This window comes from Pollicipes pollicipes, unplaced genomic scaffold, assembly GCF_011947565.3.
Source record: "Pollicipes pollicipes isolate AB1234 unplaced genomic scaffold, Ppol_2.1 Scaffold_7231;HRSCAF=8579_pilon_pilon_pilon, whole genome shotgun sequence".
In the NCBI taxonomy this organism is placed as follows: Eukaryota; Metazoa; Arthropoda; class Thecostraca; order Pollicipedomorpha; family Pollicipedidae; genus Pollicipes; species Pollicipes pollicipes.
Window position 1 is genome coordinate 44114995 of NW_023597034.1, and position 64895 is coordinate 44179889.

The 64895-nt window shown below is 61.7% G+C and overlaps 2 protein-coding genes across 2 annotated transcripts; one reads left to right on the top strand and one right to left on the bottom strand.

The window, feature by feature from the left end:
* The first annotated feature begins 14359 nt into the window (after positions 1 to 14359).
* LOC119110168 (E3 ubiquitin-protein ligase RGLG1-like) lies at positions 14360 to 15526 on the top strand. The gene is made up of 4 exons (XM_037233904.1): positions 14360 to 14449; positions 14555 to 14986; positions 15035 to 15284; positions 15450 to 15526. Exons 1-4 carry the CDS (start codon positions 14360 to 14362, stop codon positions 15524 to 15526), a joined length of 849 nt encoding a protein of 282 aa, XP_037089799.1.
* Positions 15527 to 17452: 1926 nt separating this feature from the next.
* On the bottom strand, positions 17453 to 60413 carry LOC119110170 (cytospin-A-like). Its single transcript, XM_037233905.1, is given in 16 exon segments — positions 17453 to 18054; positions 23702 to 23852; positions 25725 to 25845; positions 29395 to 29538; positions 30240 to 30257; positions 30623 to 30775; positions 33044 to 33344; positions 37338 to 37505; positions 38053 to 38157; positions 38159 to 38221; positions 39147 to 39335; positions 39708 to 39974; positions 41042 to 41326; positions 41771 to 41890; positions 43820 to 44044; positions 59781 to 60413. Coding segments are annotated over 16 exon segments (2676 nt in total). The 5' UTR covers positions 60057 to 60413; the 3' UTR covers positions 17453 to 17964.
* Between the last annotated feature and the right edge of the window lie 4482 nt (positions 60414 to 64895).

The window sequence follows — 64895 nt, forward strand, 5'->3', positions numbered from 1 at the left end:
TGTTAAAAACCCAACTCGTTTAATATCATCGGAGCTGTAAGTCCGTTGGTATGAAAGTCATTCACGTTCGGCACCTTAGTGATGCTCATTTCTAAAAACATTTTTGCTTGTATCTGGCAACCACATATTTTCCCATGTTAACAGGGGTAATCACATCGACTGCAGCCATCGATGAACAGCCTCAGATGTAAATGAAATAAGAAGGCAGTGAGTCTTATTTTGGCAGTTGATAAATAATAGGGGTGTATTTGTGATCAGTTTGCCAGTGCATGTGTTGATCATGTGTTGACAACGTATGGCCCATGGATGATGTAACATTCTGTTGTTGGTCATTCCAGTGACCCTCGCTCGCCAAGTAATTTGTTACTTCACACACACACACACACACACACACACACACACACACACACACACACACACACACACACACACACACACACACACACACACACACACACACACACACACACACACACACACACACACACACACACACACACACACACACACACACACACACACACACACACCACACACACACACACACACACACACACCACACACACACACACACACACACACACACACACACACACACACACACACACACACACACACACACACACACACACACACACACACACACACACACACACACACACACAACACACACACACACACACCACACACACACACACACACACACACACACACACACACACACACACACACACACACACACACACACACACACACACACACACACACACACACACACACACACACACACACACACACACACACACCACACACCACGCACGCACACGCACGCACGCACGCACGCACGCACGCACGCACGCACACACACACACACACACACACACACACACACACACACACACACATATATATATATATATATATATATATATATATATATATATATATCATTATTAACATACTTAAACAAAAAATACTGAACACGTTTATCTTTTCAAACCCCGCTTAAGAATCAGTCCACATCTTTGGTCGGAATCATAATCAGTTCGAAATACATGTATGGTCTGTGGTCAGAATATATTTTGTTGAGATCAAATGCACTAGACCGCCTTCGGCGAGCACCCCAGTGACATCAGCTCCACAGACCTGGCTCCGTTCGGAGAGCGGAAGGCGCTTAGAAAGTTATCACGCCCATGTTCCAGAACGGGCCCTTACTCTGCAGTACTTATCCACATTTCCACAGATTCCTGGGCTTTTGTGGCTTGAGGAAGCGTCCAAATTCATGTATTCCGGGCAATGGCTCATCACGAGATGAGCCAATGACCCGCATGCTTTCCTCGAGCTACAGCGTTTCAAAATTCATCCAGTAGGGTGGGCAGGATGTAAACATAAATTCATGCTACCAGAAAGTTGGCTCTCCGGCGGCGGCCCTGCGTGCGAATCGTGGCACTAATCCGCTGTCCTTTGACCCCGACCCAGCCATCCGACCTACTCAGCCATTTGTCAAGTCTGGGGCGCATAGATACTGGCTTTAACAGCCTCGCGGTTCGATGCTGATCGGCCGATTTTGAACAAGGGGAGGGGCGATCGGCAGTGAGCCACAAGCCGGGGTGTAATAGCATGAAAAAATATCGACATGCACGCTTCCAAGTGACCGAATATTGGAACACTGTCGAGCGCTGTCACGGGTCAGAGAGCGGCGGGGCTGACTGCTGACCCGAGAGCATCGCGTCTGCACTGGGTCCCGATCGGCACCTCGAGCGCCATCATGGGTCAGGGGGGCGGGGCTGACTGCTGACGCGAGAGCACCGCGTCTGCACTCGGTCACCATCAGCACCTCGAGCGCCTTCATGGGTCAGGGAGGCGGGGCTGACTGCTGACCCAAGAGCATCGCGTCTGCAAATCAGCGCTGCGAGCGACGTCATGGGTCAGGGGGGCGGAGCTGACTGCTGACCCGAGAGCATCGCGTTTGCACTCGGTCCGATCAGGGCCGCGAGCACCGTCATGGGTCAGGGAAGCAGGGCTGACTGCTGACCCGAGAGCGTCGCGTCTGCCCTGGGCCCAAACCAGCGCCGCGAGGGACCACGGAGCACGAGCAGGTTGATCGTCGATGGCTGAAATTGACTTCCTGTCTAGTCTCAGACTGGTTTGGCCGGAAGTAACACTCGGAACACCCGAAATCGTGCAAAAATGCCACGATGGGAGCCTTGTAGCATCATCACACAAACTTGCGTGGCGGCTATAGTGACGGTGACGACGAGGCTAGCTGCGAAATAGCCGCCAAAGAAAACAGAAACTGCTGAGAGAACAGGGTGTCCATGGTGCATTCAACCTTTACGGATTCAGCGGGTTGCCGACTGGCCGCCCTCTCTGAGCGATAGCCTATTGTATTCGTCACAGACGCTATCGCGGTGCTCCACAGTTGCAATGACGGTTACTCAGCATGGAAATATTCCAAATGTTCTGGCATGTGATTTTCATAGGGTACTAGAAAGAAAAGCTTTACTGATAAGGGTTTTGCAATGGAAGCGACAGTGTTGAATGCACCCGGCAAAACGATCGGCGCCGTCATTTGAGCTTGGGCAGAACCCTGCGTTTTACAGCACAGGCAGCATACCGTCCATCCCCGATACATTGATCCCATCTCCGATTGATGCATGACGCTGCTGGTCCTGGAGAGGACGGAGAGTGCTGTGTGCCCTGGAGAGGACGGAGAGACACGTGCCGCCGTCGGCCATGGAAAAGGTGAAGAGACACATGTCGCTGACGGCCATGGAGAGGACGGAGGGCGCCGTCGGCCCTAGAGAGAACGGAGAGAGCTGTCAGCCCTGGAGAGGACGGAGGGCGCTGTCTGCCCTCGAGAGGGCGGAGAGCGCTGTCTGCCCTCGAGAGAACGGAGAGCGCCGTCGGCCGTGGAGAGGACGGAGAGCGCCGTCGGCCCTAGAGAGAACGGAGAGAGCTGTCAGCCCTGGAGGGGACGAAGGACGCTGTCTGCCCTCAAGAGGACGAAGAGCGCTGTCTGTCTCGAGAGGACGAAGAGAGCCATCGGCCGTGGAGAGGACGGAGAGCGCCGTCGGCCCTCGAGAGGACGGAGAGAGCCATCGGCCGTGGAGAGGACGGAGAGAGCCATCGGCCGTGGAGAGGACGGAGAGCGCCGTCGGCCGTGGAGAGGGTGGAGAGAGCCATCGGCCGTGGAGAGGGTGGAGAGAGCCATCGGCCGTGGAGAGGGTGGAGAGAGCCATCGGCCGTGGAGAGGACGGAGAGCGCCGTCGGCCGTGGAGAGGACGGAGAGCGCCGTCGGCCGTGGAGAGGACGGAGAGAGCCATCGGCCGTGATAGGTGGAGAGAGCCTCGGCCTGGGAGGACGGAGAGAGCCCATCTGCCGTGGAGAGGGATGGAGAGAGCCAGTCGGCCGTGGAGAGGGTGGAGAGAGCCATCGGCCGTGGAGAGGACGGAGGGCGCCGTCGGCCGTGGAGAGGGTGGCGAGAGCCATCGGCCGCCAGCCCATCTCCGCCCCCAATGAGCGCAGAGCGCCCTCCGTTCCCGAGTCTGGGTGCCGCTCTGACCATCGTCGTGGTCGACGCGGGCGGCGCCGGCGCGTCGGCGGCGACGGTATCGGATCGGAGGCAGGTCCGCAGTGCAGCGCGCCGACTGCGGCCGGCCGCACCGCCGACACGCACCGCTGGTGTGAGGTGGACGCTGACCACAGGTCCGGAGCTCCGTCAACAGGTGAGCGGTGAACACCGTCCAATGGTCCAGTACCCGTCAGGAGGTGAGTGGTGAACACCATGTCAGGAGGTGAAGGTGGGACTGTCCCCTAGCTGGCAGTACCTGTCAGAGGGTAAGGGTGAATATTGGCCACTTACGGGGAATACCTGTCGGAAGATGACGGCCGAAATATACGCTGACCATTGGTATGGAGTACCCGTCAGAAACTGATCACTGTCTACCCGTAAAAAGTTCTCGTCAAGAGATGTGAGGCGGATGCTGTCCATTGGTGAACTCTAGTCCATGGTGCTTACCAGGAAGATAGAGATGGATGCTGTCCACTGGTGGACTCTAGTCTATGGTGCTTACCAGGAAGATAGAGATGGAGGTTGTCCACTGGTGGACTCTAGTGCATGGTGCTTACCAGGAAGATAGAGATGGACGCTGTCCACTGGTGGACTCTAGTGCATGGTGTTTACCAGGAAGATAGAGATGGACGCTGTCCACTGGTGGACTCTAGTCAATGGTGCTTACCAGGAAGATAGAGATGGACACCGTCCACTGGTGGGCTCTAGTCCAGTGTGCTTGCCAGGAAGGCAGGGATGGACACTGTCCACTGATCTGATGATCGGCAGTGTTGTAAGAGCGTATGGTGAGGTGGAATGGACAGTGTATACACCAGTGTACTTTGGTCCTCCACGAAGGTAATACCAACGCCCCATCTTGAAGAACAACTTACTTGCTTTGGAGTACAGTTGTGTGCCGATTTGATTTATTGAGATTTTTTCAAATTTTGCATTCTTTTAATGCTGTATGGTAAACTGCTTCTGAAGTTGTCATGAGTGTTGTTAAAGTTTGTGTAGATATATGGTAAGCTGACCTTGATATAACCTGCAAATGGGTAGATGCCGTTCACCGGTCTGAGCTGGTTTACACTGGTCACTACTCTGAGCTGGTTGGCGCTGGTCAATGACCTGTTCACTCTTACTAGTCACCGATGTTTGTGTCTAATTTAACCTTCTCTGTTTTAATGCGTTTCGTTAGACATTAACAATATTTTGGAATTAGTAACGAAGTGCACTTGAGATTCTCAACTACAGTTGGGGCATCCTGACATGCAAATATGATATTTTCACAAAAATAGAAGCGCATTATATAGCTTGTGCACTAGCACGTTCCGTGCTGTTCGATAGCTGTAGCCAACAACGGCCTGGCGGGATTTCCGAACTTACTTCAGCGTTCGTTCTACAGCTTAAGTAAATGTCTGTCGGCGCACTTCAAATGTTGATGCACGCATACCGCACATCTGACTATGCTTTCACAATCAATGCAACATGGCTCCAAGTCAGGTGAGTTGTTCGTTGAGCGCCCAATTATTCATGCCGAACGGACGGTGAGTGCGCGCTGTTTGACCTGTTTGAGTCATGCCTATTTCAGCTCTAAGTAAGGCATCTCTTGGGGACGATTCCGTTTCATCGGCCAGCGCTCCTTCCCTCGGCGCGCGACTGCCAGTTGGGCATCAAATCCTTGACCACTTGCCAAACATGCGTGTTTCGAAAGGTCCGCGGGCTGACGCGGCGTTTGATTCTACCCTTGCTGTCAGAGTCGCCGGTCCGCACCGGCCGGCCCGTCAGGATCGGCCGGTCCGGTCTGGCCGGTCCTGTCAGGATCGGCCGGTCCGGTCTGGCCGGTCCCCGCGGAATCGGCCGGTCCGGCCTAGCCGGTCCCGTCAGGATCGGCCGGCCCGGTCCAGCCGGTTCCCGCAGAATGCGCCGGTCCGGTCCGGTTCGGCGTCCCGCAGGCTCTGCGTGCGGCTCCGGCACACATACCGAGGCCGCACAGCGAGCCGCATCGCGGAGCATGTGGAGCTGCGGCGCCGCGGCGGTCGGCGACAATTTACGTCTGACGACGGGGCGGGAGCCGCCGCCGCAGCCGCCGCCGTCGCCACCGGTGGCGGCGCGGGCCCGGCCGGGAACGCCAGGCACGAACAAGGCACGCGCTCTGCTCCGAATGCCTCGATTTCCTCCAAACGGCTGGAGACCCATATGTTCGCCGCCTGCGTGCCAAACTAGTCGTTGTAAACGGTCGCAGCCGATTCATTAGTTCTGAGGTAATCCTACACTCCCTACACGAGTTATGATGGGTCCTATTGTTGGCGACCAAAACACTCATGTCGCAGTGATAAATAGCTTGGACGGGAAACGATATGGAAGAAAAGCTTCGCTACCTTTCCAAGACCACACCTTGCCGCGAAAATATCCGCTGTGGTATAAAGAGATGTCACTACTGCACCGACCGAAAACACAACCTAAGAGCCGTCACTACTTCACCGACCGAGAATTCAACCTAAGGATCCGTTGCGACTCAAACCACTTGCAGCAGCATGCCAAGGTCGCAAACAGCAACCTTTTCAGAACACACATCCTTTGCATGAAATTACAAGAGCATCGAGAGAACAGCTTCTCATTGGGCCGAGTATTGTGACATGTAGATTGCTCGCATAGAGCCGGCCCGTTGCTAGCTACAGTCTCGACGGGCGCCACTTCACTGGCCGGCCGGGTGCACCGCTGCCCACTGACAACCAATGGAGTTTGCTGCGGCACCGTGGAATCGACGGACTCATTCTATTCTGGACGAAATGACCAAGCTAAGCTTATAAGATACGATTCGTATAAATTTTTCCTGATATCGGCAACTGAGAAGGCCCTGTGCAGAAGCCAGGGGTGGCGTGGTCAGGTGGACAGGGTGGGTAGCCACTTGCGCTGTCCTCTGATAAGAGGGCGAGCCTGCGGTTTTTCCCACCTTGAAATAAGTCTTTCTTGAACTACGGGACAAATGTCAGCTTGAGCGACCCAGTCATGGTCGAATGAATGAATCCGTCCTGTTCGGCGCATTTTTAAGGACTGTTGTCAGGCCTCAGCGAACAGAGCAGGCCCAGGCATGACACAAACCGAACGGTGTAGACAAATGTACCAGCCACAGCTTACTAGACCTCTAAACCTACTAACCCATGGGCGTGCCAATAATCCAACAGAATACGGTCATCGTCACCTTCAAAACCTATCTCGAACGCAGGACGCTTTGTTTCCTAAAGTGAAGCTAAAGGAGATTAATCCATAAAAACACACGGACGCATTCATTATGATCATATCCATCCAACGTATTTTCCTACTTTCGCATTACTTTGGCTACAAACGCAGTTTGTAGCCAAAGTAATACGGAAATAGGAAAGTACGTTGGATGGATATGATCACAATAGGCTGTCGGTGGTTTGTCGTCGTCGGCTACAAGAGCCAAAATCGTAAATCACTGCAGATTCATCGATGCCGTCGGCTGAAATTGCCCAGCCCGACTGGACTCCTGACCGGCCGATTTTCAAGCTAGGTTATTTGCGACGCAGCGCGCGGACGCTACATGAGCGGAATTCCGTTTTCAGTTCTCCCAAGCGGCTCCAACTTGCTTCCCTGCGCGAAGAGGCTACCGGCACCGGAAATGCCTCCACTCGTGACGTCACGTTGACTCGTATCCCAACAATGTGAAGTGCATCTCAGGGAGTATTTATAGGCTGTGTAACACTCATGGATCACTCGGACGCCTGGCCCGCGCATCGCTCTTCCGCGCACTGGAGACATCAAATATTATATATATATATATATATATATATATATATATATATATATATGAAGCGTTGTGATTTTCCGCTTTGTTCTCTAAGCAAAGGGCCAACGTCGTAGACTTCCTTAAAATACCGAGTCCAGCCGCGTAACATCGGGTCGTATAGCAATGATGCACAGGGTGTCCCACTTAGTTGCTTTAAGTCTCAGTACCTGCGTCGTTTGGCAGTTCCTGCATGCAAAGATGTTACGTGATTCGTTGCTCGTGATTTGCGAAGTTTCCGACGGCTCGGTATTTGCGAAAATTGTTTCTTTTAAGCAAATAATAAAGTAATAACAGCAATTTAAAGCAACAATTTAAGCAAAGTTATCACAGCAATTTAATACAGCAAATTTATCCGTGCTGAATATCCAAACCAGCCAAAACACCTCCCCCTCCCTTATCGCACGCGACGTGACCGACATCTTTATCGGACGGGCGTGAATCCATGTCGTCGTGGTTGCATCCGTCGCGTGTTCAAATTACACGGCTATCCATGCAGCCGTCTGTACTGTGCTTCTGGCTAAGGAAATGGCAGACAGACAGACAGACGGAACGGGCAGTGAAACAGACGTACGCTCGAAAATAAGCGAGCCAGATGACAGGCGTGATTTCAGTTTATTAGTCAAACCTCCATCAGATCAGATATTGATTGGTGTTGGTTGTCAAAAAAATCGGCTTGTTGGCTTGAATTAGCTTGGTTTTTGGTCGGCACACTGACAGCTATCAGCTAAGTATCACTGGCACGCTAACAGCTGAAAACCTTTGCATCTGCCATCTCCTCACTCGTTTCACGTCATTCAAGGCGGCTTACTGACCGTAAGCCCCTCGGAGGCCTCAATAGGTCTATTGCTATCCACAGCCAGCCACAATGATGCGGCCGGAAGGACCGGCAATGACAAAACAACGCAATGTGACGGTGGAGATAAAGCCCCAGCCATGAACGGGTCGGATATGACCCGGGTTGTCGCGCTAAAGGAAACATCTTCGTGAGTGGTAGGAGCACCCAACAATGCACGAATCTGAAGTGGTTGGGATTCCAGATATAGCAGCGCGCCCTGCATCACCGGGAGAAGGCCCCAGTCCGCAGTAGCCCTGCATTACCGGGAGGAGGCCCCAGTCTGCAGTACAGCATGCAGCTTAGTTAAACAGATATATCGCAAGGTTTCAAAGCAGCAAACCTCAGGAGACCCTGTCTTTGAAGCGTTCTTTTAGTCCCAACTAAGAGGAGCTTTCATCGCGTCCAAAAATGCACCATCAGAATGACGATGCCTCAGTGGGGCGGGACGATGCCTCACCGCGCAGCACCCCACTTTCACGCCAAGACGAGGCGGTGAGCTCATGTGTTGTACGCTCACGTGTCCGCTGGGCAAGGACGTGCCGTCCGCCGCGGGCCCGCCTCAGTTCCAGCTGGCCCCGACGTTGCCAACAGCGGTGCCACACATCCAACAGGACAATACAAACGTGCTCCATCTTAGCCGATGGAGCAGGACGTGACACTGCATAGTTATTTCTACCTGGCTATGATGGCCACTCACGAGTACGTGCACCGCTGCCCCGAGTTCACGTCTCGACCCTGTGTTGGGAAGGAACGGAGCAATGCCTCTCCCTCTGCCCGCGCAAACAACGCATGTAGTGAGGTGAAAACGGGACCATGCCTCCCCAGTGCTGATGCCTGACATCGCCTCTGCGGTGCGATGGGGTCATGCTCATGCCCCCCCCCCCCCCCCTGTACTGACTCCCGATATCGCGTCTATTGAGAGAGGCGGGGCTGGGCTGTGTCACGCGCTGCGCTGGTTCTGGTGTCGCTTTTGCGGTGATAGAAGACATCCTTCTATCCTTCTCGCGCCGATGTCTGCCACCGCATCTACGATGAGATGGCAGCAGGACCTCCTGCTGCTGATCGCTGACACCGCCCCTGCAGCGGGGCGGGGGCGAGAGCGAGATCGTGACCGCTCCCCTCCTGCTGATCGCTGACACCGCCCTTGTGGGGGGGGGGGGGCGGGGGCGGGAGCGGGAGCGGGACCGCTTTCCTCCTGCTGATCCCTGACACCGCCTTTGAGGCAGGGTGGGGGTGAGAGCGGGATCGTGACCGCTCTCCTCCTGATGATCCCTGACACCGCCCCTGCGGCGGGGTGGGGGTGAGAGAGCGGGATCGTGACAGCTCTCCTCTCCGTGCGGAATCCCGGTGCCGCCCGTGCGGCGAGGCGAGAGTGAGAGGTCGACCTGGCGCCGCCCTCAGTCGGCCGGCCAACAGCAGTGCCTGGGGTGGAGAGTTAGCGCATCGGGAAAGGCACGGCCAGTCCGGCGAGCTCGGCAGCTTTGGTGCGTAACTCTTGGGGTATCACTAACCGATGGTGATGTCCTCAGGAGTCCGTTGGTTTTTATGTCTGAATTCGCTTTATTCCCGCACCTGCTTTGGATCACACATGTGTTGACTCGTAAAACGCTTTAAAAACGTGAACTGTTTGGGAGGCATCGTGGAAAGTGTGCAAGAAGTCACTTGGCGTCAAACAAGACGTCCAACGTTGTATGATGCGCTACGAACGCCACTAGCAGGCTTGCTCGATTATGAAAGAAAAATGTCACTTGTAAAGCTCCCTTGCGGTAAAGTATGGCCTCTGACAACGAGGCAGCGTATGGTCAACAGGGACTGGAGGCTTTTCCATTGATGAAACTTGAAAGTTGCCGAAGAATTCCCCCTGGCATCTGTGCTCTCAAGCACCGTAGCTTTCACTGGCGCCCCATCGAGCTTACTATTGAACATGAGTGGATGACTGGACAATTGCACCGCACGAAAAACTTTTAAGGGTGCGTTGCTCACATGAAACTAATCAAAGGTATTCAAATTGAATAAGTCCGGACACAGCCAACGGCTCGTGGTCAAGTTTGGATCGTTTACAGAGCTTTACCACATGCAATTTAAATTCATTGTCCGCCGCATATCGCGAATTATTGCATAGTTAGCATGACAAAGTAGCCAAAAAATTGATAACATCCCACCTATCATTTATCTAGCAGATCCACAGCATGCGAGTTCTAGGCTTTTAATTCGTCTTATGGTTTCTGCAATGTTGCAATTGCAGTATTGTTATTTGCTTCGCTGGAACTACGTCGTTGTTGAAACTAATTCGTATGCTGCTGAAAAACAAGTTCGAAAAATTAATCTAACAAACATGTACACAAACAATTTGTGATAGAATGACTGCCCAACAACACATGGCAAATATACCGTGCCGCGAATATGTCTATGTATAACGTACCTCGTTTGCTACGTGTGTACATCTGTGCCGCGTGTTTGTTATTCTGATACGTGTCACTCCATTATTGAAGTTCACGAAACATCCAACAGGTGTCATGAGCACCCGCACGTACGGGCAGAATCTTCCATCGGAGATTTGACACGGGGTCAGGAGGACAAGCGTGTGAGACGCCACGAGCGTCAACTACCTTTTAAGCTGTGCTCCTCTCTGGGCAGGTGCGGCAGGACCTGTTAGGTCGAGTCGAAACCGAGACCTAACATAACTTCACGAACAGAGGTGGAGGGAACATGATGTCTACTATCGGATGCCGGATTGATTAGACTGCAGGTCGGACCGATCAACAGAAAAACGTGCACGAACTTTCGGAGTAGCTGTCTTTGTAGCATTACAAACCTCCTTCTGTGGGGAACTAAGGGATGGATAACATCAATGCGCGCCAATATTATGCCAGCATTCCCTTCATGGTCATTCCCAGACAGAAAATGAGGGCATTTAATAAAACAAATGCATCATATAACCAATGAATATTGCATTCACATAACATTCTGAGTTAGATATATGCTATATGAACATAATACAATTTCTTCTAGTATTAATCATCGCATGAAAACCAGTGATTCCCTGTAATATTCGACGATGGTGCCATTACGCTATAAACATGCAGCTATTCCAATTCAGGGGCTAGAATCGCTCTATTTTTCCCTTAGGCAGAATATCACTGATACTATGCACTCGAAATCAAACGAGTTGACCTTTTCGCGTCTTGCCTGGATAAAAATTTCACTTGCGGCTATGTACTCGCATGCTATTTGTTCCGGTGTCTAGGCAAATAAATCACGAAATTTTGTCCCTGCGCACGCAAGCTGGCACTGAATTTGCGCATAACACGCGTGCATAGCTTTCAGCTGCAGATGTCCATCTCGGAAGAATTGAGGGCTTTGCCATCGAAACTTTTTGGTGCCAGCTCGTACAACGACCTGTTTTCGGCGCGCTCAGGGCAATTGACCTCAACAATGAGGTCCTTGCTGACAATAACATCGGGTGTGGCCGCCAGAAATGGATGACGTTTGTGAACAATCATCCCGACAGGCATCGTCACATTCGTGTTGGTGTGCTTCTCATGCTGCTGTAGGGCCTACTCCTCACTGACACGGCTTCATTGGCAACGACAGTAATGTATGGGGGGGGGGGGGGGGCACAGGAGGCCTGCTCCCCCATTCGTCTCCGAGGCCCCTTCGCGCCCCTCGGGACCGACGATTAAGGCCCAACTTTGAGGCCCAGAGGGCCCGAAAGGCCGGCCAGAGGTCACATTCAGGGGCCCTGTCCCGCACGGCCGAGCACTCCAATGCAAGACAGAGGGCCGTTCGCGCCGATCTGGGTCTCCCGGAGTCGATGAGGGCCTAGCATATCGGCCAGGCACTACCTGTACCGCACTGTCGGATTCGTCTCGGCATGGGTCTGAGGGCCTTTTTCCCAACCAGGGACAAAGTCGGGGCTGGCGTCAACTTCTTGCGTCAATGAGGGTTCTTGCGTTGATCCGGGGCCAACTGCAAAGGTCAGAAGGCCTCCCGCATCAGGGAGAGGACCAATGTGACATGAAATGTTCTTCCAAGGGTCTCCGAATCGACCAGGGCACCCAGGGCATGTAGTCAGAATGACAGTCGGGGCCATCCCGCGCTAGGACGGAATGACCCTTCAGCGTTTGACCGGGAACGATAACGTGCCCCTAGTATTCTACTCAAGGGGCCCCTTGCCCGAAAAAGAGCAAGGTGTCTCATCAGTGTTGAAAATATTACGTCGAAATATGGTAAGTTTACCTGGGAACACAAAGTGGTGAGCCGGTGCACTCACAATGTCGGGAGCAAGAGCACTTATGGTCGGGGTCGGGGTTTCCGCTGAACCGAACGGCGTTGGCCGCTGCAGAAACACCAGGCGATGGGCGCAGTACACGCGAGAACGACCATTGTTGAATGATGCTTCCGAAATCTTTGAAAATAATTCCGTACCGTTTAAAGATTGGACTCGGGTGTATATTTTTATACATTTTTTAGGATGTCCTCCAGGCGTTTTAACAGCTAAAGCAACACAAAAAACAGAAATTCTGTCTTCCCCTCACAGGCCCAGCTCCAGATTTTCGGCCGCCTGTTTACCAGCACTTAGTGCTAGCTGCGGGGCCGATAAAGTGCAGCCTGCGGAGACTGCAGTACTGGGTGTCGAGGTTCTGTTGGTTGAATTTGCTATCGTGCATGCTCAAACTAGGTTACGTTATTTTTCTCACCAATCGATTCTAAGTGAGAGCTGAAAATTTACACACAGGCACGGGTTGGTCATGTTAAGACAAGTTTTGACCCATTCGATCTACAATTCACCTTCCGCAACATCTCTGTAGAATCTAGGTCAAAATTCTGGTTACGCGTCTGAGTTCTATCGGTTTAGTGGACGCCAATTAATCGTTGTAAAATTAAGGGCGGTGGCGATTTGTTCCACTAATGCGTTTAAAATCTAATTTCAGCAATTTATTGCCTTTAGAATTCAGGCAGAATTGATAACGTAATAGCTTCCACTTTCTTTTCCAGTTACAGAAGGTAAAATAATAATTAAACAAATAAGACTGTGCTCATCATCAACCAGAAGGTCACATCCGACGACTTTTTTTGGGCATTGCCTTTTATCAACGCTATGTCCCTTTCCTTGCCAAGGTTCTGGTGGCGTCCCTACGGCGGCCATGCTGCGGCGCTGGAGTGTCTGCGTCCCTGCTGATGTCATATGACAGGCGATTCATGACGTTCTTGTGTGATATGGAGTCGCGCATGCTTGAAATCTCATGGAGGGTAGTACCCACAATGCGTTTTGACGTCCCCGAAGCAAACGTACTCGGTCATCCCGCGTCTCTTGGGTGATATTTGAGCATTTAGCAGTGGTTTTGCTAAAGCTGACACAAAACTTCATATTTTTCAACATTTCGCTCAGAATTGTGAGTTTTCAGGTCTGCAGCATGGCAAGCCGGATCGCAGTGGCTATTTGCCCCAGGCAAGAAATAACGAATGTGGGGGCCAGCCCGTTTGGCGGGGTCTTCGCTGCGAATCGTGCGTGCCAAGCGAGAGGCATGAACGTAATTTTTGAGAATTTTGGATCAGTTTATAGGACGCACCTTTTTTAAAAGTCACAGCTGCGACGGCTCAAATCATTTGATATCCCCGCATTTGGTAATGACTGACCCATTTGCCACCAAGTGTTTTGGCGATTTGTTTTTGCAGGTTTTCTTGATGAAAAGCATTTGTTTTCGATTTAAGAAACGTCTATTCTTCATCCAAGCGTCTCTGGAGTTTGGAATAATGGTGGATGCAGACATAAACATCCATCTAAATGTCCCGGTGACATCTATCCACCACATAATGCCGGCCGCTGTTCCGTATTTCCCTCAGGCCTACTGCTGTGTCCAGGGCAGAGAACGTGTTCTGCCCATCCTCATCTAACGTGACGTTATCGAGTCTTCTGCGGTGCTCGGCACTACCGACAGGCCGCCGGCGAAGTGGCGCGGTCTGACCAGACTTGTGTTGCAGGGCTGTGCGGGGTCGGCCCGACTGAACGCCAGCAGCGAGCGTCCGCTGGTCACCGCGTGCCAGACGCCCACCATCTGTCTCGGCCGCCTCCGCCACGCTGGACATCTGGACGAGCGCGATCGGCTGGCGCCCTGCCCCGGGGCCGCTGGGGCCGCCACCGCCACCGCCCCGCATGCTCGACCTGCTCCTCTTCTGCGCCTCCGTCGCCGTCGGCTTCTATCTCTTCTACTGGTACCGGAGCGACCTGGCGCGCGCCGCAGAGGCGCGCCAGCGCGTCTGCGCGCGCCGCCAGGCCGACGACCAGCGGCGCGCGGCGCGCTTCCGCCAGCTGGCGCGCGCGGGCGGCACGCCGCGGCCCGGCTTCCAGTCGATCCAGGACAGCTTCCAAAGCCACGGCGACCTGATGCGCGCCATCCGCCGCTGCGGCCTGCGCCGCCTGCGCACCGTACTCGGCGTCGACTTCAGCGCCAGCAACGAGTGGCAGGGAAACCGCACCTTCGGCCATCAGTGCCTGCACCGCGTGGTGGCGCTCAAGCCGAGCAACCCGTACCAGCGGGCTATCCAGGCGGTGGGCCGCGCGCTCGAGCCGCTGCTCGACGGCGGTGACGTGTTCGCCTACGGCTTCGGCGACGCCACCAGCCGGGACGCGGGCGTGTTCCCGCTGCGGCCGGACGGCCGGGCGTGCGTCGGCTTCCGCGACGCGCTCAGCAGCTACTCAGCGGCGGCGCGCGGCCGCGTGCTGGCCGGCCCAACCAGCCTCCGGCCGCTGATCGAGCGGGCCGTGCAGCACGCGCGCCAGGCGGGCCCGGCCGAGCTCACGCTGCTGGTGGTCGTGTCTGACGGCCAGCTGCCGGCCGCCGACGACACGATCGCCGCGCTCGTCGACGCGTCGGCGCACCCGCTCTCTGTCGTGCTGGTCGGCGTCGGCGACGGACCGTGGGACACCATGGAGGCGCTCGACGACTTCGTGCCGGCGCGGCGCTTCGACAACTTCCAGTTCGTCGACTTCAACCAGGCGTGCGCGCCGGGCGGCGGCGGCGAGCTCGTGTTCGCCATGCACCTGCTCATGGAGGTGCCCGAACACTTCCGGCTGCTCTGCGAGCGGGGCTGCATCCGGCCGCGGCGTCATCCGGCGGCCAGCGCCGCCGCCTCGCTGGGGGCCGAGCCGCGGCGCCTCGCGCCAGCCCCGGCCGCCGCGCCGCCGGAGCCGGAAGCGCCGCGGCCGTCGGACGCACCGCACGGCTGGCCGCGTGTCGTGCGAGTCGAGAGCTCGCCGACGCGCATCATCGCCGGCGACCCGACGCCGCGGCTCCGACGCAAGGTCATGTCGCTGCGGTAGCGTCGGCGGCCGGCGGTCAAGGGAGGTCATTCCATCGGCTGCGGAGGGACCGCCCGTCGCGCCGAGCGCCGGCCGCCGGCGCGCCGCGCGGCGCCGTAACCGATGGCCGTCAGAGTATGGCCTGCGTACAGTCTCGTGCTGCGCTGCAGCTCTCCGATAAGCATGCTGTGAAACTGAGCAGAAACAGATGTAGGACTTCTAGACATATCAGGTTGGGTGATAATATCTGTTTGCTGGCACGTATGCGTGAGCCCGCTGGAGCGGAGCTCGCAGTCGACTCTCGCTATTGACTCACTCGTTCTTGGTGTTGTGATCGACATCCGTGGATTCTTCCCGTCCACGCCTAGCTAGTTTCCTGTTCTAAGAGTTTATCTTTTGGAAGGTGTGAACATTTCAGCTCTCGTTCCAGACATTCTAGGAACGATATTGAATTCCATTAGACCTTATTCCCAAGCTTTCAAAGTCAGAACCAAGCGCCCTCGACGGCTTCCAACCCTTAACTGAAACTCATTTGTAGAACTCGCTTCCGATGCCCAGTTCACGCTGTCTCTCGTATCCGGGTAATTGCTATTCTGAGGCCCCTCTCGAGATTGCTACACGGCAAACTTTCAGCCCGCCATCAAAATCCCGCCGGGTTATTCAAATTCGGCGAACCGATAAGGCGCACGTGAGGCGCATGACTCTGGACCGGGTTGGACTAGAGCCTCCGGCAATCGCCGTGTCTGGCCGGCGGGGAGAGAAGGATCGGCTTCTGGATGCAGCAGTTAGGGTGCTGGCATACGGGCGGTCTCAAATAGGGCAGAGTTCCGGCGCTGCGATGCCATCTGGTAATGCGCGTCTCTGTAGACAGATCACAGTTAACAGCGGGAGGACGTAACCAGGACGGGTCGAGATGGCTTATTTTGGTCGACTACACGGGAAGTTTGTAAAAGTTGTGAGATCTTTTGCCTCTCCCCCACCCCGTGGAGTCATCCAGAATGAGACATTCATTCGTTCTAGTTATGTTCGCATAGAATCTTACGGTGACATTTCTTTTCCAAACAACCTGGGTTAAAATAGGCTCTATTTAGACATTGTGGAAGGGAAAAATATAACTGTATTTTCGACATTTCTCGCTTTACCTGTTTTCCATGCATCCTATATCTATAGCAGTTGAAGAATATTTGTGATTATACTTCCAACCAAACAGTCCAACCAAACGCGCAACAATCAGAATAGCCATCAGCGTCATAACCCACAGGATTTAAGTATCCAGTAGCGACAAGTGCCCAGACCACTGATGACGCGCGTCACTACGTAGTCGAGGTGGTCAGGGCGACAAAGCAGCGAGGCCCTGCACGGCCTCTTCCAGTCCCAACAGGATCCATGGCCTGTCAGATCATTTTTCGCAAGACTCAGTTGCGTCTTACTCATAGGCAGCGACAGAGCGACGTTCAGTGATCCAAACGTAGTTAAGTTCACGCTGTCTCTCGTGTCCGGGTACTTACTATTCTGAGGCCTTCTCTCGAGATTGTTACACGGCAAACTTTCGGGCCGCGATCCAAAGCCCGCCGGGTTATTCAGCGACGTCCAAACTGATCTCGCACTTAGTTCTGGTTACAACATTCGCATTCTGGTGGCAGCCAAGAACACACCTTTCAACCCAAACCAGCAGCCCTCCCCGCCCAGCTTGCTCGGGTCGAGCCGAATGCGTGATCTCAGTGTGGTAGCCGAGTATGTTGTCTGCGTTGTCCGGCCGTGGTGGCCTGACAGGGGGCTGTGATATGTAACTACAGTGCGCGACTCCGGCATTCCTGCATGTAGTCTAGACGTTGGTCCAGTGCCCGTTACAACACGTGACGCGGCGGCTCGGTCTTTCATTCCGTCCAATACAACATATTACGATTACGCATCGCCTGCCCGACGACTCTTATCTACAAAACCGAGGACGCGACGGCAGGCATATATTGTACAGGGACAGCGCTGAATCAAGTGAGAACGGTGGTGATATGTGGAAATAAACACACGCGGATAGCTCCTGCACCAACTCGGCTGGCAAATCAACGGCGAGCGTCATCACACGCATCCGTCGAGCTGGGAGCAGCCGGCCGCCGGCCCGTGCTAGCCTGCGGGGGCGGCCGGTCGACTGACAGACGGCCTTCACACACGCACGGAGACGCGGCCCGGCGACGGGAACCTCGGCTGGCTCTCCAGCGCTCGCGTGCAGCCGCCGGCGCCGGAAGGACGTGCTTCCGGCACCGCGCTGCGGACTAGATCAACATTTGGTCAGAACACTACCGGCTACCGGGCGGTGCACGGCGCCACGGCTGACGCTATAGAAGGTCCTGAGAGGCGCGGTGCGCGCGCGCACGACTGGTGCTGGCGGGCAAGTGTCAGATCTGCCGGGGTGGGGAGGGATCACAGCCGGGGGCGGGCGGGAGGCGGCGCGCGGCCTCCCGCTAGGTCTCGAAGTGCTTGTAGATGGACGTGACGTAGGCGAGCACCTGCTGCCAGTCGGGCCGATCCTGTGACACCATGTCATTGGTGTTCTGCAACGGGAGGACAGGGTCAGCGGACGGTGACATGACACGGGAGGACAGGGTCAGCGGACGGTGACATGACACGGAAGGACAGGGTCAGCGGACGGTGACATGACAGGGCGGGGACAGGACAGGACATGACGCCGGTGCGGGTGGGTCACTGGCGTCACACACACACACACACACACACACACACACACACACACACACACACACACACACACACACACACACACACACACACACACACACACACACACACACACACACACACACACACACACACACACACACACACACACACACACACACACACACACACACACACACACACACACACACACACACACACACACACACACGCACGCACGCACGCACGCACGACGCACGCACGCACGCACGCACGCACGCACGCACGCACGCAGCCGACGCACGCAACGCAACGCACGCACGCACGCACGCACGCACGCACGCACGCACGCACGCACGCACGCACGACACAGACCACAGACGCAGGCGACAAGGCGCTCACGCACATTCCACTCACCAGTGGGCACCAGCATCAAAACCGAGGGTGGTGGAAGGCGCACAACACAAACAAGCTGAAACGCATCGGGAATACCAATGGACCGTTGGTAGTGTGCAAGGTGAGGGGAAAACTATGGCAGGGAAAATGGATGAAAAACGGGAGACAAGCTAAGCGGGGATATGAGTAACAGGGATCAAGGCGCGAAATGAAAAAGGGAATATTTGTAGGACACAACAACGCTGTTGAGAAAAAGAAACGGGACATGGAGGGCAACTGTGCGAGAAGAGAGAAACTCGAGAGTTAAGGACGGCGAGAGAGAGAGAGAGAGAGAGAGAGAGAGAGAGAGAGAGAGAGAGAGAGAGAGAGAGAGAGAGAGAGAGAGAGAGAGAGAGAGAGAGAGAGAGAGGAGAGAGAGAGAGAGAGAGAGAGAGAGAGAGAGAGAGAGAGAGAGAGAGAGAGAGAGAGAGAGAGAGAGAGAGAGAGAGAGAGAGAGAGAGAGAGAGAGAGAGAGAGAGAGAGAGAGAGAGAGAGAGAGAGAGAGAGAGAGGAGAGAGAGAGAGAGAGAGAGAGAGAGAGAGAGAGAGAGAGAGAGAGAGAGAGAGAGAGAGAGATGAGGAGAGAGAGAGAGAGAGAGAGAGAGAGAGAGAGAAGCAGCGACAGACCATTGGGGCCGGCGCGCCTCCGGCCGGCTCAATCACCAGCGACAGGCGACCTTTGGCCGACCAATTATTGGCCGCGCCCACCTCCCGTCGGGGAGCAGCCGCCGTCTGGCGTCGCCCGTATGACTGCACCATGCCACGCCGGTGTAAGGCCAGCTCAGGACCAACGCCGGCCAGGTCAGCAGACCGCGCTGGCGAGCCTCGACCGTCCTCCAGCAGGCGGCCTGCACGCAGGCAGCGCGGAACACCACACCATACCCCAAATGCATTATGCGTCTGCCTGAATTGCTATATGCTCTTCTGTGCATAACCTTGTGAACTCGGGTCTGAGCTCGGACCTCACCCCTTCAAACGGGCAAGCAGCGCCTGCCTGGCCCCGAGCGCAGCCCTGCGTATGATCCCAGGTACAGCCCTGTGTACGGCCCCGGGTGCAGCCCTGCGTATGATCCCAGGTACAGGCCAGTATACGGCCCCGGTTGCAGCCCTGCGTATGATCCCAGGTACAGCCCAGTGTACGGCGCCGGGCGCAGCCCTGCGTATGATCCCAGGTACAGCCCAGTGTACCACGGCGCACTCGCTGCTCCCGAGCCGAGTGGCTGCCTGGTTGGCCCAATGAGTCGACCAGGGCACAGCCTGCAACTACGCAGCACCACCTTCGGCGCGGCACAGTCTGCCCGCCCGGCGGAGAGACAGCGTGGACTGCCGGGTCAGTCCAGAGCCGGTGCCGCGCCCGCCTCTCCCTCCTCCCCCACATTCCCCCCTGCCCCTTCCCAACGTCTGCTCATGAGAGCACCAGCTCCATCGACAATGCCTTGGCCGGCGCCTCGGCGCGCCGGCCGGCGGGGAGGGGCGGAGCGACAGCTTTCCTCTCCCCAGACGAACCAGCGGAGATGGAGCATCACCGACAGGCCTCTCCCAACACCGGGAAACGGGAGGCAAGTTTGGCTTAGGTACGACGTGGCACGACAACACAACAGAGTGGGAGTGAGATCGAGTTTGGTTCGGTACAGCGCGCGCGGCACGAAGGAATGGGAGCGGTTTGCTGTCGTGTGGTGGAGGTGGGCCTGCAGCTCCATTCAGTGCCGTGCCAGTGGACGGAAGAATGAATATGCTGCAGCACATCGCAGGCGGCTCGGCAGAGTGCGAATGGGTTCGCTGCAGTATGAGCCGGGCGGGTAGGAGTGAGTCCGCTACGGTACGACGCATGTGGGACGGAGAGGTCAGGTCACTCTGCCGGTGTCCGGACCGATTCGATGTCTGTCCGGCAGTGGCACGTGAGGTCCGCGCAGTCTGCAGCCAGCTCAGCGGTGTGGCAGCGCTCGCGCTCCGCTCCGCAGTACTCGCCCCCTCACTCCCACCCTGCCGCCATCTGATACGCCGTTCAAACAAGCGCCGGCCAGATAGGGCCACTATCGGCCCGGACAGGCCCTGGAGCGGCAGCGGGGGAGGCGCCGAGACTCCCCCTCCCTCCCGCCCCGCTGTCAGCGACGGTCGGCAGGCGCCACAGCGGCTGCAGGCCGGGGCCGGGACCCCGTGTAGCCCGACCTGGCCGGGAGGAGGACTGGTGTGGCGGCGCCTGTCGATCGATGTGGCACCGAACTCGAGCACCGGTCGGCCGGCCGGCCACGCCGGGGTCGGACAATGCCCCCCCCCCCCGCGGCCCGCTGTCGGCCGCGGCACTGTTCAGAGGCAGAGGCGAGTTTACAGAGCGCTCGACTATTCAGCGTCGCATGACGCCACATCGACCGACGCCCAGCGGACCAGTCAATAGCGGCACCGACTTCACGGGATGACCTCGGACCGCGCGGCGAGCCATGAGCGTGCCGTTCCCAGCCGACGGCCGACGCCGAGCGCCGCCAGACCGGACCACCACCTGCCCACGCGGCCTGCCATGAGCGTGCCGCTTCCAGCGGCGGCCGACGCCGAGCACCGCCAGACCAGACCACCACCGGCGCACGCGGCCAGCCATGAGCGTGCCGCTTCCAGCGGCGGCCGACGTCGGGCACCGCCAGACCGGACCACCACCGGCCCACGCGGCCTGCCGCAGCCAGCAGCCGCTCCCAGCCGGTGGCCGACGCCGAGCGCCGCCAGACCGGACCACCACCGGCCCACGCGGCCAGCCATGAGCGTGCCGCTCCCAGCCGGTGGCCGACGCCGAGCGCCGCCAGACCGGACCACCACCGGCCCACGCGGCCAGCCATGAGCGTGCCGCTCCCAGCCGGTGGCAGACGCCGAGCACCGCCAGACCAGACCACCACCGGCCCACGCGGCCAGCCATGAGCGTGCCGCTCCCCAGCCGGTGGCAGACGCCGAGCACCGCCAGACCGGACCACCACCGGCCCACGCGGCCTGCCATGAGCGTGCCGCTCCCAGCCGGTGGCAGACGCCGAGCACCGCCAGACCAGACCACCACCGGCCCACGCGGCCTGCCGCAGCCAGCAGCTGCTGTCAGAGCAGTGCCGACTGATGACGAGAACAAGCCGCCGTCCCGCGCGATCCGCCCACATTTACGCGTCCGGCTGATCGAGCCGCAGCGCAGCTGGCTACGATTCTCCACATTATCCCAGTGCAGCTTCGCATCAGTTACAATCACTTTCCACGTGCAACTAGCGCCCACCTCTAGCTGCGTTTGGCCCACTTTACGCCCTTCTTACCGGCGTTTCCCGGAGCCATTCATCATCGCGCTTTGCCGAGTCCGCTGGGGGCCGTCTGGTCGTATGAACCTCTGACAAACAGGACGCGGATGGGACCCATGGGCTTTCCGCGGACCAGCAAACGAGAACCAGCGCACCTTGCCCCGTCCCTGACCCTGACCCCCAGCCGAGCGGTCAGGACAGGCAGACTAGAGGTGCAGATCAGTCCCGGTCTCCCATGGACCGGCAGACGGGCGGTACAGACCAGCGGACGAGCGGTACAGACCAGCGGACCATCGACACAGGCCAGCCGCGCCCCTGGGACAGTTCGACAGATAAGAGACGCGGACCAGACCCGTCCTACAAATCACCGCTGGCGGCGGAGATTGTGGCCTCAGCCCGTCCGGCGGCCATCGGCTGCAGCAGCAGGCATCGCCTCCCACCCACTACTCAGCGACTTACGACAGAGACGGGGCGGTCGCCAAGCCAGGCCAGCGTAAAACGGTGCTTCGCTGCAGGATATTGCCCACTGCCATTTATCGCCTGACCGTAGCGGTCAAGATATCAACACACGCGGAAATAACGGGGCAAAGCTTTGTGATACAGGCGAGCAAGACGCTAGAACGAACAAGCGTCAAGTCTCATGGTACAGATGCGCGAGAACCTCGCAAACCATATTCCCACGGGGAAGCGGAGCTGAATGTCATCGAAACTGTAAGCGCTGGGAGCGTGAGAAGTCTCGAAAAGGCACCGAGGTTTTCGACACATATCCAGGCCGCAGATTTAACAGTCATCTATCACCACCGCTGGGACGCGGCATCGATTCGCCGAGCCGGGGGGGGGGGGGGGGGGAGGGGACGGTGCGCGCTACTCGGCACCGGCACTGAGCCGCCGGACGGCACCCTCTCCCCGTAACTGCCCGACACCAGCCGGACGGCGCTGCCCGACACCGGCTGGACGGTGCACTCTCCCCACAGCTGCCCGACACCAGCCGGACGGCGATGCCCGACACCGGCCGGACGGTGCACTCTCCCCACAGCTGCCCCACACCGGCCGGACGGGGTCCTCTCCCCGCAACTGCCCGACACCAGCTGGACGGCGCTGCCCGACACTGGCTGGACGGTGCACTCTCCCCACAGCTGCCCCACACCGGCCGGATGGCGCCCTCTCCCCGCAACTGCCCGACACCAGCCGGACGGCGCTGCCCGACACCGGCTGGACGGTGCCCTTTACCCGCAGCTGCCCGACACCAGCCGGACGGCGCCTGCCCGACACCGGCCGGACGGTGCACTCTCCCCACAGCTGCCCCACACCGGCCGGACGGGGTCCTCTCCCCGCAGCTGCCCGACTCCGGCTGGAAGAGCGCGCCCGACTCCCGCAGGCGCAGCAGGCACCTCGCCTGACAGGAGCGCCAGCCACGCCGGCACATCGGCGCGGCACTAATGTCAGCAGTCCCCGGGGCGGCCACGCGCGCCATCAGCCCGACAACCGCGGCGCCGCGACGCTCCCCAGCACGACCCAGTAGCGACGCGGCCCGCACGTGTCGTCCCCCCGGCGCCAGATGGGGGGGGGGGGGGGGCTAGGAAAGCGAAAACACGGCGCACGGCTGGCAGTGAACGGAGCAGCAGCGGAGGAACAGGCAGCCAGTGGACGGAGGAGCGGGAACTAACGCGCCAGCACATGCACACACATCGCCGACCACACTCATTCCTCTCATACAGACAGCCGGGGCGACGTGACCGCCGCCTGACACTCGTCGGCACCCAGCGACAGACCGACCCGGGCCGGGCCGCGCCGGCGGCGGCGGCGGCGGCGGCGGCGGCGGCGGGACGTACCAGCGTGGTGGGGATGCCGACGGTCTCGGCGGCGTCGAACGCGGCCGTGAAGTTGCGCCGCTTGTCGCCTGGCCGCAGCGAGTCGAACGGCACCTTGTCCGGCATGAAGCTGTGCAGCAGCGCGCACAAGGCCATGCCGTCGTTCCACGAGCTGCCGGCAGAGCGCACCAGTCAGCGACGGGCTGCCGTCGGTGCAGACACCCTGCTAGCGCCACCATCACCACCACCACCAGCGTGTTCGTATTCATCAGTTACACAATAACTCGGAACATGACGGGGCTCGGTGAAAAGCCTCTACGGACTGCAGGCGGGGACCGTCATGCGTGGCCGGCGGGGTCGATGCGACACCACACGCAGTTGTTGGCGAGAATGAGCGCAGGCGGCCAGCGGCGGTCGATGCCTCGGCGGTCGCCGGCGCGGACTGCCGGGCGTCGACGATGTGCCGGCCGGGAGCCATACCGCCGGCTAGCGCCGGCCCAGTCTGCCAGCGGAGCGACGGCGGCCGCCGCCCAGCCGGCACCATCACCGCCGGAGCAGCCATCGCCTCTCTCCCCCCCCCCCCCCCCCCGCCGCCGGCCGTCTAATGGGTAGCGCCGGTCAGCCGTGACACGGGCGGCGGTGGCGGCGGCGGCGGCGGCGGCGGCGGCGGCGGCGGCGCCCGGGGCACGGTCGAGGTTATCCGACGCTGACTCGAGGGCCGGGCTCCACCGCCGCAGAGCGAGAGCGAGATGCTCGGCCGGAAGGCCGCTGACACCACACCGGCCCCGGTGCACCACTGACAGCACACCGGCCGGTGCACCACAGACACCACACCGGCCGGTGCATCACTGACACTACACCGGTCGGTGCACCACTGACACCACACCGGCCGGTGTATCACTGACACCACACCGGCCGGTGCACCACTGACACTACACCGGCCGGTGCACCACTGACACCACACCGGCCGGCGCACCACTGACACCACACCGGCCGGTGCACCACTGACACCACACCGGCCAGTGCACCACTGACACCACACCGGCCAGTGCACCACTGACAGCACACCGGCCAGTGCACCACTGACACCACACCGGCCGGTGTATCACTGACACCACACCGGCTGGTGCACCATTGACACCACACCGGCCGGTGTACCACTGACACCATACCGGTCGGTGCACCACTGTGGCACGACGCCGTCACCGCGCCTGAGAAGCGCGTCGATGTTACCGGCAGCAGATGCCAAGTAGCGTTATCGGGACAGGGGATCACGCGAGCCACGGACTGACCGATCACCCTCCTCGTGTGGTTCTGCGACCGGGCAGCGAAGCAATGCGTACCCGGTACAAGGCCAACTGATACATTATGAGATGATCATGGGTTCGCAAAACCATTCCTCTGGACATAACAAATTCCAGCAACGAAAATAACAACGTTTTGTTTGCGGGCCAGGTCGTCCTTTCTGCCATTCGGCATTCTTAAGACATGAAAAAACGAACACGACAGAGAAGCATTGTGATTTGCTCGAGAACGTGTATTTTTCCCACTCGCTTATTTTTCATTTTAACTTGCATTTAATGGTGAAAAATCCCGGCAGTTAACCAGCGTGCGATAAAACGCATTCGTAAAATTCCTCAGCAAACAAGCTGGCCAGGGATTTGGGAACGCCGGTAATGCAAAGACCTTCAAAAATTCAACAAAAGAAAAAACTACCGGAAAGCTCCATCGAATCCATCAGCGCACCCGCCCAGGCGCGCGTAAACAGGCCGGACGCGACCGTGAACAGGCCCGGGCACCGGCCAGCGCGGCGGCAGCAGCGGCCGGTGCCTGCGGCGCCGCGGAGGGGCCGGCCCGCCCGCCGGCCGAGCGGAACTGCGCGCCGGCGGGGCAACGCTGCGACGGGCGGGGACGGCGGCCGGGCCGCCGTTTTTACGGGTCGATCGATCAGCGGTCGCCGTGTCAGCACTAATGGAGCAAGCGCGCGGCTGCCGGGTCCGCCGCCCACCCGGCGCTGCTCGCGCCGCGCGCCGGCCGCACACACCTGCTGAAGTTGGTGATGTCCACATCCCGGTAACCGATCGTCTTGTTCTGGCACCACTTGAGTAGCGCGTTACGCTTGCTGCCGCCGTTTTTGACCAGTGGCGCCAGCGGGTCCTTCTTGTCTGCGGACGCACGGCAGCCGGGTCAGACGCTACCGCCGCGTGGGCGTCCTAACGCTGGGCCTAGGACAGCGGGCGGGTCAGGTCTCCTAAAAGCTGGGTCTGGGACGGCGAGAGGGGTCAGACTTCCTGACACTGGGCCTGGGGCGGCGGGCGGGTCAGGTCTACTAAACACTGGGTCTGGGACGGCGAGAGGGTCAGACTTCCTAACGCTGGGCCTGGGACGGCGGCGGGTCTGGCCTAACGCTGAGCCTGGGACGGCGGGCGGGTCAGGTCCCCTAACGCTGGGCCTGGGACGGCGGACGGGTTAGACCTACGAACGCTGGGCTTGACGAGGAGCCTTATCCGGTGCGATCGGACCGAGCACGCGTCACGGCCAGAGGTGCCCGGCACGAACAGCGTGATTCGGGCGGCCGGGCACGTACATAAGTCGCCGAGATCGGACTGAGGGTCCGTCCTATGGCGCCCGGCGGGACACGGCCGGCACATCGCGGCACCGTCGAGCCGGCCGCAGCACCGCTACCAGGTCAGCGGCGCGATGCCCGGCCGGATCGGGCCGGGCCGGGGCACCAGATCTGCACCCAGTCCGGAGCCGGAGCCGGGACAAAGACTGGGAGCCGGGACAGAGGCTGGGATCCGGGAGAGGCTAGGAGCCGGGACAGAGGCTGGGAGCCGGGAGGGAGGCTGGGAGCCGGGACAAAAGCCGGGAACCGGGACAGAGGCTGGGATCCGGGAGAGGCTGGGAGCCAGGACAGAGGCTGGGAGTCGGGACAGAGGCTGGGAGCCGGGACAGAAGCCATGAGCCGGGACAGAGGCTGGGAGCCGGGACAGAAGCTGGGAGTCGGGACAAAAGCCAGGAGCCGGGACAGAGGCCGGGAGCCGGGACAGAGGCTGGGAGCCGGGACAGAAGCCAGGAGCCAAGACAGAGGCTGGGAGTTGGGACAGAGGCCGGGAGCCGGGACGGAGGCTGGGAACCGGGAGAGGCTAGGAGCCCGGACAGAGGCTGGGAGTCGGGACAGAGGCTGGGAGCCGGGACGGAGGATGGAATCCGGGAGACGCTAGGAGCCGGGACAGAGGCTGGGAGCCGGGACAGAGGCCGGGAGCCGGGACAGAAGCTGCGGGCCGGGACAGAGGCTGGGAGCCGGGACAAAAGCCAGCAGCCGGCACAGAGGCTGGCAACCGGGACAGAGGCTGGGAGCCGGGACAGAAGCCAGGAGCCGGCACAGAGGCTGGGAGCCGGGACAAAAGCCAGGAGCCGGGACAGAGGCTGGGAGTCGGGACAGAAGCCAGGAGCCGGGACAGAGGCTGGGAGCCGGCCAAGGCCACCCGGCTCCGGCCCGACCTGCGCCGCCGGGACGGCCGTCACAGCCAACTTGGCAACGAAAGGCGCGCACATATAACGCACCAACGACCGGCTGAACCACGACGGGCCGTGCACAAAGGCCCGGCGCCAGGCGGCAGTCTATACAAATGTTGCTCGCTTCGCCCTCGCTTTGCCGAGAAGGGACGCATGAGGTAAGGTAGGGTGGGATGGACGTGGAGGAACGTATGCACATGACCAATGACAACAGTGGCCTGCAGGTGAACATATTTTTTGTTTTCTTCCAATAAAAAGGTAGACAACGTGCCTCATGCCCGCGCACCCAGACTACTTCAGAGACCAGAGGCCACCCAGCTCTCCAATATTCTTTTTGGTCCGCAAGCCGCCACCAGAATAACTAGAACATGTTGAAAACTGGAAATCGCTTTCAATAATAGCGAAGCTAATCACGTCCGCAAGAAACGCTGCCAAAAGCAATTATGTACGGCTATTGAGGACGAACCCCTCGAGCCACGCAAACTATGTAAGGAGAGTCCAACTTCGTCCACCTTCGCATAGAGCGTGAGAGAAATGTTTACATGCATGGATTCCCGACCGCATTCACGCAAGCCTACACACACGACCGCTCGCCCAAACTAGTTGGCAGACGGTCGCTCAAGCGGACGGTCGCTCCCACTTGTCGGTCGGCCAAGAGACCCTTGAGCTCCAAATATCACCACGGCTCAGCGAACCCGGTCTACACGGAAGTCTGACTGCCTAAGCGCCATAACCCTAACGCTGCAATTTAAGTTTAACGGAGGCTTGTTTCTTTTTTAGTGTGACTTCGGACTGACATTCTGAGCGTTGTTCCAACTGACGCGCCAGTCTTACAACACTGCAATGCTATACGCGCTGATCTACGCGCTGTGCGACAGGCCGCCCCGTGCCAGTTCGTCCAATCTGGTCCGGCTGGTTGGCGCAGAGGCGGGCGCGTAAACCACGCGAGGAAGCCGCCAAATATGCGTGCAACTGGTGCCCACACCCCACTAGTGCACGACATGCACGCATCCCACCCCACCTTGGGACGCGGTGCGATCTCCGCATTGACATTCATGCTGTCTGACCCACGCCATCTTGGATCTCTGCGGTGAGAGACGCGAAATTTTGAGATTATCAGCTTGAAGCGAGATAAGATGCATATCAATATTTCCGTCAGGCCATTTTACAATTTCCCGAAGATGACCAGAGCGGCCCGTTTCAATTTCGCTGCGTCAATAGATCTTCGGGGCTCGATATCCGTACGGACAATATCGGAATAAAGGAAATCTGCGTCTTGTCGTCAAGTGGCCTATCAACGACGCTTAGCTGTGCGAATTTAAACTACACGTAAGCTTGGCTCAACTTCTACGCCCAAATTGCATGGGCATAATCCAGCGATAGATAGCAGGCTTAGCTGAAGGCCTTCGGAGGCAACGATCAGACGAGGATCAGTTCCGCTCCTCTCCTCTCCCTCCTCCCTCCCCTCTCCCTCTCCCTCTCCCTCTCCCTCTCCCTCTCCCTCTCCCTCTCCCTCTCCTCTCCTCGCCCTCTCCTCTCCCTCTCTCCTCCTCTCCCTCTCCCTCTCCCTCTCCCGTCTCCTCTCCCTCTCCCTCTCCCGCGCCCTCTCTCTCTCTCTCTCTCTCATCCTCTCTCTCTCTCTCTCTCTCGCTCATCTCTCTCTCTCTCTCTCCTCTCTCCCGCTCGCCTCTCTCTCTCTCTCCTCTCCTCTCGCATCTCTCCCTCTCTCTCTCTCTCTCTCTCTCTCTCTCTCCAGCCCATACGGTCAGGGCCGCTGCACATCAGTCATTGGTAACATTTGGTGCGATGGCTAGTCCAGTATTGCCGGAGTCTAAGATATGCTTTCCATCCATGCTGCATGCCAAGTGCATGCCAGGCGCAGTCAAAAGTCCTCTCCGTGTCTGGGTCTGTGTGAGGTCCTCTCCGTGCCCGGGTCTGCGTGGGTCTCTCCGTGTCCGGGTCTGTGTGGGTCCTCTCCGTGTCCGGGTCTGCGTAGGGGTCCTTTCCGTGTCCGGGTCCGCGTGGGGTCACCTCCGTGTCCGGGTCTGTGTGGGGTCTACTCCGTGTTCAGGTCTGCGTGGGTCGTCTCCGTGTCAGGGTCCGCGTGGGGTCGTCTCCGTGTCCGGGTCTGCTTGGGTCCTCCCCGTGTCCGGGTCTGTGTGGGGTCCTCTCCGGGGGAGGGCCGGCCCACTGACCCAGCTGGTCGCCGTAGCTGCTGCGCCGCAGGCTCGTGTCCAGCTTGTTGGCCAAGATGGAGGTGAGCGGCTTGCCCTCCTCGCCGGCCTTGAGCGCCGACGCCTTCACCGAATCTGTCATGCTGGCCTTGCTGAACAGGCTGTCTGCGGGCGCGGCAGAGCAAAGGTCAGGGCCGCAGGACAGGCTCACAAGCCACGCGCACACACACCGCAGTGGCAGCTCTGGGCGCAAAATGGCCCTGATGCCGACGCGCCCTTAAAACCTAAATCACCACCACCAGCAGTGGCAGCTCATATCAGACACAACTTGTCAACCATGGGTGGAGCACAGCCTCTGGCTTCGACGACAGCAGCTTCGCGTAACGAACATCCGACCGCTGCGATCAGACCACCAACCAGCCGTTTCATGCTCACTAACGGCTGACCGACCCACGCAACTGTAAGCGCAGAGCCAAATTTACGCTTCTTGCTAATGGCTACATGCAACGAACAATGCATTGACAAGCAGGTTGTGTCGATGGGATAGCATTGCCACCGGTCATCTGCCATGCATCAACACCGCACGGCACGCACACACACGAAGTCCCAGCTTAAGTTTCAATCCACAGATAAATTCCAAATGTGATCTACAAATAAAACGGTGAAAGCTTTGGTAACCCGGCGCCCTAGCGGTGGGCAAGTGTGCCATCTAAATAGGCTTACTACGTAGCTCGTGCAGCATAAGGGTACAGAAAACAAACTGAAATCATAACCAATGGTAGCAGCAGCCGCGCGGGACAGCCAAACGGATCCGAACTTGGGGATGTTGACTTATGGGGGGCGAACTTCGCCGCCCGAACTCCTACCTCGCTCCGAGCGTAACGCTGAGGGCATCGAGACCACCAGGTCAGGCCAGAACAACACAGTCAGCTCACGAACGCGGAGTCCGTCTAAACTCGTCCCGACACGGCCGGCCCCAGCCGCCTCCGCTCCCCCCACTCGGGTGTCCGTCACGCAGCCACACTCGTCCCGACTCGGCCGGCCCCCAGCCACGTGTGTCCGTCACAAGACCACACGTGGCTGTCCACACGGCGCACGCACACACGCCACACAGAGGAGGCCGCCAGACACTGAGGACAGCGGCCGACGGCGAGTCCCACAGCTCTGGCTCCGGCCTCCCCAGCCCAGGGGAGCCGGCCGGGCTCCGGAGGGCGTGCCCCGATCCCTGGCTGACCCCCGGTGCCCTCACCTGTGTAGCTGCGACCGAAGGGGCGCGGCGCCGGCGCGCCGGGCGCCGCCGTGGCCGGCGCTGCGCTCGGCGTCAGCGGGGAGCTCGCCGAGGCGGTGAGGCGCGGGTGCTGCGGTTCAGAATTCAGGCTGGACGTGGACGAGCTGCGGCTGCCTGGCGGAGAGACACGCGGCGAACCGTCAGACGAGACGGACATCACGCCCCCCTCCCCCTGACAGGCGAGCGGCGGACCGTCAGACGAGGCGGCCGCCACGGGCCACGCCCTCCAAGCAGGCACGCAGCCTTTCACAGAACGGGCAGAGAGCAACCCCGCAGCTGGGACAAGTCATTCAGATGCTTCAGTTTTATTTTGTCGTAAAAACAAAGAGATGTCAGTTTTCCCAAGCTCAGGAAAAACACCTACTTCAGACAATGCAAAGTTTCGTCTCGCCATGCCTGCATGACCCACCCCATATTTCCTGCCGCCACCCGTGGGGGGTTGATTACCACATCGAGCCCGCTCCGAGTAATGCCCGCAGCGAGCCCGGGTCTGCTGACAACCCAGGCCTTCTAAGAGCATAACCGTGGGCGGGCACACTCAGGCGCGCGTGCTCTGCTACATTAGAGGACGGCAGGCAAAGGGACTGACCGGTGGTGCATAGTTCAAGGACACATTCGGACGCATTTTAGCCTAATTGGATGCAGTGCCGACAGACAAGCGCTCCGCGCGTGGAGAAGGCCGGCATTCTGTCCACTAACCTGCTGAAGGCGGATCGATAGACTGAGCACCAAGGCGAGCCAGAGCCTAACGATCAAAGCTTGGTCCGCACATCAGCAAGACTAATGCAGCACAGCAGCGTACCCATTAGAGACGGTCGCCTAGTGCGACAGACCAGCCAGGCCGTGCTTGAAGAGCCCAGGGCTGCCCTGGTGAAGCCGCGCCGGCCTGTCACGCTTCAGACTGGGAGCACGGCATACTCGGCACCCCTCCCACCCGGTGTACGCTGTCACAAATTTCGCAAGCGGGCCAGCCAGCGCGAGCACCGAGTACCCAGCGGCCCAGCTCCGTACCCAGCGGGAGCAAAACCGTACCCAGCGAGAGCAGGGCCGTACCCAGCGGGAGCAGGGCCGTACCCAGGTGGATCAGGGCCATACCAAGCGGGAGGAGGGCACAGCGGCACAGTTCCGAGCCCGCAGCGGAGGTGAGTTCCTCCGACATCCAGCCGGGTCGATGTCTACAGCCGCTGCAGCAGGTGCGCGGGGCGTGGTCCGCGGGGGCTGCGCGCCCGGCACTCTCATCTCCCCGGCATAACTGACTGAGGGGACAGACCGCACATCTCCAGCCAACCACGCCCCCTCAACTCCCTTCCCTTCCGACCAGGCCTGCAACCGTGGCCCTGCGGCGGGCGCGGCCCTGACCCCTGACCTTTCCGTGCAGACGCGCCCGAACCGTGCCGTGGGAGCGGCTGGCGTACATCAGCTCTGAGAGCCCAGCCGAGCGTCGATGCTGCGAACGGAACACCCCGGGCGGCGCCGCGCTGACGGCGGCCAGCCCGGCGAGACGGCCATCTCCGGACATTCAGCGCGCCCGGCGGCCGGCCACTACCATACGAAACATGCCATACTTGCGGAGCCAATGGGCCAGGCATGAGTCAGATGTGAGGTCATAGCGAGGGCTTCGAGGCTCTTCGAACAGCGTCCCTGGTAGCTTGCGACAGCTTAACGAATTGGGCTTATCAAAAGGCTTTCTAATTCTATATGCATAGACCAAGCGCAAAATCTGATCCCAAAAGGCAGCTTTGCAGATTCAACAAACCGGGACGGACAAAAATAGTGCCGCCGTCTCGGATTGGCCACGGTCGCAGCACTCTGAGTTTAAACACTGACAAAATGAGCACGCCACTGTCGGATACGCGCATCTCACTGGAGCCGCGCTCGGGCTTCAAGTTTGCGACGTTGTCAACGCGTCTACGCGAAACTCCCAGCTCCCGCCAGCGAATAAACCATAGATCGTGCGTAGACTTACTCCTAACTTTCCTCAAAGGGTTCTTTCCAGTGTGTCTAATCGCTTCAACGGGGCCTTTTGCCGCACCCGGTTGGCTGCGACTCGGGCTGGCCACTTCACACGTAGCTGGCGGGACCACCGTGGACCGGACGGTCCCAGTGAGATGTCCGTGGCTGGAGCGTGTACTTCCGTCCGCCACGCCACTTCTGGCCCTCTCTAAGCGTCACCGGCTGCTCCAGGGTTGTCGGCACGTCCACGCATCGCCGCCACATCGTAGACCGGCGCCGCTGCCGGCGCCGCCGCCGCCGCCGCTCACCTGCTACGTGCAATGCCGGAGGGTCTCCCCGGAGACCGCCCCCCCCCCCCCCCACCGGGCAGCTCCCTGGGGCGCAGGATCCGACACTACGCGCCGCCGCCGCCGTCGCCGCCGCACTGACCGGCCTTGGCCTGCTTGTTGGCCGACTCGATGGTCTCGATGAGCGTCTTGACGCTGAGCTTGCTATCCTGGCGCATAAGCAGACTGGGTCGGCCGGGCCGGCCGTCCGCCGGCGACTGCACGGCCCGCAGCGGGCGCCGCTCGCCCGACGGAGAGGCCGGCGTCGCCGGCGGCGGCGAGGCCGGCCGCGCCGCCGCCGCCGCCGCGCGCGCCTTCTCCAGGTCGGCGGTGAGCGTGTTCACGCGCTCGCGCAGCCGATGGTTGTCCATGGCCATCTTCTCGACGTGCTCCTGCGCCTCGGTCTGCCCGAGAGGAAGCGTGCGAGGTCAGTCCACAGAGAGGTGACGGGACGGCCGCACCCGCATGCACAGCAAGGGGCGGAGCGGCCAGCCACATGTAAATGCGACATACACAGCCGGGCAACAGCATAGCAACGAAGGCACGCAAACGTAAGGGTGCAACAGGCACCGCGGTGTCGTAAGACTCAGCAACGGCATACGTCACGATACAGAAAAGGAGCTAACGACCAGCTTGAGGCAACTGAGGCAAACATGAGTGTAACTTGGTAGACAAAATATTGCGGGAACAACGTAAGCGTTATTATTTGGACAGCACGTTGGCGTCTGTAACGATGCGAGGCTGGGTCATAAAACACAGACGCCGAATCTGACGAGGTGCGGCACCATAACTGATAGGGCGGCAGCTCACTGCGACACTGGGGCGCACAGCCCTGCATTAATGCGAAGTCTCTGGCCCCCCACGTCCCGGAATTGCCGGCAATCTGACGGGCCGATAATCAATGTCGGCTCATAACACCGGCGTCCGCGTCGGCCGCCGCCCTGGCTCAGCCCCTGCCCCTTGCTATATTCGCCAGCACCCCAGCCCGAGGCCGCTATATCGCAGCGATCCCATCGGCCGGAACGTAGCTGTTGAAACAATTTCCAGTTACGATACCGCACCTGGGGCAAAGCCGTCCGTTGGTGTGATCTACGCTCACTCCGACTCGGCACCCTGTCCCGAGCTGTGAACTCAGTGAACCCCCCCCCCCCCCCTGCCTCCTTCCATCAGATCCGCCACGCTGAAGTCGCAGTCAGAGCCCATACAACCGATCAGCACACAACTCACAGCTGTGCGTAACTGTCCTGTTGGCTCACACGACGCCGCTCCCAGCGCACCGGCTAGGAGACTCATCTCTGGTACCTACCAGTCTCTAAAGTGGAGCACTGGGCCCACGCGCGCCAAAGTCACGGTGATATCCAGGTGCGACAAATCAGCCCGACCCCCAGACCCACGGTCAGACTGACACGACCAGTGGACCAGCTGCACCACGTGACGGGCATGCGAACACGAAGGCCCGGCGGTTCCAGCAGAACGCAGACCTGGCGCAACCGAGCAGTGCAGCCAAGCCCACCACATCCGACCCCAGCTAACTGACGGAGCGAAGCTCGCCAGAACGCTACTGAATTATTGGGGCCGCCTTTCACTATTTACCGCTCATCTCGAGCGCCGAATGATGCAGCACCCAGGCCAGCGGCTGAACTCCCGGCCAAACTGCGTCCGAACTGGCGGCCGCCGGTGTATGTGGGGCCAGTTCGGAGCGAGTTGAAGCTTACGCCTTCAAGCTTGAAGCATGTGACATTACAAACACGCGTTAGTTCTGTAAGTCATTTTACCCAGTGACATTCGGATGGATATTTGCCCTGCCACTCAGCGATACGATACGACCGCTCCGCGCAAGGTCAACTCTACCGTATTTTATTACTCTGAACATGTCCGCGCGGCAGTGGACGCAACACCGAAGCCCCGTGTCCTACAAAGCCAGAGTGAAACTTATCCCCTCTAGCCTGGTCTCCGGACTGCACACCATTCACTGCCGCGTCAAAAACTAGCGCCGAGTGTGCTAGTGAATGGAGGGGTCGGCGAGACAACTGGCCAGTCCGCTGGGCGCCATTGCACGCCCACGTCATGGCAGAGCCGCACGTCTGTGCCACGGCCGTGCCGCACGTCTGTTTCACGGCTGCGCAGCACGTCTGTGTCACGGCCGCGCAGCACGTCTGCGTAACGGCCGTGCAGCACGTCTGTGCCACGGCCGTGCAGCACGCCTGTGTCACGGCCGTGCAGCACTTCTGTGTCACGGCCATGCAGCACGTCTGCGTCACGGCCATGCAGCACGTCTGTGTCACGGCCGTGCAGCACGTCTGCGTCACGGCCATGCAGCACGTCTGCGTCACGGCCATGCAGCACGTCTGTGTCACGGCCGTGCAGCACGTCTGCGTCATGACAATGCAGCACGTCTGCGTCACGGCCATGCAGCACGTCTGCATCACGGCCATGCAGCACGTCTGTGTCACGGCCGTGCAGCAAGTCTGCGTCACGGCCATGCAGCACGTCTGTGTCACGGCCGTGCAGCACGTCTGCGTCATGACAATGCAGCACGTCTGCGTCACGGCCATGCAGCACGTCTGCATCACGGCCATGCAGCACGTCTGTGTCACGGCCGTGCAGCAAGTCTGCGTCACGGCCATGCAGCACGTCTGTGTCACCCCGCGACAGCTGCACGATTAGCGACACCACGCAGCAAACACGATATCCATTTCAAATCAGCTTATCATAGCTGTGGACACCACGGAGGCGATCATCGCACTGTCACATTATCCGCCTTCAACAATTTCGAAGTCCCCCGGGCCCCCAGCAGCTCGACAAACGCACGAATTTGTCACGGGCGGAGCAAAATCGATGACTTACTGCAGCGGCACCGTGCAGATAATTCAAAGCCGGACAGGCTTCCGTGTCGAGACGGTCACCGGCAGCCGCTGCTCTCGTGATGGATGGAGGAGGGGCGTGTCCCCAACCGGCCCGCCTTGAGCGCCGTGCTGTCTGCAGGGGTGCAAAATCCAACCCCGGATGTGGCCCATCGCCCGCGGGCACTTCCGCTTCTACAACTTTGAGCGACCCAATCTCCATCCCTGCCCTGGAAAATGCCTGTCGGCTTCAACTTGACACGTGACACGAAAACCAGCGCGGCTATCATTCCTGAATGGCTTTCCACGCTGTTTGACAAGTAGTTCCATTTCTCGGCCAAATACTCTCAAACAGGGACGAAGGCGGACCGAACATTGCAGAAAAGCACCATAAGCGTGCATAAACTTCCAAGTCCAAGATGCAACGTTGGATGCATTTGAGAAAACCAGCGCATGCTGTCCGCAGTGCAGGCTTCCTGCAAGGATACGCGTTGGTGGGGCGATTCCCAGACTATTCCAGGGGCATTCAAACAAGTTCCGCGGATTTTCCAGTTACTGATTACCGGTGAGCAGCTCACGGTTATAACCTGGGAAAAGGTTGGATGAAAAGCTGTTTGGCCTCTCGAAGTAGTCAGCGACTGGGTTCCTTGATTTATTTTCATTCGCAAGATATACAGTAAAGACATAATTTATTCCGATCTAAAGCCCTGAGCATCAATGCTCCCCACATCAGGGACATGATAAATGGTGCCCGTCTAGACGCAAAAAAGGCTGCCTATGGCTGTGGGAACCGCCCGGAAGACGGGGAGGCCGGCGGCATTCAATCATATGATCGGATTCGGGGATTACATACGCCAACATACAACTGTTCACGTCGGTCGATAATTCGCTGGTACCGGCACCAAAATTACCAAGTGTAACTTCACCGGTCTTAAGACAAACTACCACCGTGTAGAGTTCAGCTTCCCATGTGAAGTTTAACACTTAACGACGAGTGTTCAGATTTAAGCGATGGTCGGGTCGCGTGATGGCAGGTACCCAATCGCTGTGCGTGCTGTGAAATAAAGCAGTGATCATTCTTTTTTTCTACGGAGCAAACCCGTTGCAGACCGAGCCCATCCCATGAAGACCAGCCACCACTTTGAGAGCCATGAGAGCAGTTTCAGCGTCCTCTTCAGCCGCGACGAACTCCAGTCGTACTGGGGCCACAATGTCCGGACACGGGGCCTCGTTCACACCGCCAGACAGCTAGCTCAAATATTCGGCGTTGATAGACTGTCCCGCCCACTTAAATGTGCACCAAGTAGGCAAAGGGCTCGTACAGTAAGGCAGTGTGGCTAAGCCTGACGTTTTATTTTCACCCAGGCGAGCCCCGGGACTCACATGAAACATCCACAGTAATAGACCACGTCTTCTGAACACGTCGTCTCGTTTGTCTGCTCACGCTGCCAGCGTGCCTGTTGCCCGCCCAGGTCACCGCCGTCTCCGGCTGAGTCGGTACCGCCGGGACACGTGCCGGGCCACGCGCCGCCGCCGCCGCCGCCGGCCACCTACCCTGAAGTCGTTGGCGACGCGCACGGACATGAGCAGATCGGCCTGGAACTGGGCCCACTCGTCCGTGTCGAGCCGGTGCTTGTCAGCGGCATCGGCCAGACTGGCCTCCAGCTGGCGCGCCGACTCCTGCAGCTCGGCCACCCGCTTCTGCTGCTCGCTGAGGCTCGCCTGCGGGGCACCGGGCCACCGTCACCGCCAGACGCGGCGACGGACCGCGGCCGCTGACGCTCAGCACTGGCGCGCGCTGATACCGACAGCAGCCGTCACAGCACGGCACAACACAGCACGACACGGCACTGTGCCGCGCACGGCAGGCATAGCCGGCGCTGCACGCGGCCCACGGCATTCGTGGCCCTAGAGCATATTTTCTAAAAGCCTGCTGCGACGACAATTTGGACCTGCGGGCGTCAGCGCAGCTAGGCCGTACAGCGCCCAAGACGACTGCTACAACACAACTAAACCGTGCGGTGAGGCAATTCGCCGAGAAGAGGTCGATGCGTGCCAAGGCGATGCTGAATTGTGACCATAACACACACATAATGTACAAGAACGCCCGACTAGCCGCCCACACATGTCTGCAAACAGACCACTATGTTACCGACTGTGTCCATAACGCGCATCTCACGATTAAGAACAACGTACAAGAGCAGCCATAATGAGCTATCAGCTGTTGATCACTCCCTGACGCGCCGAGACCCTGAGCCTGAACGCGAACCTTCAGTTCTCGTTTATCCTCCAGATGGCTCTGACAGGTGGCCTCCAGCTCGTGGATGGTGTGCTGGAGCACCTCGGAGCCGGCAACCAGGGCGTTTTTCTCCTTCGGTTAGCTGATCGTACCGGTACTGGGCGTCACTCAGCTCCTTCTTGGCGTTGTTTTTGGCCACCTGAACGGAGACGGTGACGTTAGGAGAATCGGTAAAGTCAGGAGAGGCGGTGACGTCAGCAGGGGCGGTGACGTCAGAGAGGCGATAGACGCGGCGCGTTGAGATCCGAGCGAGCGACTGCGGCGGCAGACGTGCAAAGCAAGGGGGGAAGGGAACACGCGGTTCGAACATCCGGGACCGGGACTTTCAGTTGATAGGTTAAAATGACACCCTAATGACCAGTATAACCATGCTGTGGGCAAGGCCGGGCAAGCCAAACGACAACGCGTTTCCGGTCTCAACGGTATCAAACCTATGAATCATGATTTCAAGCCTATCTGTCTCAGTTAAAAAGACTCAGCCTTGTTCCCCTGCTGCAGCCGACCCACCCTCCCGTGTTACCGTGCAGCTGCAGCCGGCCTCTGCCTTGTTCCCCTGCTGCAGCCGACCCACCTTCCCGTGTTGCCGAACGGCTGCAGCCGGCCTCAGCGTTGTTCCCCTGCTGCAGCTGACCCACCTTCCCGTGTTACCGTGCAGCTGCAGCCGGCCCCTGCCTTGTTACCCTGCTGCAGCCGACCCACCTTCCCGTGTTGCCGAACAGCTGCAGCCGGCCTCTGCCTTGTTCCCCTGCTGCAGCCGACCCACCTTCCCGTGTTGCCGAACAGCTGCAGCCGGCCTCAGCCTTGTTCCTCTGCGGCAGCCGACCCACCCTCCCGTGTTACCGTGCAGCTGCAGCCGGCCCCTGCCTTGTTCCCCTGCTGCAGCCGACCCACCTTCCCGTGTTGCCGAACAGCTGCAGCCGGCCTCAGCCTTGTTCCCCTGCGGCAGCCGACCCACCCTCCCGTGTTGCCGCACAGCTGCAGCCGGCCTCTACCTTGTTCCCCTGCCGCAGCCGACCCACCCTCGCGTGTTGCCGTATAGCTGCAGCCGGCCTCAGCTTTGTCACCTTGTTCTCCTGCTGCAGCGAGGCCACCAGCTCCTGCAGCTTGGCCAGCTCGCACTGGGCTCGGCTGAGCGACTCTTGCAGATGGGCGGCGCGCTCATCCACGCGGTTCTTTTCCTGGCGCACGGCGTCCAGCAGCGCCTCCAGCTCCGACTTGTTGTTGGCGGCCTGCGCCTGCTGCAGCTCGGCGATCTGGAGCAGAGGGTACCGACCAACCGTCAACCGACAGCGCTGCCTCCACGACGGTACCGGGTTCTGGCCACCAACAGCTGCTCGTGAGGTTGGTGGGACGCGTATAATGCGACACAAGATAAATCTGGTGGAAACGGAATTTCTCGTGTTGTTTATAGGTATTTTATGACGCGCCGATGACATCCCTTTGATGGATACCGTCACACAGCGCAGCCAACTTGGTACTGGCTCTGCGGCGCCCAAGCCAACAACTAGCGGTGCCTGTATGGAACCGGCCAAGAACAAGCATCGGAGGCGCGCCGAGCATGGCGACGCACTGAGCGGGCCCGGTCGCACCAGCCCGGCCGCCCGCAGCGGGCCACCGACACTGACCTTGCTGTTGGCGCTGTCGAGCAGCTCCTTGACGCGCTCGGCCTCGATCTGGCTGTCGGTGGCGCGCTGTCCGGCCTCCTGCAGCTGACTCTCCACCTGGCGCCGCTCGGCCGCCGTCGCCTCGACCGTAGACTCCAGCAGCCGCAGCCGGTCGAGCAGCGCCGCCTGCTCGGCCTCGTGCGCCGCCTGGCTACGGCGCATCGCCTCCAGCTGCTCCTGCGCCGCGTCCAGCTTCGACTGCAGCGCGTCACGCTCGTCGTGGGCTCCCTGGCGGACACGCCGAGACGCCGGTCAGTGGTGTCACGGGCCGCTCGCTCCGAACACGACACTGGTGGGCGGGCAACGCCGCGGGTAGTCAGTGTCTGTGCCCAGCCAACTGAGGGGTCCTGCTCACTGTGCAGCTCTGAGCCAACTGAAGGGTCCTGCTCACTGTGCAGCTCTGAGCCAACTGAGGGGTCCTGCTCACTGTGCAGCTCTGAGACAACTGAGGGGTCCTGCTCACTGTGCAGCTCTGAGCCAACTGGGGGCCCTGGTCACTGTACAGCTCTGTGCCAACTGGGGGCCCTGCTCACTGTACAGCTCTGAGTCAACTGAGGGGCCCTAACACCGGTACAGCTCTCGGTGAACTGATGGGGCCCTGCCCACTATACAGGTCCGGGTCAACTGAGGGACCCTTTTCACTGTACAGCTCTCGGTGAACTGATGGGGCCCTGCCCACTGTACAGGTCCGGGTCAACTGAGGGATCCTTCTAATCGTACAGCTCTAGGTCAACGATGAGCCCTGCTCATTGTACAGCTCTGAATCACTGAATGCATGCCTTCGTCTCTGAGACTTAACTTTTGGGACACGGCAGGCGAGCGCCGCGTCTGCGGCAATCGTGAGATATAAGTGGGATCGTGGGCAATCGTGCTATAATACGATGGTGTTTGCTTCGCGATTGGTCGGCACGCCAACATGCGATAAAACAAATCCCTCTTCACCATCGCGTTATAAATCCAACAGTTTCATTCAAACAGTTCCTGGCTATATCACTGCCATCGGCCAGCGAAGTTTGAGGCATGGCGCCTGTCACACTGCCACCACACACATACCAGCGCAATGGTCACAACAGCCACCCGCACTCTCTTGTGTTTAAGTGCGTGCAGCTAAAGCTTCATCGGCCCACCGTTCATCCCACGGAGTGGAGCGGGAGTTCCGCTCCAGCCCCACCGAGCGCGTCGGTGGAGATGTGGAACCACCGAGAGCGTCGGTGGAGGTGTGGAACCACCGAGAGCGTCGGTGGAGGTGTGGAACCACCGAGCGCGTCGTCGGCACGTCACCCGCCACCGCCTACCTTGATCAGGTCCTGCAGCATCACCTCCCGCTCCTGCAGCTTGGGGCGGTCGGCCTCCTCCTTGATGAGCAGCTGGCGCAGCTGCTGCACCTGCTGCTTGGAGTCCTCCAGCCGCTCCGTCTGCTCGCAGAGTGAGTCGAACAGAACGTCCTTCTGCTCCACCAGCTGTTTGTTGTCCGCCTGCAGGGCGGCCAGCTGGTCCTGCAGATCTGTCAGCTCCTGCAGCGTCGCCTGCAGCTCCTCGTTGGTGCTGTGGTGCGTCTCCTCCATCTGGTTGATGCGGTCCTGTCGGAGGGTGGGCGGCGCCCGGTCAGCGGATGCGGCTGGGACGCCGCCCGCCGGAACGACGTGCCGCTGGCGGCCTAGGTAATGCAAACGCACAACACGGTTTAAACTGTGGTAAATATGGACCTTAATGATATGGCTATGTAAGCGCTCTAAACCAAGACATATACAACTATAAGTGAGACTATGCAACCTGCAACGCGGGAAACATGAAAGTTAGTGCTACTGATATGTCATCAGGAACATTGATGACGCAACACTTCGCTGTCATGACGCACTACACACACAATGATTGATCTTGTGTATCGTGCACGCAGGAAATGGTCTCTTGTCAAGATCTTCGAACTGTCCCATATGTGCAGCTCTGTGACAGCTTCAGTTGCTGCACCATGGTCTTCCAGATGAAGGGGATGGAGTGGTGAGGGGGTGGGGATGGGGACTTGCCTGCAGATCAGCCACGGAGAACTCGGACATGGACGAGCTGGACTGTTTGTCCCAGTCGGCCGGCGACGTCACGGCCAGCAGCTCCTGGGACGACGACGGAGCCAGCTCGCGCCCCTTCTCCTGCCCGGCAAAGGTCACGGGAGTCAAGTGGACGCTCAGACGGAGGAACAGACGGAGGAGCCGATGGAGGATGACGTGTATGTAACGTGGGTGACACGGGGTTGATAGGTCACATGGTGCATCGCATGAATTCGATGGAAGGTCAGATGGACAATCAGACGGTGGGCCAGACGGATGATTCAATGAAAGGGGGGGGGGGGGGGAGGCAGATAGCAGCGCGTCGCGTCGATTTCCTAAGGTGCGCGTCACGACATCCACCATGAAACGCGGTCCGCCAGCCACGGAACTCACCGTCGCGCCAGCACGACACCATCACCTAACACAGCTGAACCAGTTACGTAAACACACGAGCCAAGACAATACATTGGTTCGGTAGACGACATGGGTCAGATGCCAAGAACACGAAAGGTCAAGTAGCAACCGGAACAGTCCATGACACGGTTGGCCGGTCCCGTCCACGCCTGCACCAGACCAGGCCAGGCCAGGCCAGGCCAGGTCAGCGGTCCACTGCCCGCGGGCTGCGGTCCCGCCCGGCAGCGCGGCCGGCCGGTCCCGTCCACGCCTGCACCAGGCCAGGCCAAGTCAGCGGTCCACGGCCCGCGAGCTGCGGTCCTGCCCAGCAACGCGGCCAGCCGGTCCCGCCCACGCCTGCACCAGGTCAGGTCAGGCCAGGTCAGCGGTCCACGGCCCGCGAGCTGCAGTCCCGCCCAGCAGCGCGGCCGGCCGGTCCCGCCCACGCCTGCACCAGGTCAGGTCAAGTCAGGTCAGCGGTCCACGGCCCGCGAGCTGCGGTCCTGCCCAGCAGCGCGGCCGGCCGGTCCCGTCCATGCCTGCACCAGGCCAGGCCAGGTCAGGTCAGCGGTCCACGGCCCGCGAGCTGCGGTCCCGCCCGGCCGCGCGGCCGGCCAGCCCCGTCCATGCCTGCACCAGGTCAGGTCAGGCCAGGTCAGGTCAGCGGTCCACGGCCCGCGAGCTGCGGTCCCGCCCGGCCGCTGCGGCCGGCCAGTCCCGTCCATGCCTGCACCAGGTCAGGCCAGGCCAGGCCAGGTCAGAGGTCCACGGCCCGCGAGCTGCGGTCCCGCCCAGCAGCGCGGCCGGCCCCGGCACGCCGTCTCACATGGCAGCTCTGATACACGCTCCGCTCCGCTGACACCAGCCAAAATATTGATGCCTCGTATGACGCCGGCGATGACAGATGCAGCTCGGAGAAGCGGCGCCCACCCTTGTAAACGCCCGTGATGACTGCTGGATTTGGAACAAGGTAAACATCGGCATTCTACATAGCTGACTCAGCCAATACAGGAAATCCGTTTCCGCCCGTATCCTCGCAAAACATGGAGCGGGGTGTGTTTGACGCCAGTAATTTAAGCAGCCTCGTTTCTCCGTGGCAGCTAAATAAACAGGATCCGCGCGTGGCTCCGGCTCGGGCAGACCTTGCATGCGATTGATAGTTATGATGCTGCCGGCGATCGGGCACCTGTCAATAACCCGAACCCCCCCCCCCCCAATAAATCTCCAACTGAGAGAACCAGCCATCCCAATGGACAGAGTATCGCAGTTTAACGTGTCACGCTACGGACGTAACACGTTTAGTGTCTCTAGGGTGGCCACCAGACCATGGTCTCCACCCGGGCCCCTGCTACTCCAACGGGCCCATGTCGCATCCCCTCCCCTGTTGCAAGCCTGTGCAAAGCCAGCAGTGCCTGCGCCGCCACTGAGGCGTCGCACTCCCCTGTCGACAGCGACCGAGCGGCCACCGCTGACCGAGCGGACCTGCCTGACCCGCCGCCGCTGCTGGCATCCGCTGCACCACAGGCACCGGAGCCCGGCAACGACGTCCTCACAGTGACAAGGTCGACACACACCAGCCGCCTGTCTCGGTAGACCGGCCGCGAGCGGCGCCGCGCACCGCACCAGCATCCAGCTTACATCTCCGACGATGGAGGCGGGCGCCGAGCAGGAGCAGCGCAGCCGGTGGTCGCGCAGCAGCTGCTTCTCGGCGTCGCTGATGGGCGCGCCGGCCGAGTCGCCGGTGCGCTGCAGCAGGTGGGAGCGCAGCGCCTGGTTCTCCGAGCGCAGCCGCTGCAGCTGCTCGTCGGCCGGCCGGCCGGCGGCGTCGCCGCCGGTGCCGCCGTCCGCCGGCGCCACCTGATCCTGCACGATACGGCGGCGGCGGGTCAGCGTGGAGAGACGACTGTGACGTGTCATCACAGGGAGACGACTGTGACGGGTCACCGAAAACGAAACGACAGCGACGGGTCACCGCGAGAAGACGACAGCGGCGGGTCACCGAGAGGGAGACGACAGCGACGGGTCACCGCGAGGAGACGACAGCGGCGGGTCACTGAGAGGGAGACGACAGCGACGGGTCACCGCGAGGAGACGACAGCGGCGGGTCACTGAGAGGGAGACGACAGCGACGGGTCACCGAGAAGGAGACAACAGCGACGGTTAACCACAGGGAGGCGACAGCGGCGGGTCACCGAGAGGGAGACGACAGCGACGGGTCACCGAGAGGGAGACGACTGCGACGGGTCACCGAGGGGAGACGACAGCGGCGGGTCACCGAGAGGGAGACGACAGCGACGGGTCACCGCGAGGAGACGACAGCGGCGGGTCACTGAGAGGGAGACGACAGCGACGGGTCACCGAGAAGGAGACAACAGTGACGGTTAACCACAGGGAGGCGACAGCGGCGGGTCACCGAGAGGGAGACGACAGCGACGGGTCACCGAGAGGGAGACGACTGCGACGGGTCACCGAGAAGGAAACGACTGCGACGGGTCACCGAGAAGGAGACAACAGCGACGGGTCACCGGGGGGAGACGACAGCGGCGGGTCACCGAGGGGGAGACGACAGCGGTAGGTCACCGAGGGGAGACGACAGCGGCGGGTCACTGAGAGGGGACGACTGCGACGGGTCACCGAGAAGGAGACAACAGCGACGGTTAACCACAGGGAGGCGACAGCGACGGGTCACCGAGAGGGAGACGACAGCGACGGGTCACCGAGAGGGAGACGACAGCGACGGGTCACCGAGAGGGAGACGACAGCGACGGGTCACCACGAGACAACAGCGAAGGTTAACCACAGGGAGAGGCGACAGCGACGTGTCACCGAGGGGAGGCGACAGCGACGGATCTCCGAGGAGAGGCGACAGCGACGGATCTCCGAGGGGGGGGGGGCGACAGCGACGGGTCACCGAGGGGAAACGACGAAATGCATTACAGAGGGGACACGACGGCGAGATGCATCACTAAGGACTGCACGGCTACAGCACCCGAAGTGCAGACGGCGCAAACACGGCCTCGAGCCAGAGGTCACACAGGCAGCCGCTGACTGTGTATCAGACAGGTCTTCGTGTTGGACTGCACCCACGTTGATCCGCATGTACCATCATTCAATGGAAATTTGAGGCGTTTGATCACGTTTAAACTCCCCTGAAAAGTCCGTGTATCCATGCCGTGCGCACTTCGTACTTTGTTCGAGCGATACCTAGGTCTTTTCCTCAACGTTTAATTTGTGTTGCCTGCCAGGTGAAAAGCCACCATGGCTGTGGATCGCTGGTGGGTATCCATCTGAACATGAGTGGGACAGAGCCGGGAGCCGTGTACACCGGGCGCGCGTCATCGGTCCAGCTAACGGAAGCCGGTCCAGCTAACTAGAGGAAGCCGGTCCAGCTAACGGAATACCTGGCGTTGTCATACAAGGGGCGTCACGGAGGGACGAAGTGAGACGTGTCGGAGGGGTACAGAGGGAAATCGCCAGACAACTCGAGAATCAGCCGGTGGCTGTGCCCGGCCGCGTGCGCGTGGGCGGCGCGAGGGCGCAAGCCGTGCCAGTGTGCCAGTAAACCGAGCCGCTCGTATTTGGCCGACTTTCTTCACATGAAATACTTGTAAACAGAGTGCATTCCCAGATATCAAAACATGGACCGCTGATTCATCTGATGCATGCTGCTTTGCATTCCGTGCTAACCTAGGAGGTGGGCGTCGGCGGTGCCGGCGATCGGTGGAGGCTGCCTGTCCATGTGAACACCGCCGCCGAAGCCGGACGGACGGGCGGCTCCGTCCCGGGCCGGCACGGCTGGTGGCGCCGTGCCGTAAACAGTCACGGCCCGGGGCGCCTCGGTCTGGGGCGGCCGAGCGCGCCACTGAATCAGCGCCGGCGCCGCCCGCCCGCCCCCTCCCCTTATACGGCCGACACGCGACGGGGCGGCGTTACTCAGCGGCGCCGACGGCACGGACGCGACGGAGCCGGAAGGGGAGGAGACCTGCCTGACGCCGATACACCGCCAACTCCGCAGATCATACAGGCAGCTCCTCACGGCCGGTTTGGAACGACTAGTAATTGTCTCGTCACGCAACGGACACAACATTGCCAGCTGCAAACGGTCCGAACGTGGCTGTCGGGTGTTCGGTCGATGGTAAGGCTCCGGCGGCGAGGGACGCCGCCGTGACTAGACAGCGAGCGCGGTGACTCAAACCGATCCACACTCCAGCATTGGCAGCGTCAGCCAATACGCTGCTGACCGTTTCTATCTGACACGCCACCCCAATGGTGCTCGCTCGACCCGAGCCGCCCCCCACACGCGGCTCAGGGCACCGGGCCCAGCAAGTCGTCTTCCGCCGGTCCGGCGGCCATCACCAGGCAGCTATCGGCTCATGTGCTGTCACATCCTGATGCTACAGCACATGTGCCGTTACAAATAAGCCATCATACATTCCGATCGCACGTTTACTACGGTTGGCTCTGCGATCAGCATTCTAAGCAACCATAGCTTGTTGCGAGGATATTCCCCCTAATTTACCTTAACACGCGCTCGGGTGGGGGTCAATTTGACCCCCAAGGTTTTCCCGGAATGATTTCCGAGCGGCGCGCCGTATCCGCGCCCAATTTTGCATAGCTGCAGACAACTGAACAGCGAATCTTTAATGTTCAAAATCTAGATGCGCCATGGAAGGTCCCTGACCTATGGAAAATCAGTCAGGCCATGGATTCAGGTAATTTCCCGGGAATCCTTCAATTTGATGCAACTACGAAGTGTTGGACAAAGCCATACATCTCTGAAATACTTTCTTAGGCCTATCATCAAGTATAAAAGTCACACCAAGTTCAAAATCAACGTGATGCTTTTTGCTCGGGGGCTTGGTGTGTGAAATAGCTTCTGGCGCTCACTTTAAATTTATCAATAGCAGGGAGCGCAACACGCGTGATTCATGAACTTCTTGAATGTCGGTATGGGTCACTGACCTAAGAAACCCAGGTCAACACTTTGTTTTTGGGAACATACTCCTTTGCGTAATCCTTCACTCTTGTTCAAATGCAATAATCAAAGCATACCTGCATGAATTTGGCCACCGTGACCTTACAAAGGTCAAAAAAGGCCGCTGACCTTAAATGAGTACCAGTGACTTTTTGCTTGAGGCAGACATCTAGGTCACAGCGGTTGCATAAAAAGGTCTGGGAGCACTTCCGACACTAATCTGGAATGACATTGTGTGAGCTTATTTGACCCGGACGTTATGCCCCAGGAACCTCAAGTTTTGACGCAAATGAGTTCACATACAGGCCAACAAACCCTTCACATTTTGTGTCTCTAGTACCCTTAGTTTTTTTAGACCTCAAGGGGGAGTTTCAAGTGACCACATCACCGGAGGGAAGGGTATTCAACCGGCCACCAAGGGCGCGTGCTAAAACGCTGAATCTCCCCCAGGTAAATGGTAAAGGAGGATGTCGGGACAATTCTGTTCCACTTCCCTCCATGCGCCATACCAAAGCCTCATGCTAAATATTACGAATCGCCGGGCCGCCACTCCCCATTACGTGGTAATTCTAGCGCCCATGCTCCCACTCTAGAAGCCGTCGTGCATATGATTTGGCTCACATGCTTACGCTCCGGTGCGGTAATGCTAGTTCAACCAGTTTTCCCTTTGCCTCGTCGGCCTATTGCAAAATAGAGCAAAGGTCGCCTTCATGCAAAGTGCTTTGCAACGTCTTGTCAAGCTCCGTGCCAACCTGACCATCTCATGGCTAGCTGCCAGTTGAAAGGCTTTGACGAGATAAATCATGGCCGTCTATTTCCGGGATGGGGGACCAGACGATCTGCCACACGTGTGGTCAGCAGTCCGGCGTTGTGCAAGCTGAGATGCACCAGACGGCTCCGCACAGTTCAACACAGACGCGGACATGAACACGGCACTCCTGCGCTCGCCAGCGCCGGCCAGTGCAGTTCATGGACGGCCTCAGGGCTGAGACGCTGGCGCTCGTTTATGCATCCTTTAAAGCCGTCAGTTGATGTTTGGCCTCTCCCATGTCGCGTCGCGGACGGAGGGCCAGCACCATCCGCGGCCGCTCTGACCACGACCCGACCACACGCTGAGGTCAGCCGCCGACCAGCAGCCAAGCAGCATCTGTTTTCGCTCCCACCGCACACTGTGGCAAAGACGACGCTCATGATAGTAGTGCTTGCCAGCGCGGCGAGCCCTCGGCTCTGCAGACAAACAGCCCGGCCCCGGCTGGGAGCAACGGCAGAACTGCTGAGCGGCCGCGGCCCCTGCTGCACAGCATGCACGGGGTCAGGCCCGCTCGCCGCCGACCGACGCCGGGCGGCAAGGTCGGCGGAAAGGTCAGACGGTGCACCGCCGGCGCCGCCGCCGCAGCCGACCCGTGCTGGGGCGCCGGCTCCGATCCGACCCGGCTGCCGGCGACCATCCCGGCGGCTGCGCCTCAGCCACGCTGGGCGGCGACGCAGCAGCATCGCAGCACCAGGTCCGGCACGGCCGCGCAGCGGCGCCGCGGCCGGGGCGCCGACTGCGTCACACCGGCTCGGCCATGAACTTTCCTCAGCCCGACCGGCGGCGCCAACAGCGCGCGGCACGTGCACGGGCATACGGCGCCGCCGCGTGCCCTCGGCTCGGTGTCGGGATCGGTCGGAGCCGCCACACGGCTGGTTGCCGGCCGCCCTGTGTGTGACCGACTGGCAGCTGTTCAGTTCTTGCAGAGCACGTGTGGAACATGCAATGGTAGCAGTGATAGACAGCATGATAGCAGCATTCGAGCAAAAGCGCACAAAACCACGCCGGTATCGGCGCCGCTGCCGCTATCGTTCGTTGGCGGTCTGGAAGGTGCTGCGCGCCGTCTACTGACACCGCCCAGTGCGTCAGTCTGGATCAGCCGCCCTCTCCTGGCACCGCCCGCTCACTGTTATCAGTCGCACTACGACACGCAGCTCCCATGGCACGTAACGCTGCTGCTCCGCGGGTCCAGAGGGTCGCTCACATCCGCGGACCACCACAAACCGGTGCTGGGTGCACGTAAAACAGTGGCTCAGCCACACAGGGCGGATTATGGATCAGTCAGCGGTCTGATCGGCCGGCAGAAACTGAAGGCCAGTTATCACACTCCAATGCATGTGCGTCCGTCAGAGAGCTCTCCTGACAGTGACGCCAGTACGAGACGCTGCTGGAATGAAGCGCCGCTTCACTCGAGCTCGTACCACGCGCGTATGCCGACCCCGCCGGGCCCCTGAGTCGGTTGGCGCAGTCCCTGCCGTAGATCAGCCCGTCTCGGCCGAGCCGGACCCGGCCCCGCCGCGGCGGCCCCTCTCTCTGTCGCCGGCCGGCTCGTCCCAACCGAGCCGGACCCGGCCCCGCCGCGGCGGCCCCTCTCCCTGTCGCCGTTCAGCCCGTCTCGGCCGAGCCGGACCCGGCCCCGCCGCGGCGGCCCCTCTCTCTGTCGCCGGCCGGCTCGTCCCAACCGAGCCGGACCCGGCCCCGCCGCGGCGGCCCCTCTCCCTGTCGCCGTTCAGCCCGTCTCGGCCGAGCCGGACCCGGCCCCGCCGCGGCGGCCCTCTCCCGCCGCTGGTTGGCGTCAAGGGCGGTCCAGCTCCGAGGGCAGAGGTGGCGCCGCCGGATGCCGAGGCTGGGAGCGCACGTGACCGGCCCTGGGTCGGCCCCTATCCGGGCTCAGGTCCGGGCCGGGGCCGGGGCGCGCGTCCGACCGCCCTGGCACGGGCCGTGAGAGGCGGCCGAAACACCGGTCGCCGACCACCGGCTCGCAAGCTGGGCCGGCCGGTGCGCTTCCGCGAGACCTGGCGGTTCCGGCTCCAGCCGGGCGCCGTCGGCGCGGCGCATCGGCCGGCCAGGAGAGCGCCGACGCAGCCCGCACCACGTGGGAAGACACACAGCGCCGCGTTAGATGACTGGACGGACGCGCCGCGCCGCGCCGCGACCCACCGTCGCGGATAGGCACGACCACACGCGGTTAAACCTCTTCCGCTGGGCCCCAAGTCATAAATCCAGCGGAGACGGGCAGCGGAGATGGGCAGCGGAGATGGGCAGCGTAAGCCAAGCGGGACCTAAGACCCGAACGGGGTCTGGGAGCGGACCCCAAAGAGCTGGGAGCGATATGGTGTCGCGCCGCCTGGCCCCGCGTGCGATGAGAGGTCAGCGCGCAACCGGCTGGCACCATGGCTGGGAGGGGTACCGTGACCGCGGCCGGTGAACAATGGCCGGCCGAGGGCTGAGTGGCAGGCCGCCGCCGGCCGGTCCACCTGCCGGCCGCCGGGCGCAAACAGTGATGCAACCGGCGCCGTGAGTCAACACCGTCAACACGGTGCCCTGCCCGGGCCGGCCGGGAACCGCTGGACGACACCGGCGCTGTGCCGGCCGGGCACCGCTGGACTGACACCGGCGCTGTGCCGGCCGGGCACCGCTGGACAGACGCCGGCGCCGTGAGTCAACACCGCCGACACGGTGCCCTGCCCGGGCCGGCCGGGCACCGCTGGACGACACCGGCGCTGTGCCGGCTGGACGACACCGGCGCTGTGCCGGCCGGGCACCGCTGGACCGACACCGGCGCTGTGCCGGCCGGGCCCGCTGGACAGACGCCGGCGCCGTGAGTCAACACCGTCGACACGGTGCCCTGCCCGGGCCGGCCGGGCACCGCCGAACTGACACCGGCGCTGCGGCCGCGGCCGACACGGACAGGCCACACGCCGTTCGAGCGGGCGGCTCCCCGACTGGGCGACGTGCGTGCGCCGGCGCCGCGGCCGGTCGGGACGGCAGCGGCGGTCTGCCCCGGCGGCAGCGGTCCGGGACGGCCAACCATTCCCGCGTCAATAGACTCCGCGGTCACAGCGTCCGGCCCCACCGTCGCCGCCTCGCTGCCCTTCACAGCCGCGGCGCGGCGGCCGGCAGGCGCGCCGCTGCACGCCAGCTATGCCGCGGTTCAGTGCAGCGTCCGGAGCGGCGGCCAGCGCCGGCCTCCAGCGGGCGAGCGTGACGCCAGGCCAGGCGGAGCAGCGAGCTGCCCTGGCAGCAGGTGTCGTCGCCTTATCGGCGCCGTGTCAACAAGTCCGTATTCGGAGGTGACGATGGAAAAGCGGACTCCCAGCTTCCATCCGGCTCCCGCCAGCGAGAGAAGGGACAGGACAGGACAGGACAGGACAGGACAGGACAGGACAGGACGGGACGGGACGGGACGGGACGGGACGGGACGGGACGGGACGGGACGGGACGGGACGGGACGGGACGGGACGGGACGGGACGGGGACGGGACGGAACGAGACGAGACGAGACGAGACGAGGACGAGACGAGACGAGACGAGACGAGACAAGACGGGACGGGACGAGCTGGGACGGGACGAGCTGGGACGGGACGAGCTGGGACGGGACGGTTGTCTGCAACAGCACGGATCAGGGAGGGTGGAGGGGGGGGGGGGGGCACGAGACGACTGCGCCAGGCCACACCGAGCGGCGAGCGGAATGTTGCGCGAGGACAGGGAACAGGCAGGACGGCTTGTCAGATACGGCAGAGAATAAAGGCCATGGGCGTCTCGGGTGCAAAGGCTCAGAATGGAATCACAGCGTTCTCAAGGCAGAGTAACCGCTGAAGCACTCCCAACAGGCCAGGCGATGGCACAGGGTGTGATTAAACAGGTCATAGCGTCTTGGACGGTGGTACGGAGAACGAACGGTCGGAAACACAACCCAGGTGATAACAGGGATGCCCTTAACTGGAGCGTTGGGATCAGCACTTTAATGCCAATGTCGCCGGTACAAGGGCACGGCATGTACATAGGGAGAGTGATAGGCATCACGTTATCTGGCTTGCGCGCACCAACAAAGCATCAAAGAGGGAAGCAGCATCCGATCAGCGGCGACATGGCAACTGGATTCCTACACATCCGACGGCCAGCCTAAAGCGCGAGATAGCAAACGAGACCACTCAAAACTAGGCCACCACCGACAAACCACGGGGAGATAACCACCAGCAGGCATCTGCGTCAAACGCGTGGCCCCGACCCCGGCCAGCACCCACCTCTCGGGAGAACATTGACGCCCAGCCCCCCATGCTGCCGCCGCCTGAGCCCCGCTTTCGCCGCCCAGCACGAGTCGGCGGCGCGTGCTGGGCCGCTGCACAGCGTCCGCGGACACCTGTCACGCAGCACTGAGGCGGCGGCGGCGCGCCCGGCCGGCGCCGGCGCCGGCGCGGCTGCTGGCAGGTGGCGCTGCGGTTCGTCGGCCCGCTCGGGCCGCACAGAGGGCAGCACCGGCGGCCGACAGGCGCCGCCCCAAAGCCAAGTTACTCGGGTGTGCCCACTGCACCAACGCGGCAGGACGGAGCGAGCCTCGGAGATGGGAACGCGGTCTACTATATCCGGACTGGTGATCCGCCAGACGGTCTACCACGCCCGAACCGGTTATCTGTCATACAGTCTACCACACCCGGACTGGTGACCCGTCACACGGTCCGCCATACCCAGGCTGGTGACCCGTCACACGGTCTACCACACCCGGACTGGTCATCTGTCACACAGTTTACCACACCCGGGCTAGTGATCCGTCACACGGTGTACTACACCCGGGCTGGTGGCCCGTCACACGGTCTGCCACACCCGGGCTGGTGATCCGTCACACGGTCTACTACACCTGGACTGGTCATCTGTCACACAGTTTACCACGCCCGGACTGGTGACCCGTCACAAGGTTTACCACACCCGGGCTGGTGACCCGTCAAACGGTCTACTACACCAGGACTGGCCATCTGTCACACAGTTTACTACACCCGGACTAGTGACCCGTCACACGGTGTACTACATCCGGGCTGGTACCCCGTCACACGGTCTGCCACAACTCGGGCTGGTGACCTGTCACACTGTCTGCCATACCCGGACTGGTGACCTGTCACACGGTTCACCACACCCGGACTGGTGACCTGTCACATGGTTTACCACGCCCGGACTAGTGACCTGTCACACGGTCTGCCACACCCAGACTGGCGACCCGTCACACGGTCTACCACACCCGGGCTGGTGACCCGTCACACGGTCTACTACGCCCGGGCTGGTGACACGTCACACGGTTTGCCACACTCGGGTTGGTGACCTGTCACACGGTCAGGCGCGGGCCGCGGATCAGCGACATGATACGCCCACATACTCTCTCGACAAACCGCGCAGAACATCTAGTCGGCGGCGCCACGTGCGCCCCTGTCGTTACACTTGGCGCCCTGGAGCCCCCCACGTCTGTGACGCCGCTACCGGAGGCCAAGCCGGTTTGAGGTCGAGTGTCGCCCATCAGCCCGACAGACAGGTTCGTTGACCATTGGCGGCTGCCAGCCCCCCCCCCCCCCCCTCCGGTGGTCGGAGCTCGTGTGCAGCCGTCATGCCAGCCATCGTGGAATGCGTTGAAGGAATACGCTCGGCGCCGACGGCCGACGCCGAAACCAGTGACGACCGCTCCCACCGCAGTCCAGAGACCCTTCGAGCAGCGACGACGGGACTCCGGCGGCGGGCGGCGGCGGCTCCTGCCAACGCGCCGCCGAGCCCGGGGGCAGCCCGTGGCCAGCTCGTGCCGTGCCAAGACGGTCAGCTGCACGGACGGCATTCCGACCGAGCAGCAGTACTGCAGTCCCTGCCGCCCGGCGGCCGCCGACAACACTTCACACACACATGCAGACAGACGAGACGCCTGCGGCAGGTGCCGAGGCAGCCAGCTGGCGGGCTGGGGCCGGGACGGCCCTGCTCCCTGCAGGCTCCGGGTCCCAAGCCGCCGGCTGCGGCTGCGGCTGCGGCTGCGGCGTCGCCAGGCTCCGATCGCGTGGCAAGGTCCGACCCCTGCCTGGCGCGGTCTGCCGGCCCGGGCCGCCCCGCACCAGCGGTGCGGAGGCAGTCCGCCACCGCTGGCCTGACAAGCGGGTGCCGGGCTCCGAGACGGCCCGTCCCAGCCCCGCCGCCAGCCGTCCTCCAAAACATATACAGACCAGCCTGGCGCGGCGGCCGACCGCCGGAACGGGCGCGAACTGGCGCCACGTGCAGGGAACAACGCTTGTCTGCAGAAAACGAGGAAGGGGAGACCACGCCGACGAGGGAAGAGAGGGGCCGCGCCAGCACATCTCCGTGCCTGGCCCATCGGACGAGCGACCTGGCCCGTCGGACTAGCGAGACGCGGCTGACGACGCCGGGCCAGGTCACCCCTCAGACGAGAACGAACAGATTCCTCAGCGCGTCCGTGACTCACGGCGCACACTCAGAGCCGACGCTGCCCGCCGACCGGCCGGAAAAGGCGCCGGCGGCGCCCTTCGCCGTACGCGCCGGCCGCGCGGCCATATGAGGACACCGGGCGGCACCAGCACGTGGCGCGCCGCGTGGGCCACATCGCCAGGTTTGTCATCACAGCCCAGCTCGTCGCACCGTCACTGCCCTGCCGCCTTCCCTCCAGGCACTTCTGCGGAGCGCAGCCAACGGCCGCCAGGGGTCCCCAGGGCCGGCCAACTCGAGCCCACCGCTTCATCATGGTGTTTCCACGTGTTTGGATAAACACATGGTTCGCGAGACTTCCACAACCGTCATCGGGCAGCCCGCACCAGCCCGCCGACCCGGCTGGCTGGGAGGACACGAGGACACGGCTCTCACCATTGTCAGCATGTGCCGGCCGCTGCCGCACGGCCAGGGGTACAGTCACGGGCACCCCAGACCCCAGGTCACACGCACCCGTCCCCCTTTCCCTCCACAGGGTGTCGGGAAGGTCGCCTGAGGACCCCGCAGCCAGCGGACGCCGGCGCCGCTGCCAGCGACGTCACCAGCGGCGGCGCCGCTGTCAGTGACGTCACCAGCGGCGGGTTGCGCGTCAGCCCAGACGCCACCGGCGCCGGCGGGCGGCTGCCGACCGGAGAGTACTCACGGTGGCGCGGTGCGGTCTGCGGCGCTCCGGAGCGGCTCGCCGGCCACCGAGAGGTTGTCCAGCGCGCGCCCTCTCGCCGTCGTCGGCCGCCGGCCGCCACTGGCCACCGACGGCCGGCGCCATTCAAACGCCGCACCGACGGCCCGAATTACCTGGCGGCGCCGTTTTTGTGTGGCTTGGCACGGCGTGCGGCGGCAGCGCGTGCGGCGCCGCGTGCCTGGCCCGCCAGAGGGCGGTGTGACCCGGTCGGGCCTGCCGGAGGGCGGTGTGACCCAGCCGGACGCGCCAGAGGGCGGTGTGACCCAGCCGGACGCGCCAGAGGGCGGTGCGACCCGGCCGGGCCCGCCAGAGGGCGGTGTGACCCAACCGGCCCGTCAGAGGGCGGTGTGACCCGGCCGGGCCTGCCGGAGGGTGGTGTGACCCGACCGGCCCGTCAGAGGGCGGTGTGACCCAGCCGGACCCGTCAGAGGGCGGTGTGACCCGGCCGGGCTTGCCGGAGGGCGGTGTGACCCGGCCGGGCCTGCCGGAGGGCGGTGTGACCCGACCGGCCCGTCAGAGGGCGGTGTGACCCAGCCGGACCCGTCAGAGGGCGGTGTGACCCGGCCGGGCCTGCCGGAGGGTGGTGTGACCCGGCCGGGCCTGCCGGAGGGTGGTGTGACCCGACCGGCCCGTCAGAGGGCGGTGTGACCCAGCCGGACCCGTCAGAGGGCGGTGTTACCCGGCCGGGCTTGCCGGAGGGTGGTGTGACTCGGCCGGGCCTGCCGGAGGGCGGTGTGACCCGACCGGCCCGTCAGAGGGCGGTGTGGCTCAGCCTGACCCGCCAGAGGGCGGTGTGACCCAACCGGCCCGCCAGAGAGCGAGGGCGGTGTGACCCGGCCGGGCTGCCGCCGGCAGAACGCACCGCGGCCAAGTCAGGTCAGGTCAGGTCAGGTCAGATCAGGTCAGCCGGCGACGGGCCGCAACACCAGCCGTCATGGTACGGAGACGGCCTCTCAGGGAGAACCCAGACGGAAGTGGTTTGTCTGTTGACTGACATCTGGATTCGGCCATAATGGAATGCTAGACGAGTCCAACTTCTCGGTGAGTCAGCTGTTGAGCTATCTCGCTGTGTACTGGCAGCAGTCTGGTCCTGCTGCGGGCTGGCAGACAGATATGGCCTCTCTATGGACGGACAGGCGGATCTGGCTCCTCTCCGGAATGACAACATCTGGCACCTCTACATACTGCCAGACGAACCTGGCTTTCGTGTTTGAGTTTGACTTTCGCTTGACATGCACGTGGCTGCGGTTGCGTCCTTAGTAATGTATCACACATTTTGTTATTTTCGAAGAGAAAAAAGTGACACCAGCTTGAGTGGGTTTTTCTTTAGACGAAAGATCCACCAGCATATTCTGCTGACGGATCTGACCTTCCCACAATGGTTCACAGATCTGGCCTCCCTGGAACAGTACAGCGATCTGGCAGACGTCCGAGCTGACGGCCAGGTCGCTGGTCCTTTACGCTAGAAGACCCCCAAAGTGGGAGGGCCCTCGTTTGCCGGCACGCCGGCAGCGGGCAGGCCGGCACCAACGATCACAACACCTCGCGGGATGTGACAACTTCAGCAGAATGTTGTAAACAAAGTCTGTGGTAACATGCTGTCACCAGACGACCAAGAGAAAAAAGGCTGCTAACAGCCAGAATTAATCAGATCTACACAGAAACGCTCGAAAAAGGCACGATCGCAAGTATTCGATTCAGTGAATCCTCTTGCACCTCGTCATGTCTATAGCCATGACGGCCTCGGCCAGCCGCCCGCACCGCACCGCCCCAAGTTATTACCCACAGCCGGTCCGCGCGTGGTGCGACCAGCTGGACAACCGGGCCCGGGGGGCGGGGGAGGGGAGGGGAGGGGCGCGGCCTGCCGACCGGAGCCTGCAGGCCGGCCAGCACGCTTATTTGTGCAGCGGCGGGGGCGCGGCGTCGGCAGCAGGCGCACCGCAGTCTGCAGCGCCGCTCGGCCGGCGCCGTAGGACGACAGCAGAGCACAGCGGGCCGGCACGCCCCCGGCCGCAGCGGCGGCACACCCCGCCGGCTAATGCCCCCGCCCGGCAGGGGCTGCAGACGAGGGCGGGAGGGGGGGGGGGGGGGAGCAGCCTGCTCGTCGTCACCGCGGCCGGCCGGGATGTCGGATCCGGCAAACATCCCATACCATGACGTGACACACAGCTCGTGCCACACGGCGGGCGGGCGGACTGACGGCGACAGCGGCGGCGCTTAGTCACGGCCGGCGGTGACACGGCACAGCGGCCGCCGCTGAATCACGGCACGCGTCGGCGGGACGCGGCGTCAGCCTCTGATCGGCGCCGGCCTCTGATCGGCGTCGGCCTCTGATCGTGACGGCCCCAGAATGACGTCGGCCTCTGATCGTCGTCGTCATCTGGTCGTGAAGGCCCCAGAATGGCGTCGGCCTCTGATCGTCGTCGGCCTCTGGTCGTGACGGCACCAGAATGGCGTCGGCCTCTGATCGTGACGGCCCCAGAATGGCGCCGTCCTCTGATCGGCGCCGGCCTCTAATCGTCGTCGTCCTCTGATCGTGACGGCCCCAGAATGACGTCGGCCTCTGATCGTCGTCGGCCTCTGGTCGTGACGGCCCGAGAATGGCGTCGGCCTCTGATCAGCGTCGACCTCTGATCGGCGCCGACCTCTGATCGGCGCCGGCCTCTGATCGGCGCCGACCTCTGATCGGCACCGACCTCTGATCGGCGCCGACCTCTGATCGGCGCCGACCTCTGATCGGCGCCGGCCTCTGATCGGTGCCGGCCTCTATTCGGCGCCGGCCTCTGATCGGCGCCGGCCTCTGATCGGCACATCTCAGCCAGGCACGGCATGACGGCACGGAACGGGCCACAGACCGTAGACCACTCATTCTCGACCACGCTTCGCTGAAGTCACAGGGATGATGACTTTAATGGATGCTGACAAGAAGACACATCTCTTGCATTAGTTTGTCTCTCGGGCTGACAGCCACGAGACACATCATGAACACCCTCGTCGGCATTCAAAGACATACGCCGAGCATAATCGTCGCGGTAGTCAAGACAGTACACTGCCATCCGCACGACAGCTTGGGCTAAACCGGATACATCGGATCTCGGCCAAATGCTGCCAGAAAAAAACCTGGCAAGCCAAAACTGCGGCCTGCCTGTGACAGTTATGGTGCAGGACGCCACAAAACATGATCGATGGCGACGTCCCAGGGCATGGCGTGTCCTGCGCTACCGTGTGAGCCCCATCGAATAATCAGCAGGCCTGGTGCGAAGGCCGGGGGGCCTGTCGACGGCGCCGGACAGCTAGGAGCGGACCGCTCGGCCGCCGCCCACTTTTGTGACCGCCTAGTGTCCTGCCTCGACTTCCCCCCGCCCCCGTCGCCGTCGCCGACCCCGACCCCGCCTCCGCTCCCGTCCCTGTCCCAATCCCAATCCCAATCCCAATCCCCGTCCCCGTCCCAATCCCGCCGTCATTGGGGCTTTGCGACATTCAGCTGCTGAGACTGTATGACGTAGCCCGCTTCTCATCCTGACAGGAAGGGCGGGCACCGCGGGGAACCTCACACCCCTGGTTTTCCAGACGCGCAGCTTACTCACTACACTATCGGTACCCGTCCCGTCCCGCTGGTGTCACGCGGAGCAGCCTCGGCACGGCCTCCGGCGCCCACCCCGGGGCCACCGTCCGCGACCGGCTGACCTCAGCGGCAGCAGCGGCGGCGGCGGCGCCTGACCAGCCGGACGACGCCGGCCGCGCCCAGCGCCCGCTCGCGCCGAGTCTCGGGGCCTCTGCGCCGCCGGGCCTCCGTGCCGCCGAGCCGTCGGGTCGCGTCCTCTACGGCGCGTCAACAGCCGACGGCAACAATGGCAACCGGCCTGTTGTTGACCCCCGCCGGACGGCCAGGGGCCGGCATGTGGTGCCCCGCACCGGCGGCGTCAGCACATGCCGGGGGGCCGGCACAGCGGCAGGCCGGCGCCGGCGCCGCACCGCGCCCGGACGGACGGCGGGCAGCCTCGGCCGGGCCGCACCGCGCCCACACACACACACAGGCAAACCGACGCCACGGGACCGCCGACGAGCAGACGGCCGACACCCCGAGGAGGTGCAACAATGTACAAAAGCTCCACATGACGGAGAGATGTGGATGACTTAAGGTATTTGAATGCCCGTGCGATTAAGTCGTGCTTCTTAAATGACTTAAGGATTTGGAATTCGCCAGGTGATTACGCTACTCACTCTTCGCGATCATCTGAAGCGTTAGAGGTCCAACATTCGACGAACAAGAATCAGTGTTTTGTTGTGTGCTTTTTTCCTTCTCAAAATCTGCCGCAGCTGAGCAAGACACAGCCGGAATCAATGACAATTCACGGGCGTCCAAAAAACGTCTGGGGGCTAACCGTCCGACAGCAGTCAAGGTCCCCAGAAATGTAGGGGCACTGAGGGCACCACCAAGGTCACGGCGAAACTCAAGAGTTCCCGATGTGTCCGAGGCCGTCGAGAGACCGCGAGATGGTCGAGTCTCCAAACTTAATGCCAATCTGAGGGGGAGACATACCGGGCTGTCGCCATGCACCAACACTCCAGGCCGCGCCACAGCGGCGCCAGAGAACGCAGGCGGCGGCCTGTGTCAGAGACGCCGCTGCATGAAGCCAACGCCGCAAGCCCTCGCCACTCACCTTCAGCCGCTTGATCTCCATCTTGAGCGCGGCGATCTCCTGCTTCTTGCCCTCGACGTTGTGCACAAGCTCGGAGACGGTGCTCTCGAGGCCGGCGCGGTCGGCGTCGGCGGCCACGGGCGCCGTCGGCAGCGACGCGGCCGCCTCGGCCGGCTCAGCGGCCACCGACGGGTCGCGCTCCTCGCCGGGCCGCTCCTTGCTCGGCTTCTCCTTGGCCGTCGACACCTTGTTCATGGTCCTGCGCAGGAACGAGCGCAGTTTGAACCGCTGCGACATGGCGGCGGCAGGTGGGGGTGGGGCGGAGGGTGGGGACGGAGTGGACGGTCAGCGGGCGCGACTCAGGCGCCGATCACAGGCACGGGAATGGTCAGGAGTTCCGATCACTGGCGGCTCACTGCTCGCGGTCACTGTTCGCGGTCACTGCGCGTGCGCATCGTGGTCCACTCGGCGCTCGTCCGGCAGCCTCAGCGGCCCGCTGATGATCTGTCCCGCGAGCTGCCCGGAGCCACGGCCACGGCCACGGCCACGGTCCAGTCGTCGGCTTCTGTAGCCTCGGTCGGTCGCGGTCGGTTCGCTGGCTTCGTACGCCGACAGGCGGTCGCTTCGAGGTGCACTGCAAGTCGCTCGCGCCTACAACCTGCAACAGAACAGTGTAGCAACGTCAAGTCATCTGTGCATCCGATCCCCGGCTGGAGTGCTGCGAAGGCCAGACTGATCAGATTTGCCTCTCCCAGCGCGGTCGCGTTCATCCATGTGAAGTGCCCGTTCTTCTAGGTTCAGGGCACTAAGTTCTTCCCCAGACGTGCTTTGTCCACCCGTGTTCGCATCCAAAGCACGTCAGTAGGCGTGAGCCCCGTGCGCAGTGTTCCCTGCCGATCCCTCCCAATGTCAACAGGGCGGCACCACCGCAGCCGTCGCCAGCGCCGGCCAGATTGTAGGCACCACAATCCGGCAGGGCAAACAGCAGCGCCGGGCTGTGGCCTGCACAAACAGCGGCGTCGGGTTATGCCCTCCACAAATACGCACGCGCCTCCGCTCTGCTCCACTTAGCGACCGGACCGGGCACGCGCCGCCGCTGCCGGACGCCAGCGGTCAATGCAGCCGCTCGTAAATCCGTCCTATGAGAGTGATGGCCCCAAACCAAGCAACGATGTAGAGTGCGGCGCACGTAGCAATGCGGCAATCAGCTTTAGGAGCTCCGGACCGCTTCTCATTTATTTTAAGGATGAACTTCCTACCCGTCAGAGCCACTGGGTTCACTTTACCTTGTTAGCTCTCTTTCGTCTAGGCTTTCCAGACTGAACCATTACCGGCTCAGAGTGGCGAAATCGATTCCATACGACAACCAAGGACCAGACGAACCAAGCCCAGACGGGTCTATCCCGTCGGCTGCGAGCCCACGTGTCCCCTGCCCACGCGCTAACCAGCGACGCCAGCCGGCGGCCGCAGCGTCTGCCCACAGACGCGCGGAGGCCGCTCCGGCCACGTGACCGCCCGTGTCGTGTGAGGCCGGCGTGGCTCTCACGGCGGCAACCCGGCCGAGCCGGTGGCCGGCTGGCGGCGACTGCCAGCCGGCCGGCGCCGCCGCCAGCCCAGCGGCAAAAACCAGCGCTGACCTCCTGACCCCGGCCGCACGCGGCTCGACGCGCCGGCCGGCGCGATGACCTCTGACCCCGACCGACGGCGCGGCGACAGAGCACTCATCCGGCTGCGGAGAGGCGACCTTGGGGATGAGCGAGCGTGCCGCCCGGGCCCCTGACGCGTCGGCCGGCGCCGCGGTCGACCGGTGACCCCGATCCGACCGGCCGGGAAGTGGCCCGGGCGGGTCAGAGGGCCGCCCAGGCGGCCAGCGCCGCTGTAGCGCCGGCCGGGTCAATGGGGACGGTCGCCAACACTGCTGCGCCGCACAGCGCCGGACGTGGCACGCCCCGAGCTGAGGCGGCGACGGCGACGGAGTCAGAGTCGGAGGAGTCGGAGTCGGAGTCAGAGTCGGAGTCAGAGTCAGAGTCGAAGTCGGAGTCGGAGTCGGGGTCGGAGTCGGAGCGGGCCCGGACGAGACGAGACCACAGGCGGGACGGCGCAGGACGGCCGCAGAAACGGACGGGCATCCACGGGAAAGGCGGAGACCAGCGGCGACAAGGGCGGAGACGAGGCGAGTTCGGCTCCACCGCACGCACCGGGTGGAGCCCCAACAGGAAAAACGGCGACAAGTGGGTGTCGATGCATTCGAATCACGCACGGGACATGACGCACAAAGAACAGCGCTGGGGCGAGGTGAAACGCTGGTGCCCACGGCTGGCAGATCATGCTCCGGGCCACAGCGCTACGCGAGCGTGGCACGCCAAGGACAGCGCAAACATCGATACCGTGACAGACAGCAGAATGCGTCAGGCGCGGGCGTCCGCATCCGACACTCAGCTCTGTGTGGGGAGCGCAGGTCGGCTCCAGCAGGGGACCCGAGCTTGGTCACCGGCCGCGACCATGGCAGGCCAGAACGGACGCCGTACCCCGTCCATCGGCCAGAACGGACGCCGTGCCCAGTCATCGGTCAGAACGGACGCCGTGCCCCGCCCATCGGCCAGAACGGACGCCGTACCCCGTCCATCGGTCAGAATGGACGCCGTACCCCGTCCATCGGTCAGAATGGACGCCGTACCCCGTCCATCGGTCAGAATGGACGCCGTGCTCAGTCATCGGTCAGAACAGTCGTCGTACCCCGTCCATCGGTCAGAATGGACGCCGCGCCCCGTCCATCGGCCGGCGATGGAGATCGGGCCGCTTCCGGGGTCAGACTCGGGCTGCTCAGGCTCCGCGCCCCGCTCCCACCCTCAATGGCCACAATGATTCCACTTAGCAGCAACAGCCGGCCAGCGGCGGCGGGGGCGGTGGACCAGACGGAGCCGGGTCACGAGTCGGGCGGGCCAGGCCGGGCCGAGCCAAGCCGAGCCGAGCCGAGCCGAGCCGAGCCGAGCCGAGCCGAACCGAGACGCCGCCAGGCCAGGCCGCAGACACAGCCGGCACCGCCAGCTGGCTTCAGATGAAGATGGCCGGCGGGCCGACCACCTGGCGCCAGCCGGCCGCATACCTCACCAGTCGGGCGGCGCCGCTGGCTCACACGGACGCGGCGGCGGCCTCACGGCGGGTACAGCGCTGAAGCGCGCCTCTGACGACCCTCCGCACACACAGGCGGACAGGGGAGAACCAGGGGCATCCATCCGCTCGCGAGAACAACGCCGCACCCCATCCGAACAACACCGCGGCGCCGTCCGACCCGACATACGCCGCGCGCTTTGGTCGACCTCGCCAGCGCTATCCCCGCCAAAGCCCCTCCAGTTGCTCGCGCTGAGCGCCCCGCCGACTGTGGACGGTTCCCAGCGCTGACATCCCCTCCCCCTGGCTACCGACGCCGGCCGCCCAGCTGCCGCGGCGGCATTTGCGGTCCGCCGCCGCTGGCGGCTTATCGGCGTCAAAGCCGGCTGGCCGCCGCCGCCGGTGAGCGGGTCGAGATAACGCCGGTCCCCGGGCTTTGGTTTGCTACGCAGACGGCAGAAATGGTGCGCACTCCAGCCGCCGACTCTCCCTGCCTCGGCGCTCGGACGGCGTAGGCGGCAAAACTGGCGCAGACAGGACCCGCGTGCTCCGCTCCGTCCCGGCCCGGCCCAGCCCGGTCCGGACAGCGACGGCACGAGACCTGACGCCGGCTGCATGCTAATGACTCCAGACGGTGCCCGCGCTCACAGTGGTCAGCCAGCGACTCTGACACGACGCTTCTCCAGACCTGACCGGACCGGACGGGGCCTCACTGGACCACACTGAACCGGGCCGGACCGGCCGGTCTGACAGTCAGCGCCACCGCCGTGACCGCCGCCCCGCTGGCGAGCGCCTCACATCGCCGTGGCTAGCGTCCCGCCCCGCTGCACACGCCGTCGGCAAGCCGGGTTGTCGGTGGCGGCGGCGGCGGCACGACCTCAGGCGGGTGAGCCGGCGCCGTCTGCCGCGTCCCACGCTGGCGCCGGCGGCCCGGGCTCCACTGGCGGCCGGCCGCGAGCGGCGTCCCACGGACGGCGGGGGGCGGCGCCGGCTGCTGCCGCCGTTCCGACAGATCAGACACAGCCGCCGCTCCGTCCGGCCTCGAACGCTGGTCAGGGATGGGGTCACCGACCGCGGGACGCCCCGCTCGAGGTGGATCCGACAACCGAGGGGTGGCCCTGCCTAGTCCCCGACGCTGGTCAGGGATGAATCCGACGACTAAGGGATGGCCCTGCCTGGTCCCAGGCACTGGTCAGCGATGGTGTCACCGAACTAAGGACGACCCTCGAAATGTATCCGACGAACGAGACGGCTGGCTGTCCCGACGGTCCCGGAGTGTCCGAGGCGTGGTGCCCTCCAGGCCACTCTGGTGAGAACTCGCAACGCCCCGCGGAAATCCTTCCCGTGACGTCCCGGGGCGCCAGCAGGCGTCACGACTGTTGATATCACGAGGCCATGGCCGAGACGGCAGCTGACCGGCCGGACGGCCGGAGGCCAGCGGGCCAGAGCGGGGCAGCTGGAGGGGAGAGAAAGGGGTGTGCACGCCTTACCTGGCCCAGGTACTATCGGACGATAAGCCAAACACAACTGACGTGCCAGACACAGGTGGTCACGTTATATGACCCAGACAACGCCTTCCATGGGCATCCTGTGCACAACGCTGAGCAAACGAACGATTATTCCGAAATCGTAATTCAAATCCGCGCGCGATTTAGTCACCGTATGCTTCCCCAGCACCTGCAATCTGCAACAACAGCACGTGCGCCATTCGCACGAGCTCCACAAACCTGGCTGGGCTGGCGGACAGGGCTCGAACAAGGCCACCCTGAGGTCAACAGCAAGGGCATGCCGACGCCCGAGAACGATATCTGTTTACAGGTCACACCGCGTCACGGTCAAAGGGTGCGGTGCTGTCACCGACACCCCTGAGAACGGGACGGGTGCGGTCGGGCCAGGCTCGGGCTCGGGCGGCTCAGGCTTGGTCTCGGGGTCCAGGCGGACCATGCACGGGCTCGGGCGGACGAGGCGCGGGTGCGGTCGGGCCAGGCTCGGGCTCGGGCTTGGGCGGACGAGGCGCGGGTGCGG

Excerpts from the sequence above, each read along its gene's own strand:
- LOC119110168 (XM_037233904.1), top strand. The coding sequence starts at position 14,360 with ATGCTCGACCTGCTCCTCTTCTGCGCCTCCGTCGCCGTCGGCTTCTAT. Across the intron at positions 14,450-14,554 it reads ACCTGGCGCGCGCCGCAGAG|TCGATCCAGGACAGCTTCCA; the intron begins GCGCGCCAGCGC and ends CCCGGCTTCCAG. Across the intron at positions 14,987-15,034 it reads CCGTGCAGCACGCGCGCCAG|CTGCCGGCCGCCGACGACAC; the intron begins GCGGGCCCGGCC and ends TCTGACGGCCAG.